The sequence below is a fragment of the Eulemur rufifrons genome, chromosome 2 (assembly GCF_041146395.1).
Source record: "Eulemur rufifrons isolate Redbay chromosome 2, OSU_ERuf_1, whole genome shotgun sequence".
NCBI classification, from domain to species: domain Eukaryota; kingdom Metazoa; phylum Chordata; class Mammalia; order Primates; family Lemuridae; genus Eulemur; species Eulemur rufifrons.
Window position 1 is genome coordinate 116,527,013 of NC_090984.1, and position 70,532 is coordinate 116,597,544.

A 70,532-nucleotide genomic window follows, 5' to 3' on the forward strand; every position below is an offset into this window, starting at 1 on the left:
CTGAGCTCGGACCGGTCGGAGGGTCGGTCTGTGTTCAGGGACTGTGGATTCCTTTTAAGTCAAAGGTCTAACTAAGCTCAAATACCAGGCGGGCGCGGTCTTCAGTTTGCTTCAGTCTCAGACGCTAAAAATCGGGTGGGACTCTTGCTGCGCCACGAGATGCATCTTCCGAGTATCTGGGTCTGGGTCTGGGTCTGGGAGCGGGGGGTGGGGGTGGGGGGGGGTTGGTCCTCAGTGAATCCTTCTTAAAAACCGGTTTTCACCCACTAGGTGAGAAGAGGTTTTACAAACCCAACTGAGGGGAAATTTATGGACAAACTGGAGCCCGGGTGTGTCAGTGGCTCAGGGAAGGGGCACGGGCCCCAAAGCATGATGATGGCTCAGCTGTGGTTCCTTGCCAGGGAGCCTCACCTGGGGCTGAGGGTTAGGCTAATTGCAAAATCAGAGCCTCTTCAATTTAAGCCAAGGTCGGGTGGGTGGGACCCGGTGGGTGAGTGCAAAGCTGCTGGCATTCCACGGTCCCTTAGCCAGAAGTCTCCCCTCTGGCTGAAGTTGCCCTCTGATCACTCCTGAGCTTCCAACCAGCCAAGGCACAGGCATTTTCTCACTGGTGAAGCCCACAGCGGTGTGTGTTCAGGGCCGGGGTCCTGCCCAGGTGTCTGCTTAGGGCGCAGGCAGGGGGTTCTGCAGGCACCAGGAGGTTGCAGATTAGGATTAGGCTAATTGCAAAATCCAGGCCTCCAGTGGGAGGGGCTGCTGGGTTTCCCACCCCTGCGCTGCCGCTGACCCACATCCTCTGGCTTGTTTGTCACCTGGCTCTACATCCCAAGAGCTCTGTAAAGTGCTCACTGGCTGGGGGCAGGGGTGGCAATGAAGAAAGCCATCGGCAGCGCTGTGCCAATGCCAAGGTGCACTGGGAAAGCCAGATCCAACTCCAGACCTCTAAGGAGTCCTCAAACAGAAGGCAAAGAGAAAAGAAAAAAAACCCTTTGTGGGAGGGTGTGCCCCAGGCCTATCCGCAGCCTGCACCCTCTGACCTGGGGGCAGGACAATGACACCCAGACAGCTTCGTGGGTACTAGGGTATTTAAATGTTCTGCCCAAATGGGGACTGGTTTTCACGTCTGTCAGTCTTCCCTGGGTTTGAAAGCCTTACCTGTAGCCCAAACCCCTGCCAGAGAAGGACAGTGATGGCCGAGGAGGCAAACCAGATCCACCCAGCTAAATCCCTACGTGGCTTGAGGGTGGAACCATTTAGTGTGCCGGTTCCTTTTGAGCAAGCGTGTGGGGTGGTGGGGGGAGCCACAGGGTCAGGAGTGTCCTCCTAATCTGCCAGGGCATGCAAAATCACAAGGCTGCTGTCTCCATGGACCCCCTGATGTGTCCCATGGGGCAGGCGGCCACCTGGGAGACAGGCCAGGTGGGCGGGGATGGAGCGGTTGGGTTCACCAAGCCTGGAGGGTTCCTCTCCTCCCATCCCATTCATTCTCTCATCCTCCAACCACTCTGGAGGGCTCAGCACTTTTACAGCATACGACCACGGGAAGAGACATTTAGATCACCTCCTTCTAGGTGAGGCGGGGATTGGGTCTGAGTACCATGGGGTCAGGCAGACTCAGTGCCAGCCTAGTACAGAGTGCCCGCAGTGGGTTTGGCACAGGTGGTAGCCTCTGCCCAACTAAGGCAAGGCCTGGCTCACACGGATGCATCAGTTCCTATGGGGTCAGGTATAGAATGAGTCTGAGAACAGGTGCAGTGGCCGTTGCCCTTGCCTGGAGGTTCCTGGCTTAGGCTTCAGTGAGTCATTTTGCCCATGGAAGGCCAGATACTACCTCCGAGTGTAAATGAGCCTCTTTGTCTGCTCGGGAGGGGATTTTGCCAGCTGGGCTCACAGCCTCCATGGCAAGCAGTCAGGAGCCGAGGGCCCCCTGCATCAGTGGGGACAGAAGGGAGAAGGCAGGCCCTGAAGACTGAAGACAATCACGGATGGGGTGACAGACAGATGGATGGGAAGCACCTTTGAAAGGGGACGTCTGTCTCCTGGCTGTGCCAATGGCTTCTGTTGGGAACGTGAACAGAGAAGCAGGTGGGCCTCCTGGGAGGAGGAGAGGGTTTCAGGAAGGGGAGTGGGCCCTGGATCACCTCTCTTTTTGGTAAAGGGGGAGGCCTCCCCACCCCAGCAGACAAACAAACCCCCCATCCCGGCCTTCATCAGTGCGCAGGCTTCAGACAGCAGCTGGGGGCAGGTGGCAGATCAAACACCAGACAAGGAGGAGGGTGTGGAGGGTCTCAGGTGGTGACGCTGCCCTGGTGCCGCATGCAGGGTCAGCCAGGCTCATCCTGGTGTCCGAGCTACCCCTGCCCGGGACGACCAGAGGCGAGCCTGGGAAGAGGATTGTTTCTCCTTTGGGAGGCTCAAGGCCTGCAAGGCAATGAAGTCCTGGACAAGCCCACTGTCAGCTCGTGTCCATCTGCTTTCCCATGTCCGCTATGCCACCAAGGTGTCCCTCTGGCCAGCAGGTCCAAGGCTTGCAGACTCACACCACCGCGTTGTTCACATCCACCCCTTTGCTGCTCTGTGAAGAGCTCATGGGATACTCAGCAACACTGGTGCCATTTTCGTCCTTTCTCAGTGGTTTCCTGGAAGGTGGGAGGAGGCAGGGAGGGAGAGGAGGGAGAGGCAGGGGCATGGTTAGTTAACAGTGACTGTCGTGGCTGTGCCCTCTCAGCTAGCATCTGTGCTCCATGAGTCCCAGGAAGCCACCAGGCTCTGTTCTGCGTTAGCATCCTTGGGCTGCTAGTCCCTGTGGGGTCAGTCAGAAGCTGAATGTGGCCTTAACCAGGATGCTCATTTAATTTGTCATGAAAACCAGGGCATAGTTGAGAGTGAAAGAGATCTTGTAATAACAAGGCAGGGACAACAGGCATGAATTAGGACTGTACTGAACAAATGGGATGTATGGTCAGCCTCTGATTGAGCTTTATGATTATGAGCAGAGAGATATAAAAATTTGGGGGTGCAGACAGTTGGATTTTGCAATCTTGCCTCTGTGTGGTCAAAGGCAAATGGAAACTGATGAAGGGGATGATGATAATGGTGATAGTAGTGGTGATGGTGATGATGGTGATGTAGTGGTGATGGTGATGGTGGTGGAGGTGGCGGTGATGGTGGTGGTGATGATGGTGATGGTGATGATGGTGGTGGAGGTGGCGGTGATGGTGGTGGTGATGATGGTGATGGTGATAATGGTGGTGGAGGTGGCGGTGATGGTGGTGGTGATGATGGTGATGGTGATGATGGTGGTGGAGGTGGTGGTGATGGTAGTGGTGATGGTGATAGCAATGGTAATGGTTGATGGTGGTGGAGGTGTTGATGGTGGTGGAGCTGGCGATGGTGGTAATCACAGTGGTGGTGACAGTGACCGGTGGTGGTGGTGGAGTGGTGATGATGATGATGGTGATGGTGGTGAATGTCCAAACTAAATTAGTTAGTACACATCAGTGGTTCTTGAACACTTCACATTAAGCCATTTGAAACTCATTCCAGAGGCCACTTAACCCCAAGAACCACTCCTCCTATTCATACAGGGGATCAGGAGGGTTGGGAGGGTGGCTTTGAGAAGGCTCTTGCTTACTTGCTGAGGTCCTAGAATCACAGTGCTACTTTTTGGCCTGGCTCAAATCCCACTTCCTCCCTCAAGTCAGGCAGGAGGGCTCAAGCCCCCAACCTGAGTGTCTACATCCTCCTGGTCTGGGCTATACACTGTGTAGCCCAATCCCAGGCAACAACACTGCAGGCTCTTGGGTGGATCTGATCCCCATGGGCTGTAGCTCAAGGACCTCCCATGTCCCCAGGGGTGCCAGGGCTGAGCTGAGTGCAAAGTTGAACATTTATGCCATTGTCAAGAGCCCAGGCATTAATTGCTTCTGCCTTCTCAAGTGTCCCCAGAGCCTTCCCAAAGCCAAGGTGAGAAGGGCTGGTACTTGGTGACTAGTTTGACGGCTACGGGATACAGCTCTGACTGAGTTAGCTCAGGGGAAGGAGGGCTGTGAGGGGTTAGCAGTACTTTCACGATGGGGTTGCCAGGCCTACTCAGAGACCACACACTGAGCTCAAGCCTGTTGACCAACTGTTCCCTTTGCTCCTGCAGCGGAAGTAGCTCAAAAAACACAGGAAGGAACCCAAGGCACTCACTCTGGGGGTCAAGCCCAGCCACTGTGGCTTCTTCTAGAAATGCAAGATGCAAACCCACACTTCCTCCCACGGTGTGTCGTGCTTTGTGCAAAGTGCTCTCGGTCGCACCTATTTCCTTGTCTCTTCACACAGTGGTCCCCTGAAGAGCTAGGCCTGGATTAGGAGATTCATTTCATGGGGAAACTGAGGCTTAGCGAGGGCTCTGACTTGTGCAAGGACCCCCCGATGGTTTGTGGTGGGGCCGGGACCACCACCCATTGCTGCCATGTCCTGGCCAGACGTCTTCCCATGAAATCATCACGGGCTGTGGGAGCCGGTCGGCTGGGGCAAGCCTTCCTCCAGCCTCCCCCGCAAGATTCCCAGAGATTCTTCAGGGTCCTCCAGGAAGCCTGTCTGGCTTTGCTTTAACTCAGCACGCCCCACGTTATGCACCCAACAAGCCCACTTAGGTAGGTGCTCAGAGATGCTTTCTGGAACCTAGTTTGTGACAGTCTCCGTGGCAAATGATGGGCTCTGCAGCTAAGCTCTGGCCCTGGGTCTCTTCCTCCCTCTGTCCCCTTCTTCCCCCTTTCTGTCCTGCTCACCCGCTTCCAGGGAGGCTTGAGCAGCTCTGACGCTGCTGGGTGGGCTAGGGTGGGCTTGTTGTCCCACTCTGAATTTGCGTGGCCTAGGCAGTCTGGGGGTGGCATTTTCTCACAGTGAGGTCCACAGTGCTGCCCCACAAGGCCCCTGAAGACTTCAGAGGGATAAATTTAGCATCAATATACGAGGGCGGGGGGACGATGGACATCAGCATCAGGATTCCAGAAAATATTAACAGGCAAAAAACTCTGGGCCCAAGGCCACGCTGCATTTTTCCTGAATAAACATTAAATCTCAGGCTTAGGGCTGAAAAATCGACTGCAACAGGTCCAGGTCGCAGGAGATCCGGCTTAAGGGACTCCAGGGTGGATAATGCCGAAATGAGTGAGGGAGGGGGCGTGGAGCTCCCTGGACACGGGCAGAGCCTGGAGGCCGCGGCTTCCACCCTTCTTAGAGTGAGGTAGGAATCGGCAGGAATCTTCCAGCAGGAGAAAAGGAGAGATTTCTGAAGCCAGGCTGCTGGCTGTGAGACCCCTTTTTACCTGGGGGTCGGGGGGGAGGTCCCTGGGGGAAGAGGTGGCCAAGGAGTGCTGGGCAGGAAGCAAGCCCTGCTGGCAGGCACCTGGGGCCAGGGCGGGGCGGGCAGTGCCTGCTCAGCTGCTCAGCGGCTCCTAGACAGGAAGAGAGGCCGGGGCGGGCAGGGGCTCCTCCTGGCGGAGAAGGCAGCTTTGGTCTGCACTGCCTCTGATGGGAACATTCCGCAGCCTGCACACGGCGAGGGGACAGGGTGGCACCTGAGGGCTCTCCTGAGAAGTGGACTTGGTCTGTGCCTGCTGCTGAATCCACTCCCGAGATCCCCTGGAGCCCAGCGGAAGCTGGATTTCACCCAGAGCGGAAGGTGGCACGGCACTGCAGGGTGACATTGCGCAAGTGCTAAGAGGCAGATTATCATGGCTTACTAAACCCCTGCTCTGCCATTTCTGGCCGTGTCACCTCAGGCAAGCTACATAACCTCTCTATGCCTCAGTTTCCTCGTCTATAAAATGAGCACAGTAATGGTGTCCATTTCATAGGCTTGTTGGAAGGATTAAATATGTTAATGCATGTCAAGCACTTAGACAAGCATCCGGCATACAGTAAGTGCTCCATAAGTGTTTGTTAGAGCTCAGTACTGCTGGTGGAAGGGTGTTGGCATGGAGCTGCTCCCATGGCTGGCAGCAGCCAAGGTTCTCCAGTGTGCACAGATTTCCTACCTAACCATGCCCGGTGAGGCTCCGGAAATGCTGGAGTTGCTAGGACCAGCCTGGCTCTGTGGCTCCGTGAGCCACCCAGGGCTGGTCCCAGTGAACCAAGGAGAGGCATTTCCACCCAGGTCCAGGCAGAGATGGCCACAGAGGGCTCCCTACATGGCATGGTTCCTAGAAGCCAAGAGAAAGGTAAGTGAGCTTCTCCTCGGCTGTGCCCAGGCTGCTGCCTGCAGGACGGCGGGCTCTCCCACCTTGAGCCGTCTTCTCCCCGACCTGGGTCTGCAGGCAGCAGGCACCCCACGTTCTCTGCTCAGAGTGCTGTGATGACAGCTCCGGCCACACACGCCAGCAGTCATGACGGGCCGCTCCAGAAACCGTGCCTCCCCCAGCACCTCTGCCTGGGCAGGAGGGCCAGGACACAGGCACCCCTCGTGGGCCTTGCTGACAGGGATGTGACAGCTTCCACCCTCCGCCTGCCGCTCTGCTGGGGAAGCCAGAGGCTAAGAACAGCTCTGAGGAGCCTGGGAAGGGAGGGCCGCCAGCTCTCTTCTTGTCGCGTGCACGCCCCCCTCCGCCACCCCCGTGGTTTGTTTTCCATGAAGGGAAGGTTGAAGGTCCCAGACTCACCTCTTCTGAAGGCATTCACCCTCCCCACCGCCTACGCCTCTCTCACACACACACACACACACACACATCACATACATGTATGCACATATACATGTATACACACACCCATCCATACACACCCATATACACACATGCATGTACATAATGCATGCATATACATATATGCACATCCATACACACACATTCAAACCCGCCATACACACGTGTGTGCACACACGCAGAGCTCCACAATGAGACTATGGACTGCACACCTCCCCAAACCTGGGTCAAGAAGCCAGAAGCCTCTCTGAGCCCCCAAGGCTGCCACTGTGAGAAGCGGCAGCCCCACTTCCAGCCCCCATTGCCCAGGCGATGGGAGACAGGCGTGTGGCTGGTGATCACCCTCGCGTGTCAGAGGAGCCAACCGTTTTGACTGTCTCCCTGGGCTCGTGTAGCCACCTCTGCTGAGCAGTCTCGGGGCACCTGTGAGTCCCGTGGGCCAGCCAGGGCTGCCTCTCACAGACCCGCGACTCTCCCCTGCCCTAGAGCACTGCTCTGCAGCTGGGAGTTTGTTCTAGGGCAAAGCGCTTCCTAGCCTGGATATTGAAGAAAGGACTGCGGGGTCACACAAGAGCCTTGGACAGGGGACTTCCAAGCTAGCTCAGGCCTCAGTGACTGTCCTTCAAGGCCCTGAGATGCCAGAATGGCGCTGGGGGTGGCGATCCCTGCTGGAGGTGGTGCGGGCAGAGGAAGCCCAGAGGGCGCCTGCCTCCCTGAGGCTCCAGGAGCTACGCCTCCCCACCACCCTCCTCTAGACCAGGGGGTGGGGCGTCAGGGAACACCTCGGAGTGGAGGTGACTTTAAGTTGAAGTCTGGTGGGGGTACCATGCAGCAGAACAGGTGGGGACAGGCAGCCACAAAATGTGGGCATGTGCTTGGATCCCAGAACCAGGTCTCAAAACCTCCCTCCACCTGGTTTTACTGTCACAAAAGGCTTTCACTGGCCGTGGGAATACCCAGAGCCATCTGTTCTTTTTAGAGGCCAGTTTCCAGGAGAGGCCTGGGACTGTCCAGGAGGTTTGTGCTGAACCCTGGGGCGATCATGCCCCGTCAGTGTTCCCCTGTGCCCAGAGGCTGGTGAGGTCACGGAGGGAAGAGGCTCCAGTTGTCCTGAGCCAGCCAGCCTGGTTCTCATGGGCCCCGCCAGGGCCACCCGGCACTGCCTGGTTCACACACAGGCTCCTGCAGCAAACAAGGAGCCTGCAGATGGGGCAGCATCCCAGGAGTGGCCTGTCCACCAGTGCTCCCAGCCTCAGGCTCAGGGCACTCACTTCATGGAGAGGATCTCCCCACAGGTGGTCCCACTTCCAGAGTCCTCTAGGTTTTCACAGAATGGACTTATATGGCCCGAGGACATTGGCATCAGCTTGGCACCAGGTTGGCAGTAAAGTGACTGACAGTGCACAAGTGAGTAGATTGCAGCAAGTTATGGGAAGAACTAAGGTGGCAGAGAACCGGGTGTCCAGGGGGAGAGTGACAGGAGTCCTGCTCTAGGCCAAGCTGAGCCCGAGTGGCACGAAGCACCTGGCCCTGCAGTGAGCAGGACAGAAGCCAGGATGGAGACACGTGGGGCCGGAGAGCCATGAGCAAGGGGCGAAGAGGAGGAGGAACAAGACCAGGGGTGAGTGGGCTGGAGCCACGCCCTGCAGGGCCCAGCTGCCAGGGCAAGGCCTCTGGGCTTTATCCTGAGCAAGGCGGGGAGTCATCTGAGGCCTCCTTAAATCAGGATTCCTGCCCACCCCTCACCCTGCCCCATGACCTTGACTCCGTGTGTTTGGACAGATGGGTTCAGAGAGGCATGCATTTCTTGGTGACGGATGAAAAAGGCCCCAGGAATCAGGGACCCGTTTGGGTTTCCCATGGGCCGGCCCTGAGCATACTGCTTAGCTTTCTGTCAGTGGCTGTCCACAGTGCCACGTGGCCTGGGCTCCATGCCCCCTGCACCCAGGACGGTGGGCAGATAAAGCAGGCTCCTCCCTGCTGCCTGCCTCACACGGCCAGGATGGGACTTCATTACCTATTGCGCAGGGTGAGTCTCTGGCCGGGGATAAATGAGTCCAGATAGGCATCTCAGCCCAAGGCAGTTTGGGACAACCCAGGCCCCAGCCCCTGTTGGCCCAGTCTCTTCTTGTAGGGAGGACTGTGGTGAGGATGGTGGGAGACACTGGCATCTGCGGCTCTGACTGGGGAAACAGCCGAACCCCAGACAGCCTAGAAGGTGGCAGTGAAGCCCAGCAGAAAGTGTGCTGGCCCAGGTCTTACAGGATCCAGCCTGATTCCGCTACAAAGCAGAAGACTCAGCTCCTGGAGTACAGCCAAGGTGCCGAAGGATGTAGGATGGGCTCTGGGCAGCCCAGGCCATGCATCAGTGCTCAGCCCTTGACCAAAGGAGACCCTTCCTCCGAGCATGCTAACTCTGACCTGACTCACAGCACATCCAGGCGCGGCAGCCTGGATTCCCAGCCAGAGAGACTGGTTTGGAGGCCTGGAGGGGTAGCCAGTGCTACTACAGGGACATTCATGAACAGCAGGGAGATGTGACAGGTGGGAACGGCGGGGTCTCAGGCACCCAGTCACTGCATTGATCCCCAACCTGGCCAAAGTCTCTAAGCTGTCTCAAGACCCCAAAGATCCAAGTTGCATTCAATATGGATTTCTTGCTCCTGAAAGTTTGTGGTGAGCTAAGGATGGATGAAGAGGTTCCGCTCCTGTCCTGAATTCCTGGTCCTCACTGCTGCCCTCTGGGCCTGGCCCACCTTTACTTCCCCTGCCCTTCCTCTGGCCCTGGCTCTGTGGTTCAGCTAGAGGCCAGAGCAGGGGGTGGATAGAGAGAGGGCGGGGCTGGCCCCTGACACAGTAGGTGTGTCCTATGGGGAGGACAAGGAGGTGGCAGATGGCAGGGGCTCCTCCATGGCATTCGCAGCCTGGGAGTGTGTCATGCACAGGTGGGGGGAGGCTGTGCCGCTCCGAAGCTTGGAGAGGGGGCTGCTGAGTCACTGCAGGTGCACTCGAGCTAGTGTGTGGGGAAGGCTGGAGATGGGGACGGGGACGGGGCAGACACGGCATGGGGGCTGGGAGACAGGAGCTGGCGAAGGGGCGGGGCCAGGCATTTAAAATGGGGTGCACACTATTTACTGCAAAAGCAGATTCTACTTCACTTACTCAGACAGAGAAAAACATGAATTTTCTGAAATTCTAAATAGTTTGTCAATTTAAGAGGTGGAATCTGGCAAGTCACTGGAAACAAGCCCCATTCACGCCACTGAAACAGCCACTGAATAGTTACCACGTGCCTGCACCACGCCGGGTACCGTCAGGGAGACATGAGTAGGATGAGGTGACCGCTCCCCATCTACCGTGCGTGCCACACAGTCACGCATACACACGTGCGTGGGCACGTGGGCACGGGAGCACCAACATTACACCTACCCACGGCAGAAAGCAGAATCGTAAATCCAGGCAGAGCTGCAACTCTAGCAGTTGGGCAGGGAAGAGAGAGCTCTACGCTGGTCCGGGATGACATCTCAGAGGAAGTGAGTGACATTTGAGTCAGGTCTCAGGGAGAAGCAGCAAGGACTCAGCTGGAAGAAGGGGGGGCCGGGGCACTGACCACAGAGAGCTCCCTGAGTGCTCAATGACCCAAGAGACGGGCTGGAAACTTCTGAGACCCGAGCCATTCCTCTTCCCCATCCATGCCTCAGTTTCCTCATCTGTAAAGCAAGGGGTTGACCCATGACCACGGAGGCTTCTTCTGGCTCAGAGTCCATCGGACACTGATTTCCACCCCTCCCTGGCACTCCTGCTGCCCGGGGTAACCGGGTCTTCTTCGCGAGCTGCACATTCAGTAAAAACTGACTTTCTCTGGGCTACCCCAAAGCTCCAAAGAGAGTAAATTCTAAAAAGGAAACAATTTCACTGACTTTCTATTAAGTCTATGATTTGGGACAGATCTTGGAAAAAAATCCATGAAGGAATCAAGCTAGAGATGAAGGAGTGATGTGGGGGAGGGAGAGAGAGGACTGAGGGTAGCAAGTTCCCACAGAGGAGCTCAGAGCACATTTGACATTTTAAACTACAAGTATGTGTACGTATTACTTTGATAAAAATAAAAATTAAATTAAAAGTAGGCAATGAGTGTGCCGAGCCCTAACAATACCCTCTGATCATTACGCTCTCTCAAAAGACATGCACATCATGCCTGGCTCTGTGGGAGGGACGCAGCCTGTCTCCTCACCCCTCCCCTCCTCTCGCTCCTCCGTTGGCCTCAGTTTACCCATTTGCTCGTGCACGGGCTCGATCTGCTTCCTCCACGAGCAGGAGGAAGGCCGGGCTCAGTCTTGTTTATCTCTCCATCCCTTCTGCCTAGCCTAGTCCCTTGCACACAGTAGGTGCTTAATAAATACTTGTGGCCCAACAATGACTTACTGAGCAGCCCTGGGCCGGTCAATGGGTTTTCTAAGGCACCATCAAAGAGACTTGAGCATTCGGAAGTGCTCGTCCTGCTGGAAGTGGCTGAACCACAAACGGCTGATAAGCGCCAGAGCCCAGCAGGGATGTGACACTCCGCACACGCGGGGTTACCCAGGCACGCACACTCAAGCCACACCCAGGAAGCAGCACCCTGGCTTACTGTCTGCAATTAACGATCTGCAGGATCGGCCAAACTGTCCTACGGTCTTTTATTGGTCTTTGAGCCAATAACGCCCTGTAAATGCGAAGGAAATGGCTGTCAAATGACTTAATGGCAGATGGAGAGCGGAAGTACAGCACCCATGACGCGGATGGCCATCGGAGGCAGGCACCCCTCCCCTGCCTGGAGTGTGTGGGTGTCTCCACGGAAGAGACGTGGAGGGGGTGGGGGTCATCTCCCCTCACACAGGGGCTCTTCTCTGAGTGAAGGGGGTGGCCATCGGAGAAGCTGCCAATGCCACGCTGGGAGAGCAGCCTCATCCTGGGAGTCCAAGGCCTGTGGGGCTCCCCCCAACCAGGGTCTGCGATCTGGGCCTCCTCCCCAGGCAGTGGGTGCCTCATGCCTTGGAGCTTTATCTCAGTGACTCCTGGTGATCTTGGCATGTTTAAGGTTCATCTCCTGCCATGGGCTGAGACTCTTGTTGTCTCCTTGTCTCCACTCACAGAGCTTTGGGCTTCCCTTTAGCCTCTCCTCTCTGACTGTAATCCACGGTTCTTTGGGACTGGTGTGGTCTGATTAACCTCTTCTCCTGCCGAATGGTGTGCGCAGAGTGGCAGGGACTGCGCCCGTGGCACCCACCACTGTAGCCCCAGCGCCAAGCATGTGCCTGGCGCCTGGCCCAGCCCTGGGAGCATCGTGGTCAGCATTTACACATCTGAGCAACAAAATGACTGGGTGTCAGTGGTCCTCCTGCGATCCTGGGGCAGGGAAACAAAGGCTCAGGGAGGTGGAAGGATACTCGGGGGACCGCCAGTTCACAGGGAGGGAAGACTGAGGCACACAGAGAAAAGTGATACCCACTGAGCCGGGCTGGGCCTGGGAACAGACCCGGGGGCTTGACGCTCAGTCTGGCTCTTATACAAGCCCAAGAGGTCCTGTTGGAAATACACGCATGTCCGGCCTAGGGGTGGGAAGACGCCTGGTTGTCAGGCGCCAGGGTACGGAACGCTCATGGGCTCTGGGATACAGAGGCTCGTTCACAACAAGCTCGGGGCAACGAAGCCACCAAAATGCACACTGCATGGACTCCCCAGGGCTGGGAAAGCCCCTCTGGGGTTTGGGGTTGTTGACAGGGGACTCAGGGGCCACTGCACATGCTCATCCCAATTCAAGTAACGTCCCTCCTCAGCCCCTTGGCCTGGCCAATGAGCCTCTTCTGTGAAATCTTCCCAGACACCAGGTCTGGGCAAGATGCCGCTTCTCTGGGCTCCGCCAGCCTTGGAGCACCATAGCATAATGCCCAGCACAGAGGTGGGACTTGGGGTACGTTTGCTGAGTCATAGGATGAAGTGCTGATTCACCAAATCTGCACCTAGGAAGTGCTGATTGGAACCCCGCTCCTGCCAAGGACCAGCCCCCCTTCAGCCAGGCCCTGGGGCAGCCTTGGACACAGATGCGAGGGCACGGCAGGGTGCTCCTTCCCCATCTGCAACTCGTCCTCAGTCTCCTCCTGTCCCTGCCGAGGCCTGTGCTCCCACGGCCAACACCCCCAGATGCCAGGCCGGCATCTCCAAAGTCACCTCCTCTCTACCCCAGCTGATTCTAGAACAATCCTCCCAGCCATCTGGCTCCAAAAGGCTGCGTTGGGGCCATTCACAAAGATCTCTTGAAAATCTTCCCCTAGGACTTGAGGCTGTGAGAGAAAAAAAAGGGAGGGCTCATCACTAAATTCTCCTTTTAACGGTTTCACAGTGACATGGGATGCTTTTGTTTCCTAAGAGAAAAGGCATGTTGTAGATGAATTATTGACCCAAAACAATGGGCAGGGAGCAAGAAATCCTCCACTTACTCTGGAGAGAGATGCAGCCAGGCATCTAGCCGGCTTCCCGCTGATGCGATCTCTTACAGCCCAGGAGGCAGGGAGGGGCACTTTGCTCTCCTAAGTGGGGCTGCAGGGGGTTAAGTCTCCCTCCCCAGGCCCCTTCCAGGTGGGTTCTGGCAGTGCTGGGCTCTATTTCTGCCTCCTCCCGCAGTGAGCACAGCCCTCTCCTGTCCCTGGGTGTCTGTCTGCTGCACCAGGGATGCCCTCTCTGGGTTATGAAGATCTTGAGGGCAGAGGGCTGGGTCTTCTTTCCCTGCGTCCCCAGGCCTTGGCCCAGAGATGGACGCAGGCGTGGTGCCGGGCAGAAAGGGGCTGTGCCGCAGAGCCTCCGTGCACACCCCCATTTGCCTGTTCCACCAGGAGGACGACGCGCCGCATACATCTCCCGGTTCTCCTGCTTCTTGGGTTTGGCTAATGGGAGGCACCCATGGGAGAGCTGAGAGTGTGGAGAGAGGCTGGCAGCATCTGCTCCCCCTTCCTCCCTGTTCTGGGGGCGGCATCTCTTGCAGTTCCAATCACAGCTCGTGCTGCATAGCCCTGCTCCGGAGTGTGAGTCTCTCACTAGTCCTCACGGTGCCAGTTCCCTTGCCTGTCGTCTTAGGGGTGCTAACCGCTCCCACTGCTGCTAGTCCCTGAGCACCTCACCAGCCCTATTTGCTCCCTGCACCTGCCCATGGCCCTGGGAAGGGCCCCGCCTACACCCCTAGAAGGAGCCCACCATCAAAATTCGATCAACTGAGCCATCTGGGTGAATTATCTTTTTTCCCAGGACGCTGATAGACTCCAGAACCAAGAGCTCAGAGAGAGTGGAAGGGGACAGAGGCCTCTGAGAGGAGGCCAAGACGGACCCCCCCATCCCCTTCCTTCCTGGGAGAGCCCCAGCCCAGCAGAAAGCAAGCCCAGCACGGCTGCGGCCGGGCCACACTGCCAGGGTAGGATAGTAATGTGAGTTTGTCCCCCTGATGTGTTCCTTTTTCCCGCCTCCAGCAGAAGCAGGTAGCACATTTCTTCAGGGGAGGTTTGGGGCAGGGAGGGAGGCAGAAGTGGCTCAGGGAGTCTTTTATAAGAGCGTGAATTTATTTAAAAGATTATTTATGTTGAGCATCTCCGAGGGGAGGGGGGATGTCCTTGAGGTGACTGCCAGCCTGTGCCCTACCCAAACCTTCAGTAGCTCCTGGTGCCTGGAGTCACAGGCAAAGTCACATTTAGCCTGGTGACAAAGGCCTCCCCAGTCAGGCTGGCAGCTCCCTGCAGCGCCATCCTCTGGGTTGCGGTGGCTTCCTGGTGCCCTGGTGCTTCTGCTCACACAGGGCCTCTGCCTGTGCTGCCTCCTCTGCTCTGCTTCCTAAAATCCTCCTCTCCTTCCAGCAGGCTCCTGGCTCAAACGCTGCTGTCATCCGGGTCAGGGTTCACTAGGACTCCTCCAGCCACAACAGGCTGCCAGCAAACCCCCACCTGCCTCTTCGACTCACAGATCAGCCCCTATCCCCAAGGCTAGGTGAGCAGCCTGCAGGCACAGCCTGCCTCTTACCAGTTTCTATGCCCACCGAGCCTGGCACACAGAAGGTGCCCACAGAACACCTAGAATTAGACTAGCCACGTCCCCTGGGAGACTCCAAGGCATCCACCTTAGTTTCCGAGGCCAGGCCCCTGCCCAGAGTTACAGGGTCTCAGACCTTGGGCCTTTCGTCTATCTGTCCTTTTGGCCTTAGAGAGACACAGATATGCCTCACCACACCCCCAGTCGCCCCCTCTTCCACGCCCCTGAGGAAGGGCAGACAGAGATATCAAGGTCTGTCACTAGCCCAACACTGTGCTGAACTCGTCTGCAACACTGAGCCACGGCGCCGAGGTCAGGGCTGGCTTTGGAGCCTCATAATTCTGGGTTCAAATTTGCCTGCACTGCTTACTGGTTGTGCCATCCTGGACAGCTCCCCAACCCCTTAGGACCTCAGTTTCCTCGTCTGCAAAATGGAGCCGATTGGGAAAAGATGCCGTGGAGATGAACTGAGAGAACATGGGTGAGGAGACGAGCCCAGTGCCCGGCGGAGGCATTGCCAGACCGTGGTTATCCCATTGTTACTTGGCACAGTTTTGGAGACCACCTGCAGCAGGAGTGTTGGGGCAGAGGGGCTCCTGGCTTGGGTTCTCGGCTGGGAGGCAGGTGCCCAGGGCACGGCCCGTCCTGTGTGGAGCTGTCACGCCCTGCCCCTGCCCCCTGGTGTCCTGCCTCTTCTGCCCAGTTGCCAGGACGCTCCCGGGCTGTTGGCTTTTCACAGCCCTTTGTCCTACGTGCCTGACCATGTGCTCATGAAGACTTTTAATTTGATATTTTATTCTTCTGATCTTGAATTATTAAAGTGAAATCACACAAAAACAACCGATTCAGAGACGGAAATTAAATATTTCAGGTATTATAATTGTTCTTAATGTGGGCCCTCTAACTTTGGGCTTCATGAAACTTTTAAAAAACTTTCTTAGAAATATTATATTATTAACAACTCCTATTACCCTTTGGTATTTTGCAACATTTTTGCATTTTTTGTACTGCACTGGGCTTGACATATAGTTGGTGCTAATCAAATGCTTATGGAATCGAGCTCCCTAAAAACGAACAGGGACATTATGTTTGATCCACTTTAAAATATTGCAGCAATGAAAAAGATCAAAGAAAAAAGAAAATAGATACAGCAAATATAGCAAAATCTTTTGAAAACTGTTGAATTAAGGGTAGATGGGAGTTCACTGTATGTTCTTTCTGCTGCTTCTATACTTAACAATTTTTATAATTTAAAAAAAGACAGGGTGGGTGCAGGAGCTCCCTGAGGCTCAGAGCTGGGTGCAGTGGGCAGGCACGTACCTTTTTATGGCTTTGTAGCAAATGATGACGAGCACAGTCAGGAACACCAGGGAGGCACAGCATACGGCGATGATGATCACCAGCCCCGACCACCAGCTTTCCTCAGCGGGGCAAGAGGTAGAGTTGGGAGCTGAAAGAGACAGGAGCAGCCTGAGTCTCCCCTGGATGAGCCGGTGGGTCCAGCCTCAGAGGTGGGGCTGTCGTGGGTGACACCAACGACAGGCAGGGGGAGGGTGTCACCACCATCCATCACCGGGATAAGAGCTCTCTGACCTTTCCTACTGTCCCTGCCCCCACCCTGCAGCAGGTGACATCATAACTGGCCCCCAGCCAGGCTGGGCCCCAAGCGCCTCCATCCCGGCCCTGGTGTGCTCAGAGCAGGGGCTAAGCACGGCGCCCCAGGCCATCCATCCTCTCTCGGCATGAGCTAACTGACAGCAGGGTCAGGTCTAATTTCCCATGAAAAATAACAGAACATCTCATTCTCTCAGCTGAGGCATTAAATCTGGTTCTTCTGCAGGTGGGGGTGGGGAGCGGGGCTCACAGGGGACACTGGGGGAGGAAGGAGAGAAAGGGAGGCTTGGCCACGTTCATTTCTTAAGCTAATTTCCTGCAAGAGGCAGGCTCTCTTCCTTCTTGGATCCGGCCCCTGTGGTGGGATACCTGTGGCCATCTCAGTTGGGAAGAGGGTGGCCACAATTTGGAAAAGTGTCACGGACAGTGCACCTGACACTGGGTTCTCCAGGGCCCTGCCATCGCTATTCAATTCATGGAGTCCACGAGTGGACCTGTCCTCCCTCCCTGGGCACACGCTGTGTTGGGGTGGACCTGAAGGACGGGTGCAGGTAAGGCCGGTTCACTTTCCTCCCACAAAAGCAAAGACATCACCCAGCCTCATCCCATGGGTTCTGGGAAGACTCAGACACGGCTGGAAAGAAATGCCCAGAATTGTAAAAAGAATTAGAGGACGGGACAGAAGGGGAGGGAGAGGAGAATGGGGAGGGAGGGAGAGATGGACGTATGGGCAGACAGTATTAGCTTCGGGCAGGTCTTTAAGATGTGAATACCTGCAAAAGAATCAGAACTATGCCCCAGACTCGGTGTCCACCCCATGATAAGCACCTTGAGGGGTGCAACAGCACGTGGGGAACAAGTGGACAACTTCCCAAAGGATACCAGGGATGGCTTCATTATTAGGATTCTTATCAAGGTGTAATTTACGTCTAGGGAAATGCACCCATCTCAAATGTACTGTCTGATCAGCTGTGTCACACGCATCCACCAGCGGCAGCCACACCTCCAGTAAAACACAGAATATTTCCAGCAGCCCAGAAAGTCTCTCTGTGCCTCCCTCTAGTCAATCCCACCCTGGGGGCAGCCATGCTTCTGATTTCTAAAATCACAGGTGAAATTTGCTTGTTCTTGGCATTCATATGAATGAAATCATGCAGTGTGTGTTCCCTTTTCTTGCTTCCTTTATTTAGCAAAGTGTTTTTGAGATTCATCCGTGTTGTTGCATATTTCCGTGGTCCCCTCCTCTTACTGCTGGTCGGATTTCACTGCAGGAATACCACACTCTGTGTAGCCACGCACCTGACGGTGAGCACCTAGGCTGTTTCCAGGTTTCCACTATCGTGAATAAAGCTGCTATAAATATTTGTGCACAAGTCTTTGTATAGACATGTTTCCTATTAATATTCCTCTTGGATAAATATCTCTGGTGGGATTGCTGGGTTGGATGGTGTGTGTATGAGATTAAGTTCATAAGGATCTGCCAAGCTGTTTTTCCCAAGTGCTTGTACTTTTGTACACTCCTGTGCAGAAGGAGAAAGATGGAAAGAGGAGAGAAGCTGGAAAGAAGGGAGTGGTTATCAAACTGTGATCGCATTGTGGTAGCTGGATTAGGAGACCCAGGCAGCCATTAGGTGCTTCCCCGGAAGCCATTGCTAAAACCCCATTAACAAATGCAAGGTCCCCAGGGCTGAGCCTGAGATTGTCACAGAGACCAGGCAGAATCAGAAATGCTGCCTGAGAAACTGGCTGATTTGAGGATGCCCCTGAACTGCTCTCAGTCAGGGCATCAGGCCTTTAGAAACCTCAAAACTGAAAAGATACAGAACATAGAACTCTAAGTGGGCATACGCTCTAAAACAAGGGAAAGGAGGCCATCCCATGATGAACTTGTTCAGTGCTTTTTTGGTGAAATATCAAACACAAAATCCTTCTCCTCAGTTCCTCATTTTGGTGTGTCCCTGAGTTGCTTGAGTTTTCCCGGGGTGACGCCCCACCTTCCCTACACTCCAGGAAGTCAGAAGTCCCTGCTGGAGGGGCAGAAATGCAACCAGATCATCCAAGGCTGTTCTGTCTACACTGGGCCCCCAAGCCCCAAAGGTTTGCCTCCTTATTTTCATTGCAAAGGGAAGAAATTTTGGTTTTTATGACTCTGCCTCAGGCTGTAACATCCCCAGGGCCATGCTTGCCCATGAATGGCCCACAGAAGGTCACCCAACACTCCTGTGGCTGGGATAAATCTACCGTGTGTGGTCTCGGCTAGGGGCTGCTGCACCCACCCTCCTCCTCCAAGCACTTGGAAAAATGGGAGGGGGCTGTCTGTGGTTGCCACAGTGAGTGATCCCAGCAGCTATGGACGTTAATGGCAATGCACTGGATATTCTCGCCAGGTAGAATTACCCCTCAAAAAATGCCAACAGGGCCCCTGCTGAGGAATTCCATCAACCTGATTGATTGCAAGCCTCCCTGGGAACTTGGCACTAATTTCACAGCGCCTCTTTTCTTTATATTCTCTGTTCATGAGATGCGAATTTTTTTCAATTACTTTTCAAAACATAATTGGTACTGAAAGCAGGGAGCCGGGGGTTGACTGTCCTCTGTACAGGGTCCCCCTCACAGTGCACGATCACCCCACACGTATGAGGAAACTACCCGACACGAAACTGCTAACATATGAAAAGAGGGAGGTGTTTGGTGGAAACTTGTCGAGGCATAAATCTTGGATTTTGCTCAGAAAACCAGCTGTTGTGTTCAAAGAATGCATCTTTATTTATACTTGCTTGAGTCAATTAGAGAATGTTGGGGCTGGAGAAAGCCTAGGAGGTGTCGTCTCAGAAAAGAGAATACCTGTTGAAGCTCAGGATCAAGAAGGAACTTTCCCAGGGGCCAGCGTTGGGACCCCGGTCTTTGGGCTGCAGGCTGGGTCTGCCCCTGCTTGGACTTGCCTCCTCCTGGGTGTGGCCAGGACCTCCTTCCAGAATCTCATGTGCACAGACTGATGGTTCATATTTGAGGAGACAGCATCACGAAGGTGCTCATTCATTCATCCATCCACCAAACACGTACTGAGCACGCTCGGTGCCTGGCACTGTGCTGGGAGCTGGGAGTGCCAAGATGACTCAGACGTACACTGTGCCCTGACCAGGTCTGCCGCCAGCCGCCCCACGGATCGTTACAAAGCTAAGACTTGATCATCATGCTGGAGGAGTGGGCAGTCTCCAAGAGAAGAGACCCGCACAAACTGCTAATGTGCAAGGTGAAGGTCATTTCAGGGGTAAAGGTAGTGCCGTGTGAGAGACAAGTGTCAGACAGGGAAGGCTGAGACAATCAGGGAGTGCCACGTTCCAGGAATGAGGATGCCCGAGCGCTCTGCCTCCTCTGTCACGCCCTCTTGCTCTCGGCAAACACAACAGAAAGGCAGGAGCTGTCCTGGCATCTCGGGGGTCACAACACCCTCTCTCCCGGGACTCAATGAGGCTTTGTCTGTTGTATTCATTAAACGCTCCTGACACCCGTGAAGATGATGAGACTGGCAACCAGAGAGAGCAACTTTAATAGAACCACCCAGTTTTGCCTTAGCAGAGGGGCAGCTTTCTTTTCAGCTAAGAAATGCCATCGTTAAAACCTTTGGGACTTCTGCTTCCAGCCAAGACAGAGTAATAGGGACCAGATTTGCCCTCCTGCCTGAAACATCCAAAAACATACCGAATATACAAAACAAAGGTTTTTTTGTTTGTTTGTTTGTTTTGCAGTAGATACCAGGCCACAACAGACAGTGACCCCAGAGAGACAAGAAACAGATGAGTCTTACCACTGGGCCAGCTCACTGCCCTCTGAGGGTGTCCAAACAGTGGTGCAGGAAGGGGGAAGCCAGGCAGGGCCGGGCAGCCCTGCAAGTTGGGGAGATGGAGCTGAGAGTCCAGGGAGTGAAAGGCAGATGAGGTTTCTCCCCAGGGGAACTTTGAGAAGAGCAGAGGAAGCCGCTAGCAACAAATGCAGCAACAAATGTATAATTACATATCGTGGCAAGAGCAAGAAAGGAAATGGAAAGAGATCGCGATACCCCCAGAGGTGTGTCTGCAAAAGCATGTAGGGTGGCGAGCTTCGGATGCGCCCACCTGAATGGGCATGCAAGGATGCTGAGGGGACCAAAGAGACCCAGGAGAGTCCTGTTGGGGAGCAGGCTGTGGACCCTTCCGTGGTCCAACGTCACGGAAGAACCACGTGGGGTTAGGCAAGCCCTCCAGCCACTCTTGGTGACAAATCCCTCCCCTCTAGTCCTCATGGGGTTTTTGTGACTATCAAATGAGAAAACAGAGGCAGCATTCTGTGGGTACCAGGAGTAGCAACCGTCACTTACTCAGCAGTGACTTTATGGGACTAGTAGGCATGATGGTGCACAGCCTAATTATATTCCCCTTTTATCTTAATTTTTTTAATAGCTCCTCAGTCAACTTGATATATTCCCCCTTTAAAGTGGGGAAACTGAGGCCACATAGCCAGGGGCCTGGCTACAGTACTCATAGCTGACTCAATTCACAGGGGAACAGCTGGCCCATCAGAGCCAGATGTTGGAGAGAAGCAGCCCAGGGGAGACGTTTGATTGACAGGCAGGAACTGAGCCAGCCCCAAGTGAACCAAAGGGACAGTGAGTAGGTTGGCTACTCCCAGTTTTGCAAGGTGTGTTTCAATGGTAATGCAGTGTGGGTATAGAGGCAGGCAGAGATAGCCATGTTCTTTGTTTGAAATCCCTTTTCCATCATGGCACGGAGGCTTCATCCATGGCTTGGCCTGTTACCTTGTGCATGGGCACCTCAAGAGGCCGGCCATTCGCTCCCGCAGCTCCCCATTTCTGGAGCACGGCCTGAGCGCCAGGCACTGCTGGTGACACCATGGGCATCCCATGGGCCTCTGGGCCTGGGGGGCCTCATCAGACTCTCTCCTAATTTTCCAAGTTTTGGTGACTCACGCCCAAGCTGCCTGAGTGGTTTCCTGACCGTTCCCAAGAGCTGACAGGGCCGCATGCTGAGAGCTTAATTGGCCTTAATTAAGGTCAGGTGAGGAGGTGCCGCCACTGTCTCCTCTCTCTGCTTCCGGCTTCCTCAGCCACCCAGCTCCCAGCCCATCAGGCGGGTCCCAGCCGCTGACAATTCAGTCTAGCCGGCTTGTCTAGGGCCCCCTGTGCCGTGGAGATCAGCCTCAGTCTCCGTTAAGGAGCTACTGTCCATGAATGCGCTTCCCAAGCCACAGAGGACAAATTGAGCCCTTCCTGTGGGAGACAGGGGGCAGAAGCTAGCCTGGGCTGGGCATCATTTCTCTGTCTCAGGGTCAGTATAGGCTGGTGACACTACCAGGCACCAGGCATTGGGAGCAGAGGCGAGAGGAGTCACAGCCCTGCTCCAAGGGACAGTCTAAGGGCAGAGTTGGTCCTTAGAGCGTGCAGGGTCGCTGCTCCCTCCCACCCACCTGAAGGGTCTTGAGGAAATCGTCCAGTGCACCTAGGAGACGTGCACACACGGGACCCAGAGCACTCGCTGAAAGGTGGAGAAACGTTTGAGTATTAAAGAGCAGACTTCCTTGTTGTCCCTGCCTCAGCCAGCTCACCTGGAGCAGCCGCTGGTTTTGTCTGGCTCACAAGGACAGCGAGGGGGCCGGGAGCTCTGCCAAAGACTTGTGTGACCCTTTGGACAAAGGAGGAAACTGAGGCTCAGAGAAGGGGAGGAGGCTGCCCAAGGCCACCCGGGGACCAGACCCAGGTCCTCAGGTCTCTCAGCCCTGCTGATGTCCTGCCCACAAAGTACACGTCTCCCAAGGAGGACACGGTTTCTCAGAGTCCGTTCATGAGATGACAACCCTTGCCCTGCCTCAGTGCCCCCAGCTCTGCCCCCGTTGAGTTGTATGACAGACCCAAAGTCCACTGAGGCAGGAGCCTCCCTCCCCTCGCCCCCATACAGAGCCCCATTGTCTCGGACACAAGGGACTGACTCTGAGGCCACTGCTGTCCATTCACGGGCACGGGGCATCCTCCGGGAGGCCTGTGCCAGGGCGTCCACCTCCCACAACGGTCGAGGGAGGTCTGCAGAGCAGCTCGGGTGTGGGGCGCTCACCCATCTCCCACACCAAAGGTACCAGGGCATGTTGGCTGGACTTGAAAACCACAAGTACAAAATCAGACCTTGGTGCCTTATGCCAGCCCCTGGAATGAGACCCTATTTCTTGGGAGAAATGAGAACTCTCCTTTGGGGTTGCTTCAGATGAATATGGCGCCCAGGTGCACCTCCACTTGGGGGGCCCTTCCACCCCTTCTCTGCCGATGGAATCTCATGCAGGCTGTCTCATTTAGCAGGAGACGCCCTTTTCTCCTGCGTCTTCCAGATTCCTCCCTCAGGCTAAGGGTTCCCACGGCAGGAAGCCCCTGGCTGCCTGGTAACCGCAGGCAGAGGGCACCGATGCCCAGCCCACACGTAACGGACAGACAGGAAGGCACATTCAGCCTCCCAGAGGGTGCAGAGTTCCTGGGGGTGTCTCGGTGGCCTGTCTGTTCCAGAAACAAAGCACACACCTTTCTCCACTATGCAGAGGGGAAGCAGTTTGTGGACACTGTAACCTAAATGGGGGTCCCTGTGCCACAGAGGCGAAGCTGTGCTTAGGCTGCTTTGGGGGCCCGCTACACCTTCTGTAGTCCTCCTGGAAGTCTCACGCTGCCTCCCCTACACTGTCCAGGGGCCCCTTCACCCCCTGTGAGCTAGGCTGCCGTGGGCTGCTGCAGCCAAGCAAATCCCGCTCTCACCCAGTGCAGACCGGAACTGTTGGCCCACGGGTGTGCGTAAAGCCATGGTCAGCCTCTGGCGGGTGGTTCAGCCAGAAGACAGACCTAAGTGTGCCACTGGGATTCAGGGTTCCTGAGAGGCCAAACTGCAAAAGGGCTGACCTTGCTGGGCTTCCTGGGGAGAGCTGCCCCGGGCCCCTGGTCTACCCTCATGCTATACGAGTGGTCTCAAAACGTCCTCTCTGCCCTCAGCCTCTTCTCAGCCACTGCCCAGTGTGTGCAGCATCCCGCAGGCCCCACCCCAGCCCATTGGCCTCCTGTGCCGGCAGCATCCGTCCGGCAGCGTGCTGGGCCTCCTCGCCCGGCCTCCTCAGTATGGCCTGGGCAGTGCCTTCCTCCCGGCCCAGGCCCCAACCTGGGCGTTCCCTCTCAGAGCCCCACAGCGCAGCCATGCACCCCTCGCTCTCGAGGGAGACGCAGAGGCCCAGCCTCTCCTCCTGGACACCACTGTGTCTTTACTCCAATGCACAGCAGCCGTGGGGGCTGAGGGTGTTGGGGTGCAGGGTGGGTGTGTCCCAACGTGATGTAGGGTGGTCAGGTCAGCCTCAGAGGTGACGTTTGAGCAAAGACTGGAATTTGGCACAGGAGTTCTCCACGCAGGTATCTGGGGAAGGACCAGCCACAGGAAGGCCCTGAGGTGAGCTGGGGCCTGGCAGATCTCAGGAGCTGGAGGAGGCCGGTGTGGCTGATACAAAGCAGACAGAGGACACTAAGAGGAGATGTCATTGCATAGGGCCCGGAGGCCACGAGGACTGGAAAAGGCGGTGGCACTGCAGGGTCGTGAAAGAGGGTGGCAAGGTCTGACTTAGATGCCCACATGGTGACCCTGTGTTTAGAATAGACTATGTGTGCGTGTGCGCCCATGTGGCGGGGTGTGAGCAGGGTGGGAAGCTGGGAGGACACTGCCGACACCCCAGGGCAGAGACAGCAGCGGCTCAGGTTCAGGTGTCAGTGGTGGAGGCGGAGGGCAAAGGTTGGACTCGGGAAATGCTTTGAAGGTGGAGGTCACGAGAGCGGGCACGCAGAGTGCGAGAGACACAGAGGAGTCAGGGCTGACTCCGCGGGTCTGGGCTGAGCACGTGGAAGGAGAGAGCATGACGTTCCCGCTGAGCCCTACGGGGCACTGTGGAAAGGTCAGCAAGGGAAGGACTGGGCGCAGGCTGCTGGCACCCCAAGCCTCTCTGTCCCCCTCGCTGCTGGTGGGATCTCTCCCACGGCCCTGGGTGAGGGGCTCTGGACCCTGCCATCCGTGGCTGCCAACCTATAGCCTGTGCTGCGTGGGCCCCTCGCTCCTCTGATTTATTTCTTTCTCCGCTCTGGGCACGGAGCCCAGCGTGGTGGCAGAGTGGCTGCGTGTCATCAAGGGCATGGTTCTCAGGCTCGGCTCCTGAGGAGGCATTTTAAAAAAACCCAATACATTATTAATAATTGTTTCTATCATTCCTGGGCCTAATTAGGAAAGGAAAATAATGAATTGGGCTTATGTCCCCGTGGCAGGGGCAGACACAGCTCCTCCCGACGCGAGGGAAAGATCTGGGTGGAGGCCGGGACTGGAGCTGAGAACAGCAGGTCGCTGCCTGGTGAATTAATTATGCTTCTGGTGTCCACCGAAGAACACATCACCCCTTGTTCTTTGCCCAAACTGCCCTCTTTGTTGGGCTCCTTAAGGCACGGCCTTGTTACTCAACAACATCTACTTTCTTTTAGTAGCTGCACCCCGCCCCTTTTCTGTCCTCACCCGGGCCCCCTCCCGAGACCTGCCAAACCTCGTGTTCCCACCCGGCCACAGGCACACGGCTACAGAGGGTCTGCAGGCTCACCGGCTCTGGAACAGCCCAGCGCTGGCTGACCACTGGGGCCCACCCTCCCCGCTGCCTTGACTCCTCATGATTTAAGTGCTGATCCACTCGCTTGCTGAACACAAGTCTGGTAAGAGCCTACTACGTGCTCTGCCTCATGAATGCCCAGCCAGGTAGAATCTGCTCTGTCTAAACAGTTGTAATCACTTTGAAGTGGGGTTCAGGGCCAACTTGGACCAGAGGTTGGTGCTGGCCAAATCCAGCCCACCGCCCATTTTGTAAATAAAGTTTTATTGGAACACAGACACACTCGTTTGTTTACATGTTGTCCAAGGCATCCTTTGTGCTACACTGGCAAGCCTAAAATGTTTCCTCTCTGGCCTTTTATGGAAAGTTACCCCTAACTTAGGGAAGTCTTAACCTGAGATTCTTAGATAAGCTTAGAAGAGCAGTCTGAAAGTTGTACCCTGAAATTATACCCCAAATTTGTATTGTGCGAGTAAACATCCAACTCCTTCCATTTTATTTTTACAAGGGCCCTTCATTCCAAATGTCACACCAACACCCTGCGGGGAGTCTCTAGGCACATGGCACAGGGCTCTGTCTTGCCCAGGAGTTTTAACAGTGACAGTGTGAAAAGGCAGCGAAGCACGGCAGACAGACAGACAGACCCAGCTTTGGATCCTGACTTGGCCACACAACCCCTGCCAAGTGACCCCCAAACAAAGCATTTGAATTTTACAAGTCTCAGCTTCCCATGGTCAAGCAGGGGTAGGGAACCTGCAGCCTTAAGGCACATGGGGCCTTCTAGGTCCTTCAGTGCGGCCTTTTGTCTGAATCCAGATTTTACAGAACAAATCCTTTATTAAAAGGGGTGCAGCAGAGAAAGCTGAAGCTTTTCTTGCCTCCTTTGGTGCTTAAAAAAGAACAGTCTTGGAATCAGCAGGCCACGGGCTCCCCACCCCTGGAAGGTGACAACATGCCCTTGAAGGCTGGTGGGAGCTGCTTCCCACCTTCTGGCTGGGATGCAGGTCACTGTGCTCTGGATGCTGAAAAGTGAAGAAGCCACACGTCTGACTCTCTGGGCACTTGTAGCCCTTCTTTGGGGACTGTGCTAGGGCTGCTGGGGTGGCTCAGCACAGGGCAGCGGCCCAGAATTTTACTCCCCCACGACCTGCAGAGCATCCTCCACCAGGGAGTGACAGATGCCCAGTCTGCAAGCCCAGCCCCCTGCCGCTGGTTGGGGACAACTGGGAGACCAAAGTTGCCTTTGCAGGACTTGGCCTGACATGGCCCCCTCCCCGCCTGCTCCGTTGCCTCCCCAGTCTTCCCCAGGAATGCTTCCTTTAGAAATCCTTCTGTCAGGGTCCGAAGACAGGTCCCAGGTCAGGGGCCCTAGACATGAGGTCACCGAGGTGCTGAGAGCCCCTGCCTGCCTTGAAGCATTAAACAGAGATGAAATCATATCCCAACTAGACACATGTGAACTCCCTATGTTTTGGGTGATTCCTTCCAGAACCACCCTTTGCTAGTTCTCTGGACAGAGCTTAAGTCCTATTTAAAAGGGTCCTGTTGGGTTAAGGTAAGACTGATTTTAGCCAAGTTGGGACTACAAAGGGACAATGACATGGCTGAGAAAAATCACTGCTGCTCAGTTGGTCTTTGTGAAAGAAGGAAGAACCTGAAATGTGTGTGGCTTTGGGATGAAACCATAGTATTAAAGAAGGAAAAATATCCACACTGACGGTCCACAGCTGCACTGTCCAACGCAGCAGCCACGAGCCACATGTGACCGTTTACATTTAAATTACCTAAAAATAAGTAAAATCAAGAATTCAGTTCCTTGAGCGTATTTCAGTGCTCAGCAGCCGCATGTGGCTAAGGGCTCCCGCACTGCACAGACTTAGATCAGTTCTGCCATCGCGGGAAGTTTATTGGCCGGTGCTGGCCCGGGGCGATGGGAGGTGGGATGTTCTGCTTCCCTTTCCAAAACAGGCAGCCGCGGAGAGTTTTCTTGCTCCACTGAAAGCGAATCGCGACGGCCACACACAGCCTGCCAGTGCTATCTACTTTCAAAGCACATTTTTCTTAGATTCTCTTCTTTGATTCTCAGATCCCTTTCCCCTGGAGCAGGCAAGGCAGGGACCATTAGCACTATTTATAGGTAAGGAAACAGAGGGTTCCTAAGGTGGGAGGGGCGAAGTCACAGAGCTGCGAGTAAAGAGACAGAGTCAGAGCCTGGGAGACGGCGGTAGGGAGAGCCCTTCTCCCCATAGCCCAAGGCTCTGACGGGCCGTGAACATGCCGGGCACAGTCTATCACCACCGGCCCCCACTCACTCACTTTTTCAGGAGCCACATGGCTTGGTGAGTGGAACACCTGGATCTAAAAAGTGGTCACTATGCCTTCGAGATAATACCAGAGCAGACGGTTCCATCCTCCTCGAGATCAACTGTGCCACTGCAGTGGGACGGAGCCAGGCCTGAGACCCATGAGAACCCTGCTACGGCAACACCCAAGGACAACTGCTGTGACACTGGCCTGTCCAAAGGTCAGGGCACGCTCAGCCTGGGCAATTTTGGCAACCAGCCCCTGCCTGGGCATTTTGTTTTCTACCTGGAAAAGTAGCCCATTCTAAAGGTCGAGGTCATGCAACCTGGGTTGTGGCATTGTCACTGAAACCCTTTGGACTTTTGCAAGTCACTCCTCCCTCTGGACCTCAAAAGCCCATCTGCACAATGGGAGTGGTGACCTTGGCCAGGGCAGGGGTCCTCAACCTTGGTGCTGCTGACATTCTGGGCTGGAGAATTCTTTGTTGTGGGGCTGTCCTGTGCACTGTAGGATGTTTAGCCGCATCCCTGGCCTCTACCCACTCGATGACAGTACCCCTCCCCCAACTGTAATGACCAGATGTCCCCCGGGAAACAAAGAGAACCACAGGGCTGGATGATCTCCAGGGCTGTTTCCTGGCTCCCACACTTGCTGTAGAGACTAATGGATCCAACGCAGGCACAGCCAACAGTGCAAACCTGACTCAGCCTCCCCGGGTACGACGTGCCAACCCCAGTCAAACGAAGGAGTTAGTCTTGATGGTCTTCCAGCGGGCCATTTCAGGGCCATTTGAAGATTCCAAGCCAATTGCCTTCGGGATGACCCCGGGCTACGCAGAGGCTGTGCAGCGGAACTGTCCGCAACAAGGTCCAAGAAGAAGCCAATGCATTATTTCCAAGGCATCCATAACTCTCTCTGCCAAGGCAAGAGACAATGTGCCTTTCCCCCCCACAGTCCCTGTTCATTCTAAGTCTGAGAACAAGGAACCCATTCACTCTTGGGAGGGGCAGATGGTGTAGGGACGGGGGAAGGCCAACATCTCTTCCAGGAAACAGTGGCCTTTGGCCTTCTCTGATGGCTGGCAAGGATGACACAGAAACTGGGGAGCAGGGAACAGGCGCTGCTCCATTGTCTTATTTTCCTATGGTGGAAGCAGGGGGCAAAACCAACGGATGTTCCTCCCTCAGCCACCCAGCAGAACCCGTCATCTTTCCCAGACAGAAGGTCCAAAGCTAGGGCCTTCTCAGAGGCCACTGGAGACCCGCCCTTGCCTAAGTGGGGAGATACCACCCGCTTGCTGGACAGGCCTCCTTTGATAATGGCAGGAAGGTGCAGGTGAGCAGGGCGACCTTGTTCTCGTCCAGATAGAACAGCTGCAAGAGGGAGGGCGTGCTGCCAAACCCCAGGAGGCATTCATCCCCAAATGTGAGCTAGGAGCACCTTTCCCATTGCAAGAAAAGAAGCTATGATGGCAATTTACAAAGTCACGGCCACAATTGCTCATGTTCATGCAAAACACCAAACCCCAGGGCTGGGCCTGCCAGGCTGCCTCTGAGCCTGCCCTCGTGTTCATTTGTTACTTGTCGTCTGCTGGCAAATGAGCAGATGCCTACCTAAGGTTTCAGAAAATTTTATGGAGGACAAAATTCATATAAAAATGTTCAATTTGCTTAATAAAAATATAATGATAACAGTTGTCCCCTTTGCTGAGCGCTTGTCATGCACCACTACACATGTCTCCCGATCCACAAGGAGACGTGGGTGTCATTGCCCCATTTACAGACGTGAGGACAAGCTCAATGAAGACAGATCAGTGCAGAGGCAGGATTCCGGGACAATCTGACCCAAAGTCCATCTTCTTTCTACCACGTCCTACAGCAAACCAGGAAGAGACCACTGTTGCTAGGTTTCAGGTGTCTCGGTCCGGGCTGGAGAACAGATTTTAACATTGCCGTGGGCCATGGGGGGCCTCTGGTCTCCACGAGGGGTGTCCCTAGCCACACTCCTGGCCTTCCCTGTCCCCCACCTCCTCCTTCCCCCGGGAAGATGGCGGGACTTGCTCGATTAAAGTGTCTGTGAGGTAAGAGTGCAAAGCTGGCTGCACCGGCATCTCAGATGCCAGGACGGAGAGAAAATGGAACCGAAACTCCCCCCTTTCCTTCCTACAGTCACGAGCTCCCGAGTGCATCAGCCCAAATCCAATGGACGTCGAGCCCCTCAAGAACCGTTCGGCTGCTGCTGCCACTCGCTCTTTATTCTTTATGACAGCTGGCCACACAGGTCACCATGATCCACTGCTCCATCATCTTCCTTTGACAGGGACATTAATGGGGCCTCAGAGGTGAGGACTGCCTCATACAGACAGGGCAACACTTCAGAAACCTGCTGCGTCCACCTGCTTTAGAAAACCAAAGTTGCCAGAAGCAAACGCCACAGTGGCCAGGGCCTTGAGGAGGGGTCTTAAAGAAAGCTCTTTTGGCACAGACATTCCCCAATTCTGGAATGTCCTGAACCATAAAATATGACCAATAATCTAGAAGGTTCTAGAAACATCCAGAAGCTGGTCGGTGAAAAGAAATGGAGGCTTAACGGTTAGTCAGGTAACCTCCCCAACAGACAACCGTGATTGTAACCAACTTCCTATGTATCTTTTGGGACAATGTGTATTTATGTGAATTCCTGCCGACAGCAGCCCATATGCGCACCTGGGAGGCTGTGACTTGTGGGAGATAATGCATTTTCCACTCGGTGTATTTTGGCAACGCTTTCTCATCGGTATGAGAGGAGCTGCCTTTGTTTTTTTTTAAGAGCTGAATGGATGACGCACAGTTGATCTAACCAGTTCAGGAGAGGCTGTTTCTCAAATATAGGACCTCAACCCTTTATTTGTAATTTCCAAACCCAAAAGGTAGTTTGGTGCCAAAACATTGGGTAACAGACCCTGAGCTGAGCAGGGATGGGGTTATTTATGGTCTAGATTTGACCTGCTGAGTGTGAGTGTCCAGACATTTCACTACGGGACTCTCCCTGGGTCCCTGGCTGCCTGGCGGTGTTACTGAATCTGTGGTACACGCTACTACTATTCCGAAATCCGAGCATTCTGATTCTGAAACACGCGTGGCCCCAGTTTCCCACAAGCCATGTGGACCTTTTCCAGCACTTCTGATAGCTGGAGATGTGGAAAACGTCTTGGATCTTGTCCCAAATCCACCCTGGGGCCAAGTCAGCAGCTCTCCTACCCCCAGAACCAGCTCACAAGGGTGACGAGGAATGGGCACCCTACCCACGATTTCTGGAGAGGCGAGGAAGGGGCGGCCAAGCGCAGAGAGCAGACACTCCCCCACCCCTCAATCACCCATTCGCCCAGCTGCACAGTTCAGACACTCGGGGTCTTCCCGACGGGCCCCTCACCTCTCCCTCCCTCGAACCCAACGCAAGTCCCCGCAGTTCTTCCTTCAAAGACACCCCCTCTACACGGCCTCCTCCCTGGCCTCCGGCCCGCCCCCCACAGTGGCGGGTTCTTTGTCAAGTGTGAGTCAGTTTCCATGACATTCCCGCTCAGCACCCTTCAAAGGCTTCTTACCAAAGGTGGAAGAAAACCCCAATGTTTTCATCACGGCCTTTGCTAAATGTTGCTCCCATTCTGGTCCCTCAGGTTCAAACCCTTGTAGGGAAGAATCTAGAAGCTTTCTGAGCAGGGACAGAACTGCCAGAGCCGGCACACAGTGGTAAAACGTCCAAGGGGAGGATGGATAAATTGTGGGATGCGTGTTTAAGAAAAGAAGGAGAGGAAGGAAGGAATTAGTCCCATTGCTTCACGGCTGCCCCTCAGAAACGACAGCGCTTGACGACTCAGCCGCCGCCACCTCGCGCTCGCACCCCTGCTGCGCCCGGGAACGTCAGAGCCCGCTAATCCCACAGGGTTTAAGCGGCCCACGGAAAGCATCTCAGAGTTGAACGAGGAGATAAACTGCTTTGCTGGGTATAAGGCCCAGAATGTTCTCAGAGATGAGAAGAAAATCCTTTGTGTATTTCTGGCTGTGAAAGAGCCCGGCGTTCCGGCCTGGGGCCGGGCCGGCGGGAGCGGGCCCTGCCCAGCAAGTCCCCTGTGGTTTAAGGACCCGTGGTGACAGATATCTCTTCCGCATGGGGTCATTCGAGCTCCCAAGGTCTCTGAGGCGGGCGGGGCGGTGGGTCTGTCTTGGTGGAAGAGAAGTTTGGTGGAAATGGGGCAAAAAAAGGAATGAGGTGGGGGGGGAAATACTTAAAAATCTCAAAAGCAGTGAGATAAATTTTGTTAAGTCTTTATGTCACTGGACTGATATTTGGGCCAAGAACGTGACAAGTCATTGTGCTTGAAGGAGCGAGATTGTCCTGACCTCCGAGCGGAACATGAGGTGGCTGCCGTGGCCCCGGCCCTTTGCTGGGCAGTCAGCGATTCCCTGATGCCTCGAGGCTGAGCCCCTCTGTGGTGCCCCCCACATTGCAGTGCTCCCCGGGCCCCTGGCCCCGCTGAAACCACACCCTGGCGCGTCCCCTTCCCTCTCTTGTCCCACCTCCCTCTCCTCCCGGGAGCACTCCTGTCTCAGGCGCTGCCTCCAGGGAACCACCGAAGACAAGACGACTGGGGGAAACCATGGAAAACACCAGGTCTTTAAAGCCGCAGTCGAGTGCGAGCACCTGGCCCCGTGAGACTGTGTAGAAGTTCAATGTGAATATCGACATTCAAAAGCATAGAGTAGAATGAGAGCCCTGGAGGATAGAGTCCTGTAATCCCCCACGGGGAATGTCAACAGCCACGACCGTGGAGTCCCTGGGTCAACTCGACAGGCCGCAGATTTCCCGAGTGCACCATGAGCAGCCACCGTGCAGTGGGCTCTGTGGAGCAGGTTCAGGGAGGAAGGGGACCCACCGTTTACCCTCCAGGGACCGGCCCAAATGCTGGTGGCGTCATCAAAGTCCACCAGAGACGCTCGGTGACGCTACCGCCAGCTCTCTGAGCACCTGGCCCGGGTCCAGCGTACTTTGCATCGTAGCTGTTTAGCAAACGCTTCACAGATGAATCTGGATTAGCCCCAAACTATCATACAACAGTGAAACGGGATCATCAAAAAAGACAGCCATCACCTTCCACGGCAGCAACGCAGGTCACGGAGTTTTCCAAAAATGGAAAGAATCAATGCTGCACGGGGCACCAGGTCAGGACTTGAAGTCTGGCTGCTCAGAAAGGAGGTTTGACGGCTGAGCAGCTCCTCCGCAGGGTCTCTGCTGGCACACAGGGAGGGCAGTGCTTTGTCGTGTGAGACTGTCCCTCGCAGCTGCATGACACTTACCAGCCCTGGCCCCTGCCCCCTGAATGCCAGTAGTGCTCACCTCCCAGTCACTGTGGCAGGAAAAAAATGGACACCCCATTTCCAAATGCACCCAATGGGGTGTTTCTACCCCAACTGAGAACCCCTGGTAGGACAAAAGCCAGCTCAAGGGGAGGGAGGGGAGGAGAGCAAAGGAGACGGGGCCTGCCCATGTGTGTGTGCATGTGTGCATGCTCACGTGTGTGCCCATGTGTGCACGTGTGTGTGTGTGCGTGTGTACGTGTGTGCGTGCATGGGTGTGGGGGGGCACACAGGTGGGGGACTCATGGGAACCTAGACAAAAGGGAGCACGAGGGGGGAGCTTGCACGGGGGGAGGGAGGAGAAAGAGTAAGAAGACTCCCTGTTGCTCCAGGTCCCTTGCACTCCAGCCCAGACAGAGCTTAGAATCCCCCAAGACCCGCAGTTCCCCAGGTGGACTGAGAAAGCAGTTCCGCCCTGGCAGCCCAACAAACCAGCCAGAGCCGCCAGTGGGAGAGGGAGGCATTCACCAGGGAGGGCGTGGCCTTCACCACCCTGCCCTGGGCCTTGGCAAGGCCCCAGTCTGGCTGGCACAGTCTGGACGCTTCCCAGGCAGGCTGGCCCGAGACACTTGAACCTCTACTGGGCTGCTCCTCTGGGGGCCAACGGGCAGCACAGATGCAACGGCCAGGTCACGGCAGCCCTGATAAACTGCAGGAAGGCCCGCTCCGCCTGGCCACGCACACCCTCCCCGTACGCTGCCTGGCCATATTCAGGGGGAGGCGCGGGAGGGGGAGCCAGCATAAATCAAGTCCCCAGAGACTGGCTGTGAAGGGGAACAAAACAAGGCCGACATCTTGGCACAAGCTTACAAGTAGACGGTTGCCACAGCAAGGAACCGAACACAGACACACAACTGCTTGGGGACTCGGCCTCATTCCCATCTCCGAGAGATTCATGACCTAATGCACCACTTAGCTCTGCTAACTCAGCTGCTCAGAATCCTTCAGCTCTTCCAGAATCACCCAGACTCCTCGGCCCATCCACCTGGGGCAGCTCCTGCTCCTGTTACCCTGCCCAAATACTCTATGCTCCCAAAAAGTAGGGCCACAGTCGGGTACCCAAAAGGCCCTGGGCCTTTTTTACTGTCCACCTTTGCTCGTGCTGTCTGTCCCACCCGGAGCACCTCCTCCATCCACCCTTCTACCCAGCCCCGCATCTGCTCTTCCGAATCCTAACTGCTCTCCGAAGCGCAGTTCAATGCCACCTCCTCCAGGCAGTCATCTCTGATGGCTCAGGGCTCATCTGCAGCACTTGGTACCCACTATGCTCTCTGCTGGGTGACAGCTTCTTATCCCCTGTCCCCTTGCTGGTGAGTTCCACCAGAGCAGGGGGTGGTTCTCACTCATCCCTAGGCTGCATGGCCCAGCGCCTGGGACATAGGAGGTGCGCAGTACATGTCAGCCAGACAAGTGACCATCCCTGCTCAGCAGATGGCGCCAGGGCCACCAAATTCTTGGTAGACACATGTTGGCATCAACTTGTCTTTGTATCTCCAATCTTCAACTCCTTCCTTCCCCTCTCTACCCTCCTGCATCCCACCCTGCTGTCTCCAAACTGCATCGGGGATCTGTCACCTCTCCTCCCCCTCAGGCACTGCCCCAGTCCAGATCCCTCTTCTATAACCTGGACAACTGCCATAGCTTCCTGACTTGTCTCCCCCCCACCCTCTCACACTTCCAACCCATTCTGCACTCAGATGCCAATGAATGTCCCAAAAAGCAAATCTGGAAGTGCCAACCCTATGGTCAAAATTTCTTTAATGGCTTTCCATAGCACTTTAGAGAAAATGCAGTTCTGTCCTATGTAAATTACACGTTACAAAGCCCTGAACAATTTGAGTCTAGCCTCCCCAATCTCAGTTTACACCACTCTCCCCTTGATCACTATGCTCAGCAATGTGAGCTTCTCTGGGTTTCTCAAACCCTGATGGTTGTACCACAGGGCCTTTGCACATGCTCTTCCCTCTGCCTAGAATGCTCTCCCCAGTCTTCTCCTCTTTCAAATATAGCCAGTTTGAAGAGGCCTTCCCTGGTCACTCCATTGAAGCCAGGGTCCCCTCCGTAGCCTCCATTTCTGCCCTGTAAGGTCACCCCTATGCCCTCAGCTCCCCAGCCCCACCTGCAGTATCTGGCCGAGATTCAGTGCTCAACAGATGCTCACTGAGTGAATGAGTGAGTGAGTGAATGAACTTCTTAAACACCCGCAGTGGTCTCCCACAGGGCATCTGGACTCTAATTTTACTTGGTTCTTAACCAAGAAAGTCAGAAGAGCTTTGAGTTGGGAGCTTTTTTAGCAGAAACCAAGAGGAGTTTCTTGTTCAGAGTATATCTAACCTCTTGATCATTATTTTCTATTTCATTTGTGAGCACTGATTACTTCAGAGAAAACCAGCGCCATGTCTCTAACAGGCTTTGACTGTCCTTCTGTACCCACAGAAACGACCTCCCTCGATGGCTGGATGGGCCTCGGGCATGGGCCGGGGCCTGGGTGCCGTTCGGAGGCCCGAGAGGCAGCGCTGGGAACCGCCAGCGTCGGGCCCCGTGGATGCAGGCGGGGCCGGCTCGGCCTTCACAGCCCAATCACAGCACTTGATGTCAGTGACGGGGGACCCTCGGCTGCACACCTGGAAGCACTGATGTGACGGAGCTCATCGCCCACCCAGTAGGTGCATAAATCATCTCCCTCTTTTAATTACACCGGTACCTGGTCATTTGCAGGCCACTTCCTCGAAGCCCTGCTGGACTCAGAGCTGTCGCTCGACGGGCTAGCTGGGAGATGAAGTCAGGTGGCTCTGTCCTGGCTCCAGCACAGCCCCCGGCCCTGGGGCCACTCCGGGGAAGACCCACTGTTGCTGCTTGCTTTGTAGCAACTGCAGGGCCAGCCGTCCTCCCCGCTTCCTGTCCTGGGCCTCCAGGATGCCACCCATCAGAAGCCACCTTACTCGGAAGGGCAGTAGGCTCCTCCGGAATCCAACCATTCTCACCTCCCCGCTGCTGCCAGCTGGCCCCACGAGAGTCCTTCGTCACTGACATTGAGTGCTGTGATTGGGCTGCTCCACCTGCATCACCTCTGCCCTGGTCCCCGCAGCAGGCTCTGCCCGACCCCCATGCTCTCGCTTCAACACAGCAGCCAGAGCGACCCCAGCAGGCGCAAGTCAGACGGTGTCCCTCCTCGGCCCTCCGCCTACGTGGGCTCCCCACTGCACACCTGGCGCCCAGACCTGGAACTCCGACCTCTGCCTGTCACACTCTTCCTCTGAGAGAGGCATCTGATCAGACACCTTCACCTTGGGGTCTTCCTTCTCCCTCACCCCTGCAGCTGGCTGGTCACTGAGTCCTGAAGGTTCTCAAGTGCCCACCCTTTTGCCCCCTGCTCTTCTCTGCCTTGGTGCACCGCCTCCTCCTGCCACTGAGCACCCGGCCAGCAACGTACCCCGAGGGTCTCCACTCGGACCCCCAGGGGCTTGCTGCCGGGATCTAAGTCTAGCACTCTCTGCAGGCCGTGGGCCTGGCCTACCCTCACTCCTCCGGCTCACCTCTCGCCCCGCCTGCCGTGGACTTTCAACCCTGGGACAGGCCGGGCTCTCTGCTGCCGACCCTTAGCCCCTGCTCCCCTGCTCCCCTCCCAGCCTTCCCCGGACGGTCATGCTCCCACCTCAGCCAAGCCAGTGCCTCCTCTAGGACACCTCTCCTCTCGGCTGCCCCCTGGGACACGTGCTTCTCCGCCCGGCCTGCAATCCCTGCATGTTCTGCCTCCCCCGGCTGTCCGCAGGCATCTCAAACTCCACGTGAGAAAAAACAGAGCCCCCTCCTTCCCCCGTGAACTTTCCTTGTGGGTTCACTGTGTCTTCTCCACTGCGTCATCCTCTGTCTGTGACCACAGTGCAGTGCTTGGCACACTCAGCACTCTATAAATATTTGTTCAATAAATGTTTGTGAGTGATTTGCTGCTCTTTAAATGTATAAATTAGGTATCCCAATGATAGGAGAACATTCGCTTAAACACTGATGTACTTTCTTGAGTGGGAAAAAGAGGCCACCTAGTCAGAGAGCATAGAGCCAACGGGGTGCGACCAGGGGCGGGGTCGCCCATGGCAGGCATGGTGGAAGAAGGTGACAGCTCATAGTGGATGCTGCTGGTGTCCTCCCAAGGCACGCTGGCTCAGCTTCCAGCTGCCAACACTACATCTCTGCCCGGGAAAGTGACACTCCCACTGCTCCCGGCCAGCTCTCACGTGTGACTGGCGGGAGGTGGTACATCGATGCCACCACGCCCAGAGCTCCCGAGCAGACTGGGCTGCAGTTGCCCGCTGGAGTAAGTGGCTTCACATTACACCCTCGCCAGCCGCCACTCTTTCTCCGTCACACCACCTGCTGCGCTATCGCTGTTTTCTGGGATTACCTCTCAAATAACCACTTGTATTTGAACCTTTGTCTCAGCCTCTGTTCCTGGAGAAACCAAAACCAAGACCAGGTCCCAAATGCTGCCAGGCAAATGGCAAACTCCTGCAAAACGTGAGTCCCCTCCCTACCCTCTTTCTTCCGAGAGTTTATCTCGTCTTCAGCTTCTAGTCGTGCGTACATTCATTTGTGCAAACACTCAACGTGTACTTTCCACGTGTCCATCCCTGTGCTGTCTCTGGGGACACAGATGCAAAAACACTCCCTGTCCTCAGAGATCAGATCAGATATTACTTGATAGGTCAGACTGGTTGCTTTGTCCTGGACACAAATGGGGCATCCTAGATGAATTTTTGTAATAATATGAAGTAGCTAACCTTGGCAGGGAGGTCACCCTGTGCCAGGCCTGTACTAAGCACTGTAACATATTAACCCATTCGACCCTCTCAGCAGGAGGAAAATGAGGTCCACACAGGAGGAAGGCTCTTTTCCAAGGCCACGCAGCTACAGCATGGCACCTGGGTTCCAAATCACTCCAACTTGGCGGAACAAAGTGCAGGTCTTAGCCCGTGCATCAGTATGGTGGGAATAAGTTTACAAGTGAACGTGTTCTTGTTTCAAATTATGTCCCTTTGGGCATTGTTTTCTCTCTCTCTCAAAGATCAATCATTTTGGGGAAACCAAGTCAGCACTCAAGACCTCCAATCCGAGCACCTCCAGTTCCCGGGACCCTCGTGTTGCATCCCTGAAGCTCCTCCAAAAGCCAGCTGGAAGTTCTCTTCCCCAGAAATTGCTCTTCCTAAGTAATTTATTTTAATTGGTGGTTTTCTAATTTTGCCTTAGTTTATAATAAATAAAATGAGAGCAGTGACCTAAAACGGAGCCCACAGGAAAGCTGTTAAGCAAAGGAGAAGCCAAAAGCCCTTTGCACCCAGGGCCACACATTTTCCTCCGTATTTCCAGGTAGTGTGCAGACAGGGAACCCGGACGCTTACACAAGCCACAGGGGCTACACATTTTTTAAAGACCAGTTTTTTAGAAGACATTTGTATATTCTTCACTTGATCTTAGCAAAAGGCCGAGAAGCGATTGCTCATCTATTCGTGATGAAAGCAACGTGTCCTGGTTAAGTGAAGGGAACCACGTTCTGAAAGCACCTTTGCCAGAGACACGGCTCAAGGTGTCTGCTGTGCTTGGATAACAGCAGAGGCCAGGGAAGCAAGATCCAGATTGAAAAGACCTGGGTCTGGGTCTCTGCTACTCCCCTTGGTGGGGACCTTGAGAAAGTCATCTGGCCCTTCTGAGTCCGACTTGTCTCAAGGCCAGGTGTGCTGGGAGAGGTGGATGATTGGATGGCGGGTAAGCAGCCTCCGGCCTCCCAGGTGCAGCATCAGGTGACACCCACACAATTCCCAGTTCACATCGAGGCCAGCATCTCTTCCACCGACGGCACGTGGCCGAGTGAGTTTGCTGCCAACACACCAGTGAGTCCAACCTCAGGACAGAGCTGGGGCCTCAAAGGCAGGAGTGTCGCGTGGACCATGGCACACAGAACTCAACAGATGTTTGGTGAACAAACTGCAAACTCTCCTTAGGCCTAAAGGTGAACACATCTGCCTACATCCCTGCATCCGGCAGGCAACCATTGTAGTTGTCTCACTTTAATCTTTTCCATTGACAACAAAACCGAAACCAGTGACTGGGTGTCCTGCCCTCAGTGCAGATGGCCACGTCATGCTCTGGGGCTCAAGAAGAGGAAATGAAGAAGGAAAATAAGATATAAAGTGATTAAGGATGGGGACCACGTCCTCCTTCTTTCTCCTCTGCCAGTGCCTAGGACAGAGCACGCAGGTTGAATGAATGAATGAACAAACGACAGGGCGTCAGATCCTGGAGCCCCGATGGGCAGAGTGGCCTATGAGACCCTAGCCATCCTCACGTTGCCGTGGCCAACTTCCGTAATAATTGACAAGATCCTCTGAGCAGAGAAGGCTGTGCTTGTGGCAAAGAGAGAGAAGAAGGGCCACGAAGGCAGTGGGCACACAGAAACAGCAAACATCACCCAGAACATTTATTAAGAACTGACGGATGCCAAGCCCTGGGCTAACTGAGCTGTATCTCTACCTCGCTGCCTCTTCACGACAGCCCTGCAGAGTAACGGTGAGCTTGTTTCCATTTTACCAATTAGGAAATTGAGATTAGCCAAGTTAGGCACTTGTCCAAGGTCGCAGGATTCTCACTGGCGCAGTCTCCCTGCAGACCGCTTGCTGCTGACAACAGGTGACACCAGGAAAGGGACGGGAAGCAAGAGAACGCCCTGCAACGCCAGGGCCCAGCAACCAGGGTGGGGCCCTGAGTGGGAGCAAAGGCTTGGCTGAGCTTTTGGCAAACTGAAGCCACGGAGAGTGATGACTCTGTGCCTGCAACACAGCCGACGCCGGGAATCGCAGGACAGTGATGTCCCGAGGCCAGAGTTCCAGGGCTGCCAGAACCAGCCCTGGAGCCCAGTGCAACAGGTGGGGCCTTTTAGCCAGGATCACGTCCCCCTGCCCTGCAGGATCCCGTCCACGAGGGGCCACACTTTCTGAGCAGCAGCACCGGGCTAGACACACCCCTCTCGCTTCTGCCTCAAACAACACAGGGCAAGGAGGCATCACCCCACTAGGGGACGAGGAAACTGGGGCTCAGGCTGGCTCGCTCACCTGCCTGAGAACACCCAGGCAACTCCATGGAGATGGGAGGTAGAGCAGCGGTTGCCAGGGGTCGGAGGGTATGGGGTTTCTTTTGGGGGTGAGGAAACACGCTCTGGAATTAGATAGTGCTGATGGTTGTACAACATTGCAAATATATTAAAAACCCTTGAATTGTATGCTTTAAAATGGTCAAACTGTGAATTTTATGTTACGTGAATTTTATCTCAATAAAAATTAAAGAAACAAAAGAGCAAGAGGAAGTCCGTGCCAGGCCTGGTGCGCACTCTTGCTGAGATGTGCTTCCCTTTACCCGCCTCGGTGTTGAGTCTGGACGCCACGGGAGATTTGGAATCCCTGGAGGGCCGGGACCAGTCTGGCCTAAACTCTGCAAACGTCCTAGCACCCGTGGTGGCAACAGGGTGTCATTGAAGAAGTGCTCTCTCTTCCCCACCCCCTGCCTGCAAGTCCCCTGGTTTTTGTGGTCCACCTCAAGTCCAAGTTCCACCGCACCTCACCTGTTCTCATCTTGGCACCTCCAAATAGAAATTATTCCTGCCTCAGGCCTCTGGTTTTAACCAAGGGTCTCAACCTTGATTCACATGAGAATCACCCGGGGCAGCTGTAAAGCTCCCCTCAGGGCTGAGCCCGGGCACCAGGCATTTTTAAAGCTCCCAGGCGATGCCAACGTGCACCCGGGCTCGGATGTCCAGCGAGCGGCGGGGCCCTCTGACGGCAGGGCCGTGTCTAATTCATCTTTGTAGTCCCAGAACCTGCCGTGGCAAGACCTCTTGGTAAATGTTTGTCTGATAAATCAGCAAATAAAGGTTTGTTGAGTAAGTTAAAGTATGCATAAATTTGTAATCTTTTCTTATTTGCTGGATACAAATAAATGGAAGACTGAAACAATTTCATTTATTGAATTGGGAAAGAAAAACTCACTACTTAAAAAGATAAGGTTACTCTTTTAAAAAGGCCAGCAACTATTAATATAGTATTAAGGCTTATGGCTCTCAAACGCTCAAGTCCATACATGCGTTGTGCTTTGTAGAGAGTGGGACGAAAGGCAGAGTCAGCCCACCTTATGGGTGAGAGCGCCAAGGCCAGCGTGGATAAGAAATCCGCTCAAGCGAGGGTTACACTGACAAGGGATCCCATTCACTGTGGGGGGACAACGTTCCAGGATGGAACTGTATTCCCAGAACCTAGGCCCTCACGTGTGTCATGGACACTTCCACCACCACCTTCGGAGAGCAGGAAAGTGGAAGCTCCAAGAGGCTGAGCGGCCAGCACCACTGGGGAGAGCCAGAGCCGGGCCCAGCCTGCAGGCTGCCCTACTCGCAGACCAGGCGGGTGGCCCAAAGGTAACAGGACACAAACCCAGCCTCTGGCAAAAGGTGAGCATCCAACACCTCAAGGTCCAAATCAATGGAGACAGTGAAGACCAGCCACACACAAACACAGCCCATGAAGCAAGAGACACTAAAAGTGACGTGGCCGTGTTTGAAGCCTACAGTCCCTCGTTCCAGGCTCACGCTGTGTCTAGCCAAGGGCAAGGACAGCGGCAAGGACAGAAGGAGGTTGCAGGAACTGGCTCCACCTGCTGTGCCCATCGCTCAGCTGTGTGGCCCACAAGGGGGGACGGTGGCCTCTTCTGCTTGCCCCAGACTTGTCACAACGTGGAAGAAGACCTGGTTTGCATCAACGATCGGGACTTCATTTTACAGAGATGAGGCCTAGTTAAACTTTGGATTCCTACGAATGCCCCAGAGGCTGGGGCCTTAAAACAGCAGCTCCTAAAACACTCTGGGGGGAACACCAAGCTGCCATAACCCCTCCCGGCACCACCAGAGTCGGCTTCATCGTCCCACCTGTGAGATCGCCACGACAGGACCAAGGAGAGGGAGCGCTGAGTGACCGCTGGCTTCTGCACTCGGTCGTTCCTCAGAACCTAGCAGCTTCCTTGCTTCCGCTACAGCCACAGCTATCACCAAGGCCACCAGCCCTGCCCTCAGCCGACCTTACATCAGACCAGGGCTTGTCACCTCCGCTGCCCCCACCCCTGAGCCTGGCCCAGCGCCACCATCTCCACCACTACCACCGCCGGCCTGGCCCCCGGCGACAGCCTCCCCACTGGGCTCCCGGCCTCCACTCTTCCCCTTCCCCTGCCGCCCACTGCCCAGAGCCAGTCTCTGCAAAGTGCAAATGAGGCCACGCCAGCCACCTGCTCAAAACCCTCTAGAGGCTCTGGCCGTACTTCAGATAAAACCCAAACCCCTTCCCTGCCTCCGAGGCCGTGTGTGGTCTGGGCTCTGCCTCCTCTGGGCTCACCTGCTCCTGTCTTCCCTCACCCAGCAGCCAGCAGCCATGCTGGCCCTTCACACACCCCATGCAAGTGCTTCCTCGCATGGAGACCTTGCACATGCTGTTCCCTCTGATGAGAATGCTGTTCCCTCTGATGTTCCCCCAGATCTTCCTCGACCCACTACTCCTTTTAGTCAGCTTTCAGCTTAAATGTCATCTCCTGTCCATGCACTCTAAGCGGCCACACCGTTAGCCCTTGCAGATCACAGCTCTCATACCTTTGTAGCACACATTATCTTCCATTTTGCTGAGATGTTTTTGATTTGTTTATTTTCTATCCCACCACCCCATGCCCCTTCCTGTGCATGGACACAGCAAACCATAACCTCTGTGACTGCAGGAGCCCTTCTGTCCTGTTCACCACTGTATTCCCAGAACCTAGCACAGTGCCTGGCACAGAGCGGATATTCCAAAGTATCTGTAAAATAAATGAATGTATTTACTGAGGACTGATGATGTGCCAGCCATGTGCTAAGGAGCAGGGCTGTCACTGTGGACCCAGCAGACACTCGACAGTTGTGTATGTCTAGCAAAGGATCCAGGCATTAGTCAAGTAATTCATTACATATTTAAAAGGTGGGATAATTGCTGTAAAGGAAAATGAAAAGTTCAGAGTGTGTGTGTGTATGTGTGTGTGTGTGTTGCTGGAGAGTGCTATGGTTTCAAAACATAAGCAAATTCTCTGACAGTCCTCCACCAAGAGATGGGATTTAATTCCCCAGTCCTTGAATATGAACCAGCCCTGGTCACTTGATTCTAAGGAACAGAAAGCAGCAGAAGGCACGCTGCGTGACTTCCTCAACTGCATTGTCAAAGGGATACAGCTTCCACTGGCCTCTCAACCTTGAAATCCAGCTGCCGTCTTGTAGGGACGCCCAGATCACATGGTGGCACCACATGGAGGTGTCCTGGTGGACAGCCCCGGCCGAGGACCCAACCAACAGCCGGCCAGCCAGACATGAGAGAGGAAGCCTTCAATAGGGCCCAACCCCAGCCAATGGAAACAATCACGTGAAAGACCCCAAGCAAGAACCTCCGGCTGGAGCCCAGTCGAGCCTCACAACAGTGAGAGGCAAGGCAATCCATTTCTGCTGTAACTTTTGGGGCGGTTTGTTCCGCAGCCACAGATGACCAGAACAGGGACTGGGGTAACCTCTGCGGAAGTCAGGGAAGGTCCTGAAGAAGGGAAGCAAGTCCGAGCTGAGATTTGCAGGGGTTCAGGTTAACTGCTTCAGGGAGATCTTGTCAGACAGAAGAACTTGGAGCAAAAGCTCCAAGAAGCAGCAAGGCCATCCAAGGAAAGGAATGGGGGACCCAGAAGCTGGCACTCAGAAATGAGGGGGCGAGTTAGGCAGGGGAGGCAGCAGGGAATGATCAGCCAGCCTGGAATAACCTCCCCTCCTTGCCAGCTGAGCAGCCCGGAACAAGTAATTCACCCTCTCTGAGTTCCTTATAGAAATTGGCCATAATACCACCTATTACAAAGGAGCGTTTGGGGATTAAATGAGATGAGGAAAGCAGAGCCTCCCCCAGGAACTGAATACTGGTTTTCTAGTGTCCTGGAGGAGCAAAGAAAAGGCTTCCTAGAACTTCTCTAGTCCCGTTCGTTTCTTTCTCTGCTAAAACTCAGCCCTTGGTACATAGGAGCAGACCCAGGTGACCACATTCCTAGCTCCACCACTGCGGTGGGACCTTTGCAGAGTCACTTAACCTCTGTTCTGGCTTTTCCAAGAATAAAATAAATGCAAAAATCAAATCTATATCAGTACTTTGAACGCCTTCAAGACAGGCACTATGGAAATGCAGGCTCACGCCTCTGTTCTGCCACAGCTATTTTTGGCCCCATCAGCCTTGGAAGCAGGTCTCGCGGAGGGGGTGTGTGTGCTTTTCCTTGAGGGCTGGTACACAGCTCCTTCTGTGGCCTCGGCCCTCTGAGTCACAGGCAGGGACGAGCGGGCTATCGCTGATATTTACAAAGCGAGCCCAGGTTCTGAGCTCTGGTGGCTGCCGAAGGCCTTTCGGTCAGGCCTCAAGCATGCCCTTGCCTCTGCCTCTCCCAGGGCACACTCCCACCCACGCCTTCCAGAAATATCTTCGCCTGGGGGACTCCAGTTGACTCTGAGGATCACATGTCTGGTAAGGGCTGCCCCGGAAGGGACACGGGTGGAACGCTCTGAAAAACGTTTCCTTCTCTGTCGAAGACCTAGGAGAGTCTACACACGCTTTAAGAGCCCATTTCATCCTGAGTTTCTGATCTGATGCCTCTTTCTCAGCAGAGATGCTTGAATCACATTCAAGCAACCCCCAATCTGAAGGTTAGTGACCTGTCATTGTCACCACTGTTATCATTAGTATTACTTATTAGCTGCCATTTATTGAGTGTTCCAGGCTCTGCGCTGTGTTGGCTTTATGACATAGAACCTCACAACCACCCACGTGCAGCAGGTGGAGTTATTAGCCCCATTTTACATATTTGGAAATTCAGGCTCTGAGCAGTTAAGGATTCCTCGACCAAACCACTTAGCTAATGAACAAGGGTGGGACCCCAGGCTCTGGGCCACTGCGCTGTAACGTTATCTTTCGAGCACGTAGTTTCTGTCCAGGATTGCCTGTGTCATTTCTAATCTTCACAGCAATTCCTGCCCAGGTAGGAGTCATATGAGAGAACTGAGGCTCTGAGAGGAATGTGCCATGCTGAGGGTCACAGAGCCCAGAGTGAAAGGGCTGGGGCTGATGCCAAAGACATTTGCTGGGACTGTCACTGTCTAGGACACAGGTTCTCAAAGTGCGCCCAGGATGAGCAGCAATGGCATCACCTAAGAACGCGTAAGAAACACAGGTCCTCGGGCCCTGCCCCAGACCTACTGAGTCAGGAATTCTGGGGATGAGATCAGTCAATCTGGGCTTAAACAAGTCCTCCGGGGCTTCTGATACAACCTCAAGTTTGACAGCCATCAGTCTGGTGCCTCCCTGTGGCCCAGGACAAAGCACAGCTGCCCTTGGCAGGCGCCACCTTGGCTTAAGAGGGAGGGTTGTGAGCAGAGCTTGAAAACCCAAGGGCAGAAAGTGGAGATGCTACTCGAGAACCTTCCAGTTCACTAGACCCCTTTCCATGCCCCTTCCCAGTGGCAGACAGCACTCGGGACAAGAATGTTGGGAGGAGTGGCACAGAGCTGGGCCCCCACAGGGGAAGATAGGCTGAGCTTCTCCCTCGAGCAATGAATTCTAGATGGAGCTTAGGGAGTCAGTGCTCTCAAAAGTTCCATGATAAAACAGAACAAACCAAACACCCCCAAAATACACACAACAACAACAACAACAAAAAACCTTAAAAGCCACTGTTGCCATTGCCTGCAGAAGGGTGGTCCAGCAGTAGGGTGACGAACCACCCCAGTTTGCCCAGGACTGAGAGGTTTCCTGGGACACAGGACTTTCAGAGCTAAAGCCAGGAGAAGCCTGGGAAAATAAGGATGAGTTGCCATCCCGAACAGCGGGGAGCAGGGTGCCGTCTGGATGAGGAGTCCGGCCTGCCTGGCCATGTGAAGGACACCCAACAATTCTCGCAAACGTTCCCAGTCATTACTTCCAGGGGGGACTTTACAAGTCACACAGACAGGTGTTTCTCTTTCCCCTCCTCCTCCCTCTGTCCCAGACGCACGCACCCCACTCCTGCAGAGCAGCAGCACGGCAGCAGGTGTCTCCCGCCTGACCCCTGGGCTCCTCATTCTGGCCTGTGCTTCAGCCACTCCCTCTGTGGCCTATCTAGCCTCCCTCTGCTCCTGCCCATCCCAGGCCTACCTGGCAATTCTCTCACACCTGCCCAGATCCTCCCTCCCCGCCCCCTTGGACTGCAATACCCCCCCCCCCCCGCCAGCAGTGCCCAGGGACTGCTCGTCACCAGGATTTGCACGGGCTAATTAGCAGTCAGAAGCACCTGTCCAGTTTCTATGGAATCCTCAAATCAACGCCATGGGCTAGTTGTCATCAAGAACTGTTCTATAGGAGAAGTAGACGAGGCTGGTGTCAACTGGCCCTCTTAAAATCGTAAAAAGAAAGTAGCTGTTTCGCAGGCCAACCCAGGCCCGTGGAATTGGCCTCTTATGAACCTCTTTGCCCCTCAGTGTGCCCAACACAGGGCTGGACACAGAGCAGGTGCTCGGCAAATGTTCTGCAGGTGAAGCAGGGGCCTTGTGAGTGGCAGGGATACAAGGCACGTCAGATGAACAAATGGCACAAGGGCTGACACGAGCCTGGAGCCAGTGTATCCAGCAAGAGGGCAGGAGAAGACACTCCTGTGAACACCTTCTGCAAGTGACAGTCCACTGGGGACTCCATGAGGACAGGAGCTGCCTCTTGCTCACTGCTGGCTTCCTGGCCCCGGCACAGTGCCCCATACCTGCAGCTCCATGCACACCTGTTGCGTGGTGGCAGAGGCGTCACAGCACTGAAGCCCTGTGCCCTCTGGGAGAAGCCGATAGTTTCAGGATTATACAACAGGCATTTGTATTGTACGATTGGCAGAAGTTGTGGATGTGGCCATAGCTCTGGCATTTATTGGGCACTGCCTATGTGCAGGGCTCTGGGCTGAGCTCCAGGAGGACCAAGGGATATATAGCACACATTCTCTGCCACATGCCCGAGGCACGCCAGGGTTGTGGGGTGCAGCCCCTGTCTTCCCTGCCCAGTGATCATGTCCTCATCTTTGGGTTATAGACCCTCTGCCCAGATTTTCCTTTGGGAAACCATCACTGCCTTAACCTCTAGCCATACACATTAACTCCTGGGGTGGTCACATGGCCCAGGCCTGATCAATGAGCATGTTCTATTCCTGCAGGCCACCGTGATTGGTCCAAGGCTGAGCATGTGACCCAAGCTGGACCAATGAAAGTCAGCCCCAGGACTTTTGTTGGATTACTGGGAAAGAGAAGCTCTCTTCGTAGGGGGATTACTGACAATAGCACTGATGGAGTCCTGGAGCTCCAGGGACTAAGCCAGCCTAAGAGAAAAGCCAACCCAGGAGAAATCAGAAGAGAAAGAGACAGAGAGAGAACGAGAGACAGAGGCAGACAGAAATCCAATACCATCGTCATTTGAGACCGTGGATCCAGCAGATCTGGGATATCCTGAAAGAGAAGCCAGCAAGCTAACATCTCCCCTATTTTTTGGAACACTTAAGCCACTTCAAGATTTGTTTCTGCCATTTGTAGCTGAAAAAGCCCTGTCACAGCATCAAACCATACCTACGCTCCTCTCACCCCAAAGCACCCTCGGGCCTAAAGCTGGGCATGAAGACTTCATCCCCTCTACCCACACAGTCGCCAGCCTCGCTCCAGGCCCTCGTGAGTGGGCTGAGGTCGGAATGATCTCAAGAGCCCCCCACTGGGCTCCAGTCTGACATCTCAACCCCGATCCACCTTCCACATTGTCAAAAAAGTTGATCTTTCTGAAGTAGATGATGCAGGATCACAGGCTCATCACTGTCCACAGCGAGTTTCCTAAAGCACAGCCCATGTCCCTGCAGTTAAGTGAGCTCATTTTACATGGTACGTGGACCCAGCACCCAATCACATTGAAAACTGTAACAGGAAACTTAAGATCTTTTTGATTCTCTTACAGACCTTCTGATTACTTTATAGAGAAAGTCTCAGCACGGTGGCACTATGGCTTTGACATCTCTTACAACTAGCTTCTTTCCCTTTCTAACAAAAAGACAGAGGCCTCGAGCTCAGAACCTTCTGCAGCCCGCTAGAATTTGTTGTTATTACATTTATTTTTATGGTCACCTTCTATTTATGCAAGTGATACTGGTTTCTCATTTACAATAGTTAAAGCTGTCTTTGGAAATTAATTTGTAGAAACACAAAAGTGAGTCTATTTAAAGAAAAAAAATAAGGCAAGTAAGAGGTGGTGCTTGGGTATGGCGAACACAGATCATTGTTTGGCAAACACTGTCCCACAGGATGAAATGTGATCTGCTTGGCCAGGCACACAAAGTCCTTCAATGTCCACCCCCTTGGTCACCCTTTTATTTTTATTTTTATTTTTTTTTAGACACAGGGTCTGTTGCCCAGGCTGGAGTGCAGTGGCACAATCATAGCCCACTGCAGCCTCCGACTCCTGGGCTCAAACGATCAATCATCCAGGCTCAACCTCCCGAGTAGCTGGGACTATAGGTGCGTACCACTGTGTCCAGCCTTGGCCACCACTTTAAACCTACTGAAGGCTTTGTGACTCCCACGGTGAGTCTCCCAAAGTCCTGCCTCCAAGCCTCTGTCCACGGTGCTCCTTTAGCCTGCATGCCTTTCTCCTGCAACCTCCTTGTCAACCTGGAACACTTGTATTTATTCTTAAAGACCCAGGTCAATGTTACTATTTACTGGAGCTGTCGTTTTGCCTGAATACTTGGGAATTCCCAGCATGCCTGGCAAACCATTTCTGTGTTCCCTTGGGCCACTCTTTGTGGGTTGCTGACAGGACAGCCTTTCCTGTGGGGTTGAGAGATTCCAGAAGACCAGAACGGTCCTTCACCTATGTCTGACACAGGTGCTCAGTGAGCACGAGATGAATCGGAGGGACCCTAGCTGGGGGATGTGCATCCCCTAGGTACAAACACACCTGCAGATAGCACAGCCTGGAGCACAGAGTGGAGGGCAAAGGGAAGGGAGTGGCTTGTAGGAGCAGGTACCTGAGACCAGGCCCCACAGCACGGGCCCAGGGATTCCTTCAGGAGAGAGGAGGCCAGCGAGCAATCTGAGATAGAAGCGTCCTGCTGATGCCGGGAGCAGGGGCCTGGCTGGCCTAGGTTCTCAACTCTCACTTGCATCTGAATCACCTTAGAACTTGTTACCGTGATAACTCCTAAGCCCTGCCCCAAAGAATCTGGCTCAGGGGCTTAGAAGTGGGCCCATGAAGGTGCACTTAAAAACAAATGCTTCAGGTGATGCTGAAGCAGGTAGTTTGAGGGCCACACTTCGAGAAGCCCTGAGCCACAGGGTGGTAGGTAAGGGTGGAGACAGGTAGGGGCCTTGCAGACAAAATGCAGAAATTCACATAAACTGCAAAGACCCCCCCAGAACATTGCATCACTGACTGGACACCCAGAGGGCTGGAAACAGAGCCTACCAGAGAACAAGCTTTGCATCAAGGTTATTTAATGCACGTCCCAAATAATTCCATGGAGATGTGCTTAATGAGGTGGATCCAGACATAATCACAGGCATTCTGCAGGCCAAAACTTGAGAAGGATCCGTCTAAATTATAGAATCTCCTTTTTAGAGACCTTATCAACCACCCACTGTAAGCAGGGAACTCTACCATGCAGAAGTCAGGGCTCAGGCCATTTCTGGCTGAAGAAACACTGCTTTGTTTGAATGGCCAGGCAGTCAAATTGTTCAGAGATGAAATCGTCCAAGGCAAACAAGTCAAAGCAAGGATTTGGCAGAATTCGGTGCAAATGGCCAAAAGGCATCCGTGTAACTTTGCTCTCAGAGCCTTGACTTTGGTTCTGTCCTAACTGGCTCCTTAAATGTGAATTAAAATCAAAAACTGAAAACCATCTGGGGGAGGTGGGGAATTTAGGACCAGTCCCTAGCGGCTGCGCCCTTTAAAGATCTGGCCTTCAGAACAATCCAGGCCGAGTCTCTCATCAAATGGAGATTGACTTTTATCTGATTAACTGATGGAGAAACATCCTTCTCCATCTCGCAGGAGCATTCTGTGGGAAGGGCGTTTTGCAGACTGCAGGGAAAAGTGGGGCCTTGGCTTCTCTCCTGCTCGGCCAGTGGAAAATTACAGAGGAGGCAGAGCTGCCCTCGGCCACGCTCACCCGCTCTTCATGGGCCCAGGAAAACACAGAGAAGAACCCCAAAATGGAGTAAGCCGTTACCTACCTGGGGCGGAGAGCAGCCTGGGAGGCGGCGGGGGCGGGGGCGGCGGGGGCAGCGGGGGCGGGGGCCGGCACTGGCAGACGTGTCGGCAGCTTTCGGTCACCTTGGAGCAGGACTTCTGGGGTTCCCCGTGTGTCACCTGCGGACATGGGCACACACACCCAAGAGAGGTAGAAGACAATGAGGCGAAGGAAGGCGAAGTGGCCCAGGCCACCCCGTCCCTGCCAGGCTGGAGCTCGGGATTCTTCCCTGAGACCAAGCAGGAAGCACAGACAGAAGTCGGTGGGTGCAAAAGGGATGATGTTGCAGGAGGCTGGCCTGGCAGGTTTGGAGGCCAAGCTGGGGGACCCTGGGCAAGTGACCCGGATGTTAATGAGAGGCAGATATGAACTTGAAGGTTGACTTGTAGAATCTCTCCATTGTACAAATGAGGAAACTGAGGCTCAGGTAGAAGGGGCTGCCCAAGGGTCTCGCACCTGGACAGTGACAGGTAACCTAAGCCCAGCCGCTTCTCCTGTCTCCCTTGCTATGGCACAAGGCCGTGTCCTGGCCTTCTCTGCAGCCATGGCCACTCTGGGGCAAGGCGCCCCTATCTTAGGGAGGAACCTTCCTAGCAGGGGTGCTGCTCCTGTGTCCTGTGTGACCAAAGAGAGCAGAGCAACTTGCCTGATGCCCTCCATGTGGCGTCCAGGTGGTCTTGTGGGCAAGACACCCCACAAAACCACCTCCACCCCCCAACCCCATGGCCCACAGGGCCCTGCACTGGGCCCACCTCGTCCCTTGCTCTCGCCCTCTCTCTGCCCTCAAGCCCACCTTTCCGTTCCTGGACCCTGGCCAGCTACTCCAGTGGCTGGAATGTTCTCCCAGCCCTACTCCTGCCGTGCCCATTACTCAGCTTGGCTCTCACCTCCGGGAAGCGTCTCTGACCTCCTTAACCAGGCGGGTCCCTTTTTATAGGCTCTCCTGGCACCAGGTTCTACTCTTTGGGGGTAAAGTCTACATTTGGGTGATTACCTGGTTCACACCTGTCTTCACCGTGGGACTGTGAGCTCTAAGAGGGCAGGGCAGGCCTTTCTAATCTCTCCCTCTCACACTATCAGAAACCAGCACCCACGGGAGTGCCTAGCGTTTGATAAATACTTGGTGAATGAGTGAGTATTAGAAACTGGCCCAGAGTCCACCTCTTGAATCCTGGCCTGGTGTTTTTCCAGCGCCAGTCTCAGTTTCCTCGTCTGTCACCGGGGAAGAGCGGGAGGAGTGAGCTGTGCTCCCCCAGCAGTTCCTGCTCCGGCTGCACTTGGGCATCTCCCAGGCAGCTTTAAAAACCACTCAGGCCTGGGCCTCACCCACAACGATCCAATCAGGATTCTGCAGGTGGAGCTGGGCCTGGGTGTTTTGCTTAAGCTTCGCAGGTTAAACTTCTTATGTCGAGCCAGCATAAGAACCACTGGCCAGAGAACTGACGGCCACCGTCCCTCCCTATCCAGAGGGCCATAACTCCACGAGTCCGGTGTTTTGTGCCTGGCCCAGGGAACAAGCTGATTTAAAGGCATGAAGAAAAGAGTTGCTGGTCACCCCCTACCTCATCAATGGCCACGGTTAATCTCTCTATCATCTCTGAGTAGAAAACCAGAACCCCAATCTCCCCGCCCCCAGCCACATGTGGCCTGCCTTGGGAGGCCGATCCAGTCCCTTTGCTGCATGGCCGAGACAGCCCACAGGGCTGGGACGCTGCCTTCGCCCGCCGCAGACGTGAAGAAGTAATGTGGGTAACGTCCACCCGCGTGGCAGCGGGAAGGGGACTGATTTACAGCCCTACCTTAATATCTGCGAGGCCAAGAGGCTCCTGCTTCCCACCTTGTAGTGTTTTTAAAGGACTATTGACTGTGTGTCAAACCCTGGAAGGCAATTTTATCTCTCACTGGGAAGAGCACGTCCTGGGATGGTGAGCCTTTTCTCAGTTACTTTACGGAGGTGATTAACGGCTTACAAGTCAGTGGTAAATCCACCAGCTCATTGAGCCTGTCCCCCCTCTGGACTCCAACCTCCTAAGCCCCTGGGGTTGCTGGAAAGCTCCATTTCCCTGGCAGCTGGCCTCTGAGCCCCCGTCTCCACTGCACTCCACCAAGTGCGTGAACTTCAAGCAATACCGTTGCCGGAGCAATTACTTTCCCGCTCTCCAAGGTGCAATTTATGCGAGAGTTCAAGAGGAGCACGTTTGTTTAACCCAGCCTGACACAATGACCCATTTTTGTGCGAGGATATGAAGGCGCAGCTGTATAAGAGTGTTCAATGTGATGAGGCGATAGGAAAATCAGGGCCAGATTCCAAGGCTGGGGGGGGGGGGAGGAGCTCGCTGCATCCTGAAAGTCTGCGGCTCCTGGTCTCCCGCACAAAGGCCCTGCTGCAATGGGAGCAGCACAACTGCTTAACCAGCTGTTCTCCGGAAAGGACCCAGTCTGGTCTGGCCGTCCTTCTTCCCGAGGGGCGGGCACCCCTTGGGGTCCTCGCTGGACTCTCCTGATAGTCTGGTCCCACACAAGCCGGGACCTGGGCCTCCCTTGACTGACAGTTGGGCATTTGGACCCTTTATCCACTCGCCAGTTTCTCTTCCTCCTTCAAGCCCCTCTCTCTCCAACAGCCTTCCTGGACATAGCCACCTGAAAACTCACACTCCCCTCCCTGCTGGAGTTAGACCCACCTGCCCGGGGCTGCTGCCTCACCTTGCCCACACTTCCATTTGGGCACCTCCCCATTGTCTTGCAAAGCCTGTCTCTCCACACTCAGTTGTGAGCATCTTGGGCCAGACAGGTAGGTGAGTCTGAGCCTTATTAATCCTGAACAAGAGTGACTTTCTGAGCCCTACTATACGCCAGCCATGGGAACATGCTCTCATTTCACCATGAGAACAGCCAAGAGAGGTCGGTGTTATGATCCACACTTAACAGGAGGGTACAGCAGTTCAGCAAAGCTAAGTGACATACCAAAGCTGTACAGAGGCCAGCATTCAGTCGGTGCTCAGGGAGACGGTGTGTTGGGGGATGGTCTGCCCAACAGTGGGGAAACACAGGCTCTATCCATTCCCCAACTCTGGTTCCACTTTGCGATTCTGTTGATGGGCAGTGTTGTATTTTAGACCAATACAGAGGAAACCTCAAGTATTAAAAACTTGTCTCAGCACCTGGCTTGGTTGGTTTCTATCTTGGGGAGTTCCACGAGGAGAATGAACTTGCTCCTGATGTCACCTGCTCTTAGCAGGACTTGACTAAGAAAGGCCCAGAGAGGTCGATGACTTTCCTAAGGCCCAAAGACAAACGCTGTATTGTTACTCCCGGAGACCCCTTCTTATTCAATTTCACAAGCAACTGCCTTCCCGCCCCTGTTCTGAGCGTTCTCCTGGGGACCAGAATGCTGCTATCTGGGAGAGTGGGCTGAGGCACAGGTAGGTCCTGTAGTCACCTGGATTTGGGACCTGTTGCTGGGGTCTGGGGGACACAGTGCTCCATGGCTGCCGGGTCTCAGCATCAGCACCTGCTTCTCCCGCCACCATCCCACACCTGGCCAGTCAGCGCAGTGTTTGGGTCTGGTGGATGTTGCCTCCTTATAGTCCTTGAATCCATCCCCTTCTCTCCATTCCCTCTGCTGCTGCCTAAACGAGGCCACCATCGTGTCTCTGCTGGGCAGCACTTGCCCCTGCCCTAGGGGTGCCAGATAAAATATAGGATGCCCTGTTAAATTTGAATTTCAGGTAAACAACCAGCAATTTTTTAGTATAAGGCTATCTCCAATATTGTATGGGATATACTTATGCTAAAAAACCACCTGTAGTTTATCTGAAATTCAATTTTAATTTGATGTCCTATATTTTTATTTGCTAACTGTGGCAACTGAACCCTCACCAAACTCTTTGCCTCTTCCCCTGCCCCCTCCTTGAATCCATCCTTCCTGCTGGAGCTGGACTGAGATTTCTAAAATGCCATTCTGAGATGGTGTCATCTCTTATTTAAAACTCTCAGTGGTGTGTGTAGCCCTAGGGATCAAGTCCAAACTGCAAGACACGATGTTAATGGCTTGCAACAGTGGCCTTACCTGGGGCTTCCCTCCTCTGGTTCTTCCCATGTCCCATTCTTTCCTCCAGCTCGGGCTGGTCCCTCTGCCCGGACACCTTGCCCTCATTTGCATCCTGACTCCTCATCCTTCACGCCTCAGCTGAAGCACTTCTCTGACGCTTGCACCACGTCCGAGCTGTCTGCTCCTACTGGGCTCTCTTGCCTGTAATTGTTCAAGTGGCTCTACAGTGCCAGACGATCGATGCCACGAGGGCAGGGACCAGGAAGCCCCTCACACTTAACACTTGACCTGGCATACAGTAAGTGCCTAATAAATGCTGTTGACTGAATAATCCAAGCTGCAGCGACTGGCCATAGAAGGGGTTCCACATCACTTGGGTCTGGCGTAGCTCCTCATTAGTGTAGAGACCACCAGGGCCAGATAAGAGCCTGTCTCCCTGACTGTTGCTCTAGGAGGGCGACCACAAAGATGATGCCTTCTGGTATCTTTTATGGAGACAGGCCAGCACCACAGTAACTTGATGAGACACACTCCTGTCACACCTAATAAATTTGCCAGCCTGTCATCCTCTTCCCTTGCAAAAAAATGGAATCATCTGGAGTGAACTTAGAAGAACGCTAAATCACTAAAGCTCAAAATCTCAATTCCAGACACATTAAAGCCAAAGGAGGAGAGGTTAAGGAATGCTCCAACCAACCCTTCCGGCAATTTAAATGTCGTACGACTTTAATGATTAAGTTTCTTATCATCTGGAAGCAGCCAGAGGCTTAGGGCTGATTTCAAGGTAGGAATCTGGTGCTTTGGAGGACCCCAGATCTCCTCCCTCATTTGTCCCATTAATCATATGATTTTGCGATGTTGGCCCCATCTTTCCAAATGGTTACCACTCTGGGGCATTCTTCTGGCAAAATGCTCATGAAAGGACAGATAGCTCTGAGTTCTTTCTCTATATTCCAGAAACTCTGATGACGTGACAGATTCTATTCTCTCCACTTAAAGATAAACTCATGGCTTCATGCACTTCCATTTTTCCTCTTCTCTCCTGAGTTCCCCTGGATTCAGCTCTTTTGCTTAAAAGCCAGATGCATCCATTCCAAAACCCCTTTTCCCTTGGTTTCTCTGTCCCTATCATTTGTAAATTAATTTTTCCAGAGCCTCAAGCCAAGATTTTACTCATTCTACTTGTCTGGAGGATTCCTTTTCTAATTGATTTTCATGAAAATTGATTTGTATTGAGTAAGAGCATCTGAAACACACACACACACACAATTGCTTGTGCACTGCCTGGCCAAAGGACACTGTTAAAAAACTGAGCTGCTTTTGCAGCAGAGTGGGGTGGTAGTGGGTCTCCTGCTTAGACCCCGCTAGTTCACACAGTAGAATTCTAGTCTTGGAGACTGACAATCTCATCATGTTGCTCTCCCATCCTAGCTGAAGAATCTTATGGAAGAGAGAAAATTGTAAACAAATGAATATGACAATTAAGTGAACTTAATATCGGAGGTTCAACTCAAAGTTCAACAAGGGAAGCTGGTCCCAAACCACCGAAGTGTTTAGAAGTGACAAAATCCTGGTTCCTAGGAGGCACAGTTGAGTTTAGTAACTGCTGTTTCACACATTAAACAAAGCTGTCAATTCCAAAAGGAAAACAATCGTGAGTGAGACAGAGGCAGCCAGAGAAGAGAGCAGAAGATGGGTCTGGCGCTTGCGGTGGGGGGTGCTGGCCAGCAGCAGAACCTTTGTCTCTCTGTGGGTGGTCACCTAGGCCACCATCCAAGCATGACTGACTGAGCAGCCCCCAAGCACGGCCCCATCACTTGGGCAGACTGGTCACCGGTCTTGCCTCATCCCTTCTTCGGTCTGTCACCCCTACTCAGGGCAGCCACCTGAGTAGTCTGCAATCCCCAAAGTGCCACCAGGAGAACATGAAGCTGCAAATACCCCAGGGTGAGTCCTTCAATGCCCCAAACAGTAAAATGTCCTCTGGAGCATTGAAAAATGTCAGAGACTGCATAGTGATCAACAGAATACCCGGCAAGCTAGACAGAAGAGTGGCATTACTGTTACTCATATCAAAACTGGCAGTGACAGCTACTGTTTAGTGTTCATTAAGGTCCAGGCATGGTCCTAAGTAATCTTTATTTCCATTTCTCTCATCAAGCACTTGCACAGTCAGGAAGAAGAATCCAAGCTCAGAGAGGTTAAGTGTGTTGCCCAAAGTCCCCCAGCTGGTGAGGGGCAGAGAGCTGAGGTTCAAAATTCAGAGCTGACACCAAAGTCCACCTCTTCACTCTCCACTGCACCACTGGCCACGTATTTCTGGGAGGTACTAGCTAGGGACTGTCCCATCTAACCCTCTTTCTGACCCTAAAAGGTAACTAACTGCCTGGCCTCTGCCCTGGGGTCTAGGGGGCCCAGGGTGAGGGATTCAGGCAGTCTGAACAGAGGGACAGGTCCTTCTTACATTCCCAAGAGTGGCCACCCAGCATAATCTGTGCACATCCCCAGCTCTGATACTCTACAAGAAACACGGCCCCCTTCCGTGCTGAAGATCAGTTTAAGAAAGCTAATTTGAAGTTTACCATAGGCTCTGGTGGGAAATAATGAATGTATATTCTTGGAATTGTGTTCTTTTTTTTTTTAAGTTTGTTTCTTTTCCTGAATTTCTACAGTAGAATGTTACCATCAGAGGGTATCCCCTGAGCCCCTTTCCATTCCAAGGCCCTGTCCTGCAGCCTTAGGCCACAACTGCAGCCTCTCTCTGGAGTTTCTTATCTTTTCAGGGCCAGAGTACTAGGGACCTTAACAGCTTTTCTTTTCCTAAACTCTCCTGAGGACCAATGAGTTGGACGGCTGCAGGAAGGCAGGGTCTCCGGAGCAAACTGACAGCTCCCTCCTCACCGGAGAGCACCGCCCCCCCCCCGCCCCCCGCCCCGCGCAACCCACCGCAGCCAGTAGACGGCCCGCGCATCTCACCTGCACGAAGCCCCAGAGCGGGTGCAGAGCGCAGTGCAGCAGCAGCGAGGGCCAGCAGCAGCCGCGGCGCAGCACCAGGTCCCGGAGGAGCATCTCGGCCCGCTGCGCCCGCTCCTGGGCGAACTGTCAGGAGAGCAAGGCTCAGGTCACCGCGGGCAGCATTGCCACCGCTCACCAGCACACGTTCCAGCCCACCCAGATCGGGCGGGCACGCCCCGCATTCTGGGCACCCTCATAAACCCAGCCTGCACTTTCACTCCAGCTTGCACACGCACTGACCTTTCGTGCATCCTAGAACTCGCACCCTATCCTGGTGCACAAGATACCCTCATGTATACACCTTAGTTCTGCGCACACGCCCAGAGCACTGTGTGCACACCTTGGGCCCATGCACACTTCCAGAAACAGCCAAGCACACCTACTGAGCCCCATGCACTTCCCAGAAGCAGTCAGGCACAACTCACTCTCACTGTGAGCACACTTCAAACCCGGCGGGCACCACTCACCCTGCGCGCACACCCACCGACTGCTGCCTGCACACCCGCTGACCCTGCATGCACAGCACCAAGAAACCACACGCTGCGTGCACCCTCTCTGCCCTGCCGGCCTCATTGCGCACACTGCAACATATGCACCTCGGTGCGCACCCCCATTTGCACCCCGCAGCCCCGATCTCTGGCTCCCAGGCGTGGGTTTCCCCCACGCCTCCATCTCCGCCCGTACCCCTCCAACGCCTCACACCACCTTGCCTGGCGGCGGCCCCAGCCGATCTCCGGCGCGGGGAAGAGAGGTCCGCGTTCCCCCCGCGGCAGCTCTGTTTCCCAGCCGCCGGACGGCCCCCATTTAAAGCCAGCCGCCTCCCCAGTCCCCCGCCCTCTAGGCGGGGCCTCGGTCCTCACCCTGGGGGCTGTGCAGGCACCCGAGTGCTTCACATGCCCGGGCGGAGCGCCGGGCACTGGAGCAAAAGTTTGCGCGCCGGTTGGGCCTCCGAGGCGGCTGAGCCGGGGACCGCGAGCGACGCCCTCGCACGGGGTGCAGGGTGCGGTGGCTCCGGGCTGCGCCTGGCCGCGCGCGGGGCGGGAGGGGCGGCACCCCGGGCCCAGGGCTAGGGCGGGCTGGCGAGGCGGAGGCGGAGGGCGGGGAAAGTCTCCTCCGAGCCGCCCGGAGCCGGCCGCGCGAGCCCTCCCCCGGCCCGCGGCTGCTCCCTGCCCTTGCCGGTGGCGCCGCGCGGCTGCCCGGGGCGCGGGGGTGCCCGAGCTCTCCGCGCCCCTCACGCCGGCCCGCGAGAGGCCCCGGCGGGAGGCGCTGGCCCGGAGCGCCCGCTCGGGTAGCAGAGCTGCGGGCGGAGGCGAAATAAATAATGCACGAAAAAGGAAAACAGACGTGAGCGGAGCCAGAGCCTCGCCCGCCTCCCGCCCGGGGCTGCACTCCCGCCCGCGCTCCCCGCCGCCGCCGCCAGCGCAGCTGCAGTGATTCCTCGTCTCCATCTAGCGAGGCTATTGTGTATTGGGCGCTTAATAATTTATTTATTCACCCTGGAGGCCGAGGATTCCCGGTTTCAGCGGGGTCCTGTCCCTTGCCTGCCCTTCCCCCAAGTCTCACCCGAGGCTGCGGGCGGGTGCTGAGTACTGACGGTATGGAGACCCCTTTTTGCGCTCCATCCTTGCGGACTGTCCCCGTTCCACGCCCCGCAGGCTCTCGCGGGTGCCGGGGCTGCAAGGTGCAGGCCGCCCCTCCGGGCCTTGTCCTCCCTGTTGCAGTCCAAGCAGCCGGACCTCCCCTCCAACACGGCTGCGCCTGGGGAGGAGGTGCGGCGGTCCTGGGGGAGCCTTTCTCGCACTGCGTTTCCTCAACCATCTGCAAACTCCTCTGTTTGGGGCAAGATTATCAACAAGTCGGTTCTTCGGGAAGTAGCCCGGTTACGTCTCTCTTTCAAACAAACTGCTCCTAGCCTCGCCGGCAGCATCCCTGCCACGGCGCTGCCGCTCTGCTCATCTGGTGGAAGCACTTTGCAACCTCTCTGACGGATTCCGGGGCTTTACAGAAGGCCCCCCAGGCCTGGAAATCCCATTTTTAGGTTGGGCGAGAGACCCAAGGGCTTAAAACTGGTAGTGCAGGGTTAAACACCACGGCGTGTGCATCGGAGACACATTACAGAGTTCCCCTTTTCCCAGTATATAGGCACCCTTAAGTCACCCCAAGCAAACACACTCTAAACTGTTTGCTCTGCAAACCAGCTTTCAGACCGATGTCCTAGCGGCCTCTTCTTGCCAGAGCACTGCCCCAAGGCTTTTCTCCGCATAGATGCTGCAGATCCGCGCCTCAACCAGCGGGAACGAACGTGAACTTGGGGGCTGTCGGGGAGACGGACCGAACCAGCCGTTCCTCCGTCTCTGGCGTTGCACCAGCCCAAGTGAGAAAGGAGGGGACTGAGGAATGCAGGGAGGGAGGAGCAAAGGTTCCTCTCCCAGAAGTGGGGGAACATTTCAAGCATTGGTAACCCCTTGGGCAAAGTTATGGAGACATTCGTTCCATCATTCATTCCTTCAGTCCATGGGTAGCACCCATGAGCACCTCACAGGAGCCAGACGGAATGTTCTACAGAGTACAGAAGAGCAAACAAACCTGGATGCCTCAATGTCTGGTGGGGGGAGACAGGACGGAAGTGCTGGGGGAAGGACTTCCTAAGTGACTCATCAACAGTGTGAAGAAAGGGAATGAAGCACAAAACAGAGCCACCGTTGGTCAGCTGAGGTGAAAATATTAATAACACCGGACATTTTAATGCCTTTCCGGTCATGGTGTTTTGCTCAGTACACGGCTCCAATCTTCAGATTAACAGCCCCTCTGTTTATACCTGCAGCTGGTTGCTACTTAAAAATGTTCTTTCCATCACATTTTAAATCAATTCTCACAACTCTGTGAGGCAAATTAATTGTCCTGTTGGAAAAGTTTGGAGACATTTGAGACTTAGCCAGAATCGCAGCTGCCACGTGGGATTCAGAAGTACTAACCCCCAGCCAGAGGTTCCAGGGAGAACCCGGGCAGGTTTTGTACGTTGGATATCCTGCGTTGTCCACTCTGGTCTTCAGTATTTCTGTACTGGTCCTAGTCTATATACCCCTTGAGGGTCACCTGGCCCCACATCCTCCTGGCATTCCTAACACCATGGAATATCACAGCCTCCCTTAGGGTGAACACCTGGCTTTGTCACAGGCCTCTTATGCCATGGCAGACCTAGGGAGGTCCTGGCTCCTCTCACCCTTTCTGGACTCAGACGGCCCCACACACAGCATGTGGGATCTGCCTGCAGGGGCCAGGTACCTCGACTCAGAAATGCATGGGAGTTACAGCTTGGGGCGAATTTTGGCCAATGAAAGACAAGAGGTGGAAGGGACCCAGCATATGGATTGTAGTGGTTCCATTTGGCCTGTCAGGCGATGTCCAGTAGGCGTGACTGAGCAACTGGCCATGTTTTCTTCGGAAGATGTGGTCAGCTCAATAATGCACCATCTCGTATTTGTTTCTCCCCTTCCCTGATTCACTTCCCTTTTCCCCTTATTTTTGCCGCTCTAGGATTGTATCCCTCAATAAGTGTTAGCAAGCAAGCATCACTTCATGCTCTGTCTCCTGAGGAACAGGGACAATTGGTACCACGGTGGCTCTACAAAGTAGATCTTCATTCAGGATGGGACATTGGAGTTGGATTTCCCATCTACACGTAAGCAATAGGGGCCGTACTTGCCACCCAGTGTCATTACAATGTCAAAGCTTCCCCTTTGACTCATGGGAATGAGGTGCAGGTAGAAAGCAAGGCTTTATGAGAGCACGTGGCTGCTGCCCTGGGGTTAGGTAGCTTTTTCTGACAGTATTGGAGATCTGGCAAAAGGAAAATGATAGGCTCAGGGAAGCTATCTGCCAACTTAAGGCCTGTTTTTTGAAAACTTTTAAGGCACTCGTAACATCCACAAACAGATTGCTCTGAAAAGGAAGCTCAGGATCTGATTGTAAGGGGCACAGAGCTGAAAAGAAAACTAAATGTGCAGCCATTTAGGTCTCTTATGTCCAAGTCCAGGCTCTTATAAGGGAAAGAGTTGGACCTTGTGATCCAGAATAGAGACATCTGTGTGGACAAGCCTGAAAATTTTGGACCCCAAAATCTCCTTAAATCCTCTGGTAGGTAGAAGCTACTCTCTTTCCCTTGTTAGAATAGGACAGCTGCTCTTGGCTTGGGGACCACAATGGCCTCATTGAAGCAGGTACCTTGCAATCTAGTACCTGTTTTCATAACAATAGCCTATAATAAATAAGGTGAGATTCCAGAACTTTTTAGGCACAGTAAGGAGAAAAGAACCAGAAGGTTCAGAGAGGTGTGAATATTAGAATCACAACACCTTAGAACCCACCACTTGACTGTGTTCCCCGGGATGGTCCAGAGAACGTTCCCTTCACTGAGACAGAAAGAAAAGTCCTGGTGAGGGGCATCAGCATCTTTGAGAAGTTCAGCGGTAGCTATCTTCTGAAGGTAGAGTTCAATGGTGGGAGATGGGGAAACTGGCTCCCTTGTATGAATGGAAGCCAATGTAATGGCAAATGTATGTCTCTCATAAGTCATGAGAGACAATTACCATAATGTCACAATGGGCAGCAAGGCTGGAGTGGCAGTCAGGATGTTTTGATACATAGGAACCCATGTCAATGGCTAGCAGATCATGATGTACGTAGGGGTGAGACAGATGGAGAGCTGACAAGGATGGTGTTCGATTTGTATAAATATTTAAAACATCAAGAGTGTTAGAGCAGAAAGTTGACATCTACTGGAATGGAAAGTTATCTAAGTTTGTTCATATCTCAGAGCCCACTGATTGAAGGGGAGCTGGGTTTCTTGAGGAAGGACTGTGCAATATCATTGAGGCATCAGGTTGGTCACGAACAGCAGCAGTCCAACATGTGGGAGAAGTGATATGTTTAGGACCAGGCTCGAGCAGTTCCAGAAGGAACAGGTAAATTACCTGAACAGCTGATCCAGATTCTCAGGTCACCCACTTCTGTTGAAGCTCTTCCTCAACTTACACCTTTAGCCTCAAATGGGAGTTCCATGTGACAAACTGATGGAGGAGGAAAGGACCAGGGCCTCATTTACATACAGGTTGACACATATATTGGTGCCAACTGGGGATAGACTACTGCTGTGTTATATCTCCATTCAAGGGTAGCAGGAGAGGTGGCCCAAGGTGCAGACTCCTGTGCCAGGGTAAATGGCTGGGCTAATTGTTTAGGGACATGGAAAGAACAGAACTGAAAATCCAGGGTGTGGAAGTCAGGTAAACAGTGAGTGAACTCATGCGAGTGGGCACAAAGAGTAGGGTTCTTTCTGCTTCCTATTCATGCTCACCAGGGAGCAGCCATCACTAAGGAGGCTCTCAAAAATCAGCTGGACAGGGTGACCCAGCCTCTGTCTCTGGCCATCCTAGTGCTTCCCTGAATGATGGGGTGGTCTGTTGAGTGCTCAGCTGTGACATCAGCTGAGAGGCAACAACTTGTGCGGTTGGAGCATTGTTCTCCTAGATGCAGTGTGAGTCCATAGATGTGTCTCTAATAGCTAGAACACACAAGTCTGGGAAGCAAAGAGTGGAAGTGGGATTGGCCCTTCTAAGTCCAGCTGCCAGTGAGAAACCTGCAGAATCTGTGCTTCTTGTTCCTGCAAACTTAGACTCTGAGGAGTTGGAGGTCCTGGCTCCTAGAGGGGGAAACTTCCACTAATGGACACGGCAAGGGTTCCACTAAACTGGAAGCTGTGACTGCAACCTTGGGCTCCTCGTGCCAATAGACCAGCAGTGAAAGAGTCAGTATACTGACAGGTGATTGCCTTGGATTTCACGAGGAGCTAGGGTTGCTGTTACACAGCAAGTGCAGGGAAGAGTATGTCTTGTACTATGGACTGAATTGTGTCCCCCGAAAATGCATATGTTGAAGCTCTAACCCACAGTATGGCTGTGTATGGAGATAGGGTCTTTAGGAAGTTATTAAGGTTCAGTGAGGTCATAAGTGCAGGGCCCTATCCACCAGGATTGCTGTCCTCACAAGAAGAGGAAGAGACCTGTGTGTGTACCTCTGTGTGTACTCAGAGGAAAGGCCATGTGCAGACAAAGCAGCAAGAAAGCCCTCACCAGAAACTGACCCCGATGAACTTTGACCTAGAACTTCCAGCCTCCAGAACTGGGAGAAAATTAATTCTGTTGTTTAAGCCACTCAGCGTGTGGAATTTTGTCACAGCAGCCCGAGCTGACTCATACACCTGGTAGTCTGGGATTCACTGGGGCTCTCTGCTCAGAGATATCCACGAACAGGCAATTGCAACATTCACAGACCCTCCAGGGGAGAAGCCCAGACCTGTTGAAGGGCTAGACACGGAAATCCAGAAGGGAAGTGGGGGTGGGGAAGATGATGAATGCCAGTCATGGCCCTGGGACCAGCCGCAGCAGTGGGACTAGAGCTTGGTTTGCTAATCCTTTTATGTCTTTTCAGGCGGTTACAATTGACCACTTCAAAAACTGGACTTGCACTTTCACTCTCAAATTAATGGCATTTTGTTGTCAAGTTAGATCCAAATATGATAGGAGGATGGGGGCAACTCTGAATAATGCAAGGGGTGGACTGTGTTGGACCATCTCTGCGCTTCCTGGTTTCACTTGGCCCCACCTCCGCCATGTGCTGTCTGATGGAGAGGGCAGCCAGCGCCACCCTCATCCCGTCTCCTGGCATCACCAGCAATCTCAGCCCTGAGCTTCAGCCCCGCCCCCATCATGCCCACCTTGGCAGGGGCCAAGCCTGGGAGTCGTGGAGGTTTGGGTGTGTATCACCAATCCCGTGCTCGGATGAACCCCACACCGTGGCGAGTTAGATCTGGCTTGCCAGTAGGGGCTGAGGAGCACAACCTGAGAGTGGAAGAGAGTTAACTTCCTGTGGGGTGGATTTTGATCAATGAGAGACAGAGTCTGGAAAGATCTGGTAGGTAATTTGTCTCCCTTTCTCCATCCATATGGCCTACTTGAATACGTCTCGTATGACTGAACAGCTGGCTGTGTTCCCTGGCAAAGCTGTGGCCAGCTCAGCACTGCGTTTGATCTGCTTTCCTTCCCTGCCTCCCTTCCCGTGTCCCTCACCTTTCTACCCTGGCATTGCACCCCACAAAATGTGCTATTGCATAAGCTTTGCTTCAGGTGCCCTTTTCTAGGGAACCCAGCCTTGCACAAGTTCTTAGAGGTTTCAAGGGCTTTAGTGGTTGCGGCCACATGCACACAATGCAGTGGAACACCAGGGCAGCCAGAACAGTCTGTACCTGAAACATCGGTTTAAGTACAGGGAGTTGGAAGGGAAGGCTCAATAAAAATCCAGGTGATTTTCCGTGGGTTCCCACTTTTCTACGGACACAGGCGAGTTCTGGGTGGGGAGTTCTATGCTGGTCAAGAACACAGGCTCTGCAGTCAGACCGCTTGATTCTCACTGGCGGTGTGATCTTTGGGGAATTTCCTGAACTTTGAGGCCTGACTCCTACCCTTTGTCTACCAGAGATTATCATAGTATTTAGATATAATTAGATCACAGAGTTCTTGGAAGGATTAACTGAGATTATTCATATAAACACTTAGCTTGGCACATAGTAATTGCTCAAAAAAAAAAAAAAACCTAACTCTAATTGTTTTGAAGACTAGGGGGGGCAAAAATGCCGCCTTTTTGCAAGAGTGCTAATTGGCATTAGGGATCTTTTTGAGCAAAACACAAAGACAACAAGAGGAAATGCTTTGACTGGTAAAGGAGCACTTATTATTGGCCCTTGAAATTATGCAGGCTAATTATGTTTTGAAATGCTGCAAATAAACATACAGCTATTTAAAAAGACATTGGTATTATCCAAATTGTTGGTTACCTCTGCTTAAGTTCAACAGGTAACTGTCAATGTCACATTTGATAGGTCAGCTGTGAATCTGTCCAGAAAGGATGTTTTCCTGATTGTCCAGGTGTTGGGGAGGAGAATTCCAAGTCTCCTCTGGGCTTCGTCTAGGACCTCATCCGTCCTTCCGAGGTTTGTCCCACACTCCTGTCGATCATCTGAGAGCGGAGCAGGACGCATTACTTGGGGTTGTGCCGTGGGCAGATTTGCCTCACCCCAAACTGTGAATTATTCTTTCCCAAAGAACACACTTCGTTCGGTCCAGATCTTTGAAGCTGGATGTTTGGACATGGAGGTGGGGGGTGGGGGCAGTCAGGAAGCCCAGATTTTTAACTTTTTTAAAAACCATCCATGTTCCCCTCCCTTTTCATCCTTTCTTAAACTCTGAGAAAGGACCAACATTTTGGAGAAAGTCGTCAGCTCTGGGCTTGCTTGCTAGCCACAGCCTGGCCCAGGGCCACTTTCCTACGTCAAAAGAAAATCCAAACAGATTTGATCCAGGAGAACATTTGGTGGGAACTGCTTGGCTGGCCACTCCTTTGGCCAGAGCAGTCACGTCCAAATGCCAGCCCGGCTGGGAGAGCTAGCTTCATTCCCTCGGTTCCACTGAGCACCAACATGTGTGGGCCAAGCAGGGGCCAGCGGGAGGAAGAAGACGGGTCCAACGTTCCAAGGCCTCACCTTCCCATAGAGGGAGGAGGCAGGTGCGTAACCCGGAGGTTGCAAATAGACCATTTCTCTTCCCTGCTTCAAACTCCCCAGAAGGCGCCAGAACACAGCACCCAAGTGTCCCCACCCCCTGCTCCATGCCCCCCACCCCTTTATACCTTGAGCTTCTGCAGTCTCCCACTGGCTGTTTCCACCTCCCTTCCCTCGCTCTGCCTGGGATCCCTTCTCCTCTTGTCAGCTTGGCTAATTCCTACACAGCCACCCCAGGTCCCCTTCTCTCCATTTTCCGCATGCTCCCGTCACGGCACCTGGTCACACTGGGCTCTAGCTGAGAGCATGTGCCGTCAGGGAGGCGGCAAGCTGTGGGGTGAGTGGAGAGAACTCTGATTATGGTGTCACTTGAATCTGAGTCAAGTCTTGGAAGTTCCCTTAGCCTCTCTGAGCCTCAGTTTCCCTGACTGTAAAATGAGGGTGCTGATATGTGCCTTGCTGGGCTGCAGTGGGGAATATTAGAAATAAGTCACACTTGGAGCCCGGGGCCTCCTCAGAGCAGGTCCATGACATCACATCCACGGTGTCTAACTGTGTGCCTGCCTCCTCTCCCGACTGTGAGAGCCGGGGGCACCTGGCAGCATTGACACCTGAGACTGGCTGCTAAAGCATTACCAAGTGGGCAAGCCAAGTGCCACTGGACCTACGGGAGGGGTCCCCTCGCCTCTTGAACCCCATCTTCTTGGCATCTCCTATTCCTCCTCCTCTAGCCTCCTTGCTGGTCTCAAACCCTCGGCCTGACTGTTCCCTCTGCTTTTCCCTGCAGATCAGCAGGGCCCCCTTCCTCTGCTTTTCAAGTCTTTGCTCACATGTCACTTTTTCAGCAAGACCCACCTCATCACCCTGTTTAAGATGTCAGCCCACACCACTGGCTCTCCTCGTCTCCTTCCTTTGTTTTATTTTCACCCTGGTACTTACTGTTTCCTCATACACACTTTATTTTACTTGTCTCCTTTGCTTGCTATCTGTCTCCCCTCCCCAGAATTTAAGCTCCTGAGGGCAGGGGTCTGGGCCCCTTTGTCCATTGCCTGAGTGGACGCTTTGCATTCCCTTCCACGTCCCCCAGCCCATCTCCGGTTCCGGAGGCCGCCATGCCGGGCAGCTCCTCTGTGTGCCGGGGTCCGCCTGCACGTCCCTGACGTGGCGTCTCTGCTCCTCTGCCGGACAGTGGAGGAAACCCACTCAGCAGGTGAGACCAGGAGCGTGGGGGGTGAGGCCCCTGAACAGTAGAGCAGGGTCAACGGACACAGCTCCGCCTCTGCAGGGCCAGTTCGGAGGCTCATCCTTTGCAGTTCCTTCGGGGTCTGCAGTGGAGTGAGGCCTGATCACCACCAATGACTCCTTAACACAAGCTTAGCTGGCTTCTCCCCTGCTCTGTCTTCCTTTCCCTGCTTCCTCTCTCTTGCTTCTGGGCTCGCCCCCCAAATAAATCACGCGCACCAAGTCCTCGTCTCATGCTGTGCTGCCGGGACAACCCAAACTAAGGGGCCAAGCACCACATCCCAGGAGCCCAGAGCAGGGCTTGACCGACGGGCCCCGGACATATTTGCTGAATGAACGAATGGAAAGAGAGACAGTTTGCAAAGTTCTGCGTCTTGTGTCTTGCCTTATGAGTAAATGTTTGAGTGACTTTTGATCACAGGGAGAACTTGCCGAACTCTGTTTCTTTTTGTTTACAGTAGGATTTTCACAGAATGGCTTCTTCCTGGAAACCTGTCTGGCTTTGAGCTTTGTAGATTTTTCAGGGAATGAGGATTTTGTCATTTACTTTAGTGAGAAATGTCAGAAGCATCCGGGAGCTTGAAGTTCTGTTCATACCAGTGTGCCCAGCCCCGCACACAGCCGTGCTTTGTAGCTTTTCACAGAGCACGCCTTGCAAAGAGTGTGACATAAAAGGGACAGTTTGGTCTGATTGTCCCTGAATTAAGGTTATGACAAACTTTGCTTGTTCAGACACTGAATGAACATGCATAGGATGCAGATTCTGTGCCAGGCCGTGGGCACTGGGGACCGGAATTGCCCCAGACAGGGTCCCACCGTCCTTCCAGTTGCTCCCATCTGGTGGGGAAGACAGAGCAGGACAGAGATGACTGTGACATGGTGTGGGATGGGGGTGAGCACAGGCCGCAGACATGCAGGAAACGCCCGATGCTTTCTGTGTCCCGGCACAATTGTACCTTCTGCTGGAGAGTGACCAGACTGAGGTTCCCGCACCCATTTTGCAGGTCCCACATCCTGCCTCTGCACGTGCACCTTCCCTACCTGAAATGCTTTCCCCTCTGCCTTCCTGGCAGAGTCCCCGTCATCCTTCAAATCCAGCTCACATCACTTTGCCCAGGGGCATCTTCCCGCCCCCTCCCTTCCCAACGCCTCCTCTGCGCTGTCTGTAGTCCGTGTCTGGGGACTTGGACTTCTGAGCTTTTTAGCCTCCTGAGTGAATATGAAAGTAATGAGGAATTGGGAGGCTGAGGATTTAGGGGAAAACATGTTGACTCTGGTGTCAAACAGAGCTGGACTGGATTCCTGGTACTGATATTTCCTGGCTCTGTGTTCTTGGACGTAACCGGAGGTGAGAGCAGGAGAGCGTAAGAGATGAAGCAGTGGGAGGGAAAGACTCCACCACGCTGGGCCTCGGGAGCCATGCTGAGACATCTGGAATTCATTCCGGGGGCAGTGGGGAAGCACTGAACAGATTCGAGCAAGAGAGTGACTTACAAAGCCCACTCTGGCAGCACTGGGGAGGGGGGATGGGGGTGAGGCGGTGTGGGCAGATGGGAGGCAGGTGAGCTGAGTGCTGGCTGAGAGCCTGGACTCGAGTCACACAGTCTAGTTTAGAATAACAGCATCTGTCTAGCTGTGTGATCTTGGGAAATCCATTTAAACTCCCCAAGCCTCAGTTTCTTCATCTGTAAAATGGGAATAAGAATATTACTTGCTTTCCTGGGAAGATCACAAGGGAACATAAATGGGAATGGGTTTCATAAACTCTAAAATACCATGTAAATACCAGATATGATCAATAATGCCCAGAGAAGAGGCTTAAACATGGTAGAAGTTTATTTCTCACTCTGGTAAAAGGAAGTCTTGGGCCAGTGGTGCTCCCCAGGGCAGGGATCTGCTGTCCTCAGTGTGTAGGGTTCCTTTCACCTCATGGTCCAGTATGGCTACTCCAACTCCAGCCATCACATTCACATTCCAGCCAGCAGGAAAAAGGAAGACATAAAGGAGGGTACATTCCTCCCTTTAAGAGCACTTTCTGGAAGTCTCAAATGATACTTCTGCTTGCATCCTGTTGACTTAGGCATAATCACAGGACCACACCCAGCTGCAAAGGAGGCTGTGAAACACATTTTCTATTCAAGGCAGCCATGTGTCCGGCTTAAAATCAGGGTTCCATTACTAATGAACAAGTGAGAAATGGATATTGGGGGACAACCAGACAACTAGAAATTTCTGTCACATCCTTTAATGATTTGCATTGTGGAGTTTCCTATGTTGGGTTTCTTAAAAGTGGAATGTGTATAACTTATCGGACATTAGACAAGAACCAGCACCCCCAGGGCAATGTTGCAGGAAGGATGCTTAACTGTGTTACATGAGATGCTCAAAGGTATCTCTGCTCCCCCAATAATGAGGGCCCCTCCTGTTGCTGCACATGATGAGCGAAGACAGAGAACAGCCTAGCATTGCTCAGGTCAGAGAGGCAGGAGGCGAGGGTCCCACAGCAGCAGCTGGCCGGGTGGACCAGTGAAGGCAGAGCCTTCGTACCAGCCAACTGGGGAGGACACTGAGTTTTGAGAGTGTGGGACAGAGAGCTCCGAACAAGGAGCAGCCACCCCATGCAGATGGCATGGGACCAGACAGCCTGGGAAAGCCAGGGATGTCTCCCCGTGAGACCAGAGCCTTCCTCTCCACCCACTTCACTTTGGTTCCTTTGTGGGTGGAGCAGGAAGTGGGACCGGACATCGCTGGCTCTCCTCTGGCATCCATGCCCCAAATCTGAGCACAAAGCTTTACAAGAGCCCCCGAGTAAGTAGTTCCTTCCAGGTACTGTTATTTCTAGATCCTTAGAATGCATAGATTCTACCAGGTGATTAGAATTAAGATGCTGGTACACAGAGTAAGGAAACCAGGTAATAATAACAACTAAGATGCACTGGCTGTTTGCTAAGTGTTGGGCTCTGTTCTAAAGATATCACAGTATCGATTCCTTAAATCTTCATGGCAACCTTATAAAGTACCTTCTATTATGGTCACCATTTTATAGAAACAGGCAGAGAAGGGTAAGGCTGTGCGAAGGGCCCCAGTGTCTGTCCCTTGCTCTATCCCCCCTTTTGCCATGTGACTTTGTCCTGCTCCCCACTCTGACTCTGGGTCCCTGGGCCTTGCTCTGGACCCATGGGATGTTGGTGGGTGTGATGCAGGCAGGGGCTTGGGAGGTGCTGGGGACTGGGTTTGCTTGCTTTTGCTTCTCTGTCCGAATGCACCTCAGCTGGCCTGCCAGGGGTAAGGGACACGTGGACAGAGTTGAGCTGCTGGGGCCACCCTAGATCAGCCAACCGCCAGCCAAACGGTTGTGGGCTGTGGGCAAGGCTGCTTAGCCCACGCGAACCAGCAGAACCAGCCCAGATCAAGGGATGCCACCGACTCACCAACTAACTTAGTATTTCTCCTTGTCCACCACAGCAGTTTGCAGCATGACTGTGGGGTGAATGGCTGATAGCTGATACAAGAGATGGCATAACTTCCCAGCTAATTGTTGGGAC

The 70,532-nt window shown here is 54.0% G+C and overlaps 1 protein-coding gene across 1 annotated transcript; it reads right to left on the reverse strand.

Annotated features, from left to right (window-relative positions):
• Positions 1 to 1,621: 1,621 nt before the first annotated feature.
• On the reverse strand, positions 1,622 to 57,912 carry PRIMA1 (proline rich membrane anchor 1). The gene is made up of 5 exons (XM_069465256.1): positions 57,837 to 57,912; positions 57,093 to 57,215; positions 50,049 to 50,184; positions 16,062 to 16,191; positions 1,622 to 2,639 (listed from the first exon to the last, which is right to left on the reverse strand). The coding sequence occupies exons 2-5, from the start codon at positions 57,183 to 57,185 to the stop codon at positions 2,537 to 2,539; spliced, it is 462 nt and encodes a 153-aa protein (XP_069321357.1). The 5' UTR covers positions 57,186 to 57,215; positions 57,837 to 57,912; the 3' UTR covers positions 1,622 to 2,536.
• Between the last annotated feature and the right edge of the window lie 12,620 nt (positions 57,913 to 70,532).

Coding starts and splice junctions, on each gene's coding strand:
- PRIMA1 (XM_069465256.1), bottom strand. CDS start 57,185: ATGCTCCTCCGGGACCTGGTGCTGCGCCGCGGCTGCTGCTGGCCCTCG. Junction 50,185..57,092: donor CGCTCTGGGGCTTCGTGCAG/GTGAGATGCGCG, acceptor CCATGTCCGCAG/GTGACACACGGGGAACCCCA. Junction 2,640..16,061: donor TGCTACAAAGCCATAAAAAG/GTACGTGCCTGC, acceptor CCCACCTTCCAG/GAAACCACTGAGAAAGGACG.